The sequence below is a fragment of the Oncorhynchus gorbuscha genome, linkage group LG10, assembly GCF_021184085.1.
Source record: "Oncorhynchus gorbuscha isolate QuinsamMale2020 ecotype Even-year linkage group LG10, OgorEven_v1.0, whole genome shotgun sequence".
Lineage (NCBI taxonomy): Eukaryota > Metazoa > Chordata > Actinopteri > Salmoniformes > Salmonidae > Oncorhynchus > Oncorhynchus gorbuscha.
This window is the reverse complement of record NC_060182.1, coordinates 86,659,583-86,731,671: the sequence shown is the minus strand read 5'-3', so window position 1 is coordinate 86,731,671 and position 72,089 is coordinate 86,659,583. Positions and strand designations below refer to the sequence as shown.

Here is a 72,089-nt window from a genome sequence, read left to right as displayed (position 1 = left end):
ATGGTGGTTCTGATTATTGAGGGGGGTGTCCCAGAGGGGGGCTGTGCTCCCGTTTGGGTTGAACACCTGTAACTGACTGTTCCTAAAATCTAGAGCCTTAAATGATAAATCACCATTTTTCAAGTGGTCAACCGAACAGGGACCATGAGAGGCAGGCAAGAGTAATTCACAGTGAGTGTGTCACCACATCTGGAATTTCATTACATTTATTATTTACCCAAGAGATGCCCAATCCACCAGGGCACCAAGGCCATTAACCAAAATAGACCATGAAGTTGATTCGAAAACCAAACAACCAAAACAAACAGCAATTGAATCATCACATGCTAGGAATATGGTACTGTTAAGAGTTGATGTTACTCTTCAATAACACAGACCCCAAAGCAAATCAGGGGGGGGGCTAGGTTTATTCAAAGAGAACAAGTCACGATGGGTGGTAGATGGTAGCTGCATGCTCCCCTGGCCTCTGTGATTCTGAACAAAGTAACAGGATGGCATTTATAACCCTCCACCCTTTCCTGTGGTTGACCAATTAGAAGTCCTTGCAGTACAACTGGGTCAATGGCCAAATAAGTATTCTGCTTCTGACTCAACATGCAGACGATTCAGGACTGACAGCTTTACAGACCAATGGAAATAGTTGTTTTTCAGTTCATCGTTAATTCTAGTCCTCTCGTCCCCTGCATTGTGTATTTATCGTCGACATATTATTACAGTCCCAAATAGTACACTTTTTACTACTTTAATACACATTTGGACTATGTAAAAAAGTGCTGTAATTTCTAAAACGGTTCACCCGATATGGGTGAACATACCCTCAAATTAAAGCTGACAGTCGGCACTAACCGCAGCGTCATTCTATCTTTTCAAATCCAAAGTGCTGGAGAACAGAGCCAAATTAAGAAGAAAAAATAAATAAGTGTACATGCACACAGTACCAGTCAAAAGTAGATGCAATTTGATTTGTATTTGTCACATGCACCAAATACAACAGCTGTACAGACAGTTTGTTAACAAGACATTTGTGGAGTTGTTGAAAAACGAGTTTTAGTGACGCCAACCTAAGTGTATGTAAACTTCCCACTTCAACTATCTATCATACAGTGCATTCAGAAAGTATTCCCCTAGACTTTCCACATTTTGTTAAATTACAGACTTAATCTAAAATGGATTAAATCCCCCCCCCCAATCTACACACAATACCCCATAATGACAAATCAAAAACAGTTTAAAAAAAACACTGCTCAAAAAAATAAAGGGAACACTAAAATAACACATCCTAGATCTGTATGAATGAAATATTATTACTTTTTTCTTTACATAGTTGAATTGCTGACAACAAAATCACACAAAAATTATCAATGGAAATCAAATTTATCAACCCATGGAGGTCTGGATTTGGAGTCACACTCAAAATTAAAAGTGGAAAACCACACTACAGGCTGATCCAACTTTGATGTAATGTCCTTAAAACAAGTCAAAATGAGGCTTAGTAGTGTGTGTGGCCTCCACGTGCCTGTATGACCTCCCTACAATGCCTGGGCATGCTCCCGATGAGGTGGCGGATGGTCTCCTGAGGGATCTCCTCCCAGACCTGGACTAAAGCATCCGCCAACTCCTGGAAAGTCTGTGGTGCAACTGTTAGTGGATGGAGCGAGACATGATGTCCCAGATGCGCTCAAATGGATTCAGGTCCGGGGAACGGGCGGGCCAGTCCATAGCATCAATGCCTTCCTCTTGCAGGAACTGCTGAAACACTCCAGCCACATGAGGTCTAGCATTGTCTTGCATTAGCAGGAACCCAGGGCCAACCGCACCAGCATATGGTCTCACAAGAGGTCTGAGGATCTCATCTCGGTACCTAATGGCAGTCAGGCTACCTCTGGCGAGCACATGGAGGGCTGTGCGGCTCCCCAAAGAAATGCCCCACACCATGACTGACCTACCGCCAAACCGGTCATGCTGGAGGTTGCAGGCAGCAGAATGTTCTCCACGATGTCTCCAGACTCTGTCACGTCTGTCACATGTGCTCAGTGTGAACCTGCTTTCATCTGTGAAGAGCACAGGGCGCCAGTGGCGAATTTGCAAATCTTGGTGTTCTCTGGCAAATGCCAAACGTCCTGCACGGTGTTTGGCTGTAAGCACAACCCCCACCTGTGGACTTCGGGCCCTCATACCACCCTCATGGAGTCTGTTTCTGACCGTTTGAGCAGACACATGCACATTTGTGGCCTGCTGGAGGTCATTTTGCAGGGCTCTGGCAGTGCTCCTCCTGCTCCTCCTTGTACAAAGGCGGAGGTAGCGGTCCTGCTGCTGGGTTGTTCCCTCCTACGGCCTCCTCCACGTCTCCTGATGTACTGGCCTGTCTCCTGGTAGCGCCTCCATGCTCTGGACACTACGCTGACATACACAGCAAAACTTCTTGCCACAGCTCGCATTGATGTGCCATCCTGGATGAAATGCACTACCTGAGCCACTTGTGTGGGTTGTAGACTCAGTCTCATGCTACCACTAGAGTGAAAGCACCGCCAGCATTCAAACGTGACAAAAACATCCGCCAGGAAGCATAGGAACTGAGAAGTGGTCTGTGGTCATCACCTGCAGAACCACTCCTTTATTGGGGGTGTCTTGCTAATTGCCTATCATTTCCACCTGTTGTCTACTCCATTTGCCCAACAGCATGTGAACTTTACTGTGCTTTGCTCCATTCATCTTCTCGATCCTGACTACTCTCCCCACAGCATGATGCTGCCACCACCATGCTTCACTGTAGGGATGGTGCCCGTTTACCTCCAGTTGTGACGCTTGGCATTCAGGCCAAAGAGTTCAATTTGATTTCAACAGACCAGATAATCTTGTTTCTCATGGTCTGAGAGTCCTTTAGGTGCCTTTTGGCAAAACTTCAGCGGGCTGTCATGTGCCTTTTACTGAAGAGTGGCTTCCGTCTGGCCACTCTACCATAAAGGCCTGATTTGCTGAGTGCTGCAGAGATGGTTGTCCTTCCTAAAGGTTATCCCATCTCCACAGAGGAACTCTAGAGCTCTGTCAGAGTGACCATTGGGTTTTTGGTCACCTTCCTGACCAAGGTCCTTCTCCCCCTATTGCTCAGTTTGGCCGGGCGAACAGTTCTAGGAAGTCTATCAATATTTTAAGTTAAACGTTCTCTTTGGTTGCATCAGATACAACTGTACATAAAAAATGTGTATGAATTTGGGTTCTATCATCCTACAACTGTCCCAGAGTCTGTTTGGAATATTTCACACAGAACGACAAGCCACAAGGTGGCACAGCGCCCCTCAGATTATTTGGGGAGAACCCTGATGTGTGGTACATTAAGCAGGTTACTATGACAGTTTACCCCATGCCATGTTGGACTAAACCCAGTACATGGGTATCAGTCGATCAAGTCAGGCAGCAAGGAGAGAAAGAGAGACAGACAAACAGGTAGGTAAGAGATACAGATAAATCAAAATGGCGGCGGGGGAAGGGGGGGTCACTTTCTTTTCAACCTGTTTTCAGACCGCTTCCACCAGTCTTTAGAAATTGGTTTGAGGTTGTTCCTTTGTGTAATGAAGAAGTACGGCCATCTTGAATGAGAGTCACTTGAAGTGGACTGTTTGAGAGAGGCGCGTGACTAGAAAAGTAGTGTCAAGTTAGTTTTCTTTTTGTATTGAACACATATCATCCCGTCTTCAATTTGATTATTTACGTTTAAAAATACCTAAAGTTGTATTACAAAAGTAGTTTGAAATGTTTTGGCAACGTTTACAGGTAACTTTTGAGATATTTTGAAGTGACGTTGGAACACGCCAAATAAATTGACATTTTGGATATATATGGATGGAATTAATCGAACAAAAGGACCATTTGTGATGTTTATGGCACATATTGGAGCGCCAACAAAAGAAACTCAAAGGTAAGGCGTGATTTATATTTTATTTCTGCGTTTTGTGTCGTGCCTGCAGGGTTGAAATATGCTACTCTCTCATTGTTTGCTGTTGTGCTATCATCAGAGAATAGCATCTTATGCTTTCGCCGAAAAGCCTTTTTGAAATCTGACATGTTGGCTGGATTCACAACGAGTGTAGCTTTAATTTGCTATCTTGCATGTGTGATTTAATGAACGTTTGATTTTTATAGTAATTTATTGGAATTTGGCGCTCTGCATTTTCCCTGGCTTTTGGCCAGGTGGGACGCAAGCGTCCCAGAGAGATTAACAGAACACTAACTTAGATCTGAATAAATTATTAGCTGTGCTCAGTAAGCAAAGAGTGAGAGTTTTTCCCCCATCAATGTGTTACTGCTTCTCTATAGGAGTTGACACAGGAGCCGAAGCTAATACTGCCGCATAACACTTCCCCCATTCCTATAGTGTCTCCATGGATACGGGTGGCAGCTGTACCTCATCGGTCACTTGGTTGGCCCTCATGGTGATCTCTTCCGCTGACATATCTGCCATTTTCCTGCTGTCGAAGTTGGAGGTTCCTCCTGTCACACCAAGCTCTACACTCTGAGGCCTGGGGGAGAGAGGGGTGGCCGGATAGAGGGACGGAGAGAGAAGGAGAGAGAAGGGTTCATAAGTTAATGTTTCAAGAACACAGATATCCATTTGAACATGACTGAAAGGTACCATTGAACTTTGCAGACAGAATCAACATACCATGTAACTTTACAAAAAAAAACAATGGTTCAACTTTGGTCTCAACAAAGTGGGAAAATGAGATTCCTTTCCTGGCAGCCCAGAGGGGTCTATGGGGTTTGAATGTTGTGTGGAAAAGGAAACAAAAAAAGTTGACCGACTGACAAATGAGCAGCATTTTTCTGTGCCTACAGAGAGCAGTAGGCTAGTTCCTTGTCAGTACCATTATGGCTTGGTGTCATTGTGCAGACAGCACGGTTACAATGAGGAGGCTGGTGATAAGGAGAGGCTGATAGAGAAATTAAGATGTGTTTGAAACATCATTAACATGCCAGTCAGGAACACACAGCACTGAATGATGAAACACTTGGTGTGGACAAGCTGCACCAGATTCTCCACCATGACAGAGTGTTTTAGACACGTTTCAGTGTGTCCAATATCTAAACTAGCATACGGCTTAGAATGTAGTGATGGGGGCAAACAATTATACAGTTTGTCAACTATATACCATCAAAAATGTAGCCTAAGTCCCAATATTATTCATTTTTCTCCTGTTGGCTGTACCTGCACCAAAACTCCAGTATTTTTCCTTCACAGCTTGTTCGCCATCTCCTTTATAAACAAGAAGCCAATTTGTTTTCAACACTTATTTCCATAACTGATCAAAACTCGTTTTCTCATGGCTCTCTCGTCCCTCTGCAGTAGAGATATGGTGAGCAATACGTTTGAAACATCTCGCAATAAACTCACAGTATTGAATATTTCAGTTGTGTATATTGTTTAATTTGATGAAATGATTTTATTTCAAGTAATCATCTCTATAGCGCTGCTGCCTATGCGGTCTGACAAAAGTCACTATTTTAGTAGTTCAAAGTATACTAAACAAAATATAAAATGTAACAATTTCAAAGATTGATGTCCTTATATGAATTGTACAGTCAATTGAAAGAACTGTATTAGGTCCTAATCTATGGATTTCACATGACTGGGCAGAACTGCAGCCATGGGTGGTCCTGGGAAGATATAGGACCACCCACTGGGGAGCCAGGCCTACCCACTGGGGAGCCAGGCCCACAAAAGAGCTTTAAAAAACAGACAGAATGCCGTTTAACCTCGAGACTAGGGGGAAGTATTTTGATGTTTGGATGAAAAACGTACCCAAATGAAACTGCCTATTTCTCAGGCCCAGAAGCTAGAATATGCATAAAATTGGCAGATTAGGATAGAAAACACTAAAGTTTTCAAAACTGTCAAAAATATTGTCTGTGAGTATAATAGAACTGATATTGCAGGCAAAAACCTGAGGAAAATCCAACCAGGAAGTGATGTTTTTCTGAAACCTCTGTTCCATTGCATGCCTTCCCTCCATTTAAAGGGATATCAACCAGATTTGTTTCCCTATGGCTTCCACATGCTGTGAACAGAATAGTTTCAGGCTTTTATTCTGAAAAATGAACAAGAATGATCACATTGCGTCAGTGGATAGCTGTGTGTCTGTAGCTGTGTGGCGTGTGTGTGTGTGTGTGGGGGTGGGGGGGGGGGGGGGGAGTAAATAAATTAACTCTAGACCAACTTTACTCCACAATACGGAAGTGGTCAGATGATACACTACAGGACTGTTTTGCTAGTATGTTCCCGGGATTCATCCAATGACATTGAGTATACCACCTCAGTCACCACCTTCATCAATAAGTGCAATGACAACGTCGTCCCCACAGTGACCGTCCCAACCAGAAGCCATGGATTACAGGCAACATCCGCACCAAGCTAAAGCCTAAAGCTACCGCTTTCACGCTTATAAGAATTCCTGCTATGCCCACAGACGAACCATCAAAACAGGCAATGCAGCAATATAGGAATAAGATTGAATCAGACTACACCAGATGTGGCTGGGTTTGCAAGCTAGTTTGGACTACAAAAGAGAAACCCAGCCGTGAGTTACCCAGTGACGTGAGCCTACCAGGCGGCCTAATGACTTTCGTGCTTGCGTCATGGCAAGCAACACTGAAGCATGCATGAGAGCCCCAGCTGTTCCGGTCAACTGTGTGATCACGCTCTCTGTAGCTGATGTGAGCAAGACCTTTAAACAGGTCAACATTCACAATGCCGTGGGGCCAGACGGATTTCCAGGACGTGTGCTCAGAGGAAGCACGGACCAACAAGCAAGTGTCTCCTCTGACGTTTTTAGCAGATGACCATAGTCCCTGTGCCCAGGAAAGCAAAGGTAACCTGCCAAAAATGACTACCTCCCTATAGCACTCATGAAGTGCTTTGAAAGGCTGGTCATGGTTCACATCAACACTATTATCCCACAAACATTCCAATTCGCATACTGCCCCAACAGATCCACTGATAATGTCATCTCAATCGCACTCAACACTACCCTTTCCCACCTGGACAATAGGAACACCTATGTGAGAATGCTATTCATTGACTACAGCTCAGCTGTACCAACACAGCCGTGAAGAGGGTACACAAAACCTATTCACCCTCAGGAGACTGAAAAGATTTAGCATGGGTCCTCAGAACTGAATGTGTTCAACTGAAATGTGTCTTCCGCATTTAACCCAACCACTCAATCAGAGAGGTGAGGGGGGCTGCCTTAAATCGACATTCACGTTGTCGGGGCCCGGGGAACCGGGGCAGAACGACATATTTTTACCATGTCAGCCTGTATATAGCCTCGCTATTGTTATTTTACTGCTGCTCTTTAATTATTCTGTTACTTTTTTGGTGTGGGGGGAGGGGGGGGGGTGTATTTTTCTTACAACTGCATTGTTGGTTAAGGGCTTGTAAGTAAGCATTTCACTGTAAGGTCTACATCGGTTGTATTCCTCGCATGTGACAAATACAATTTGATAGTGAAACTGTGTATGGATTTTTGTATGTTTTCCAGATACATGGATCAAGAGGGACAACACCTTTACAACCAGTCCCTGATGTTAGTCCCTGATGGCAGTCCCTGATGTCAGTCCCTGATGTCAGTCCCTGATGTCAGTCCCTGATGTCAGTCCCTGATTGATGTCAGTGAAGACACCATCAAGGAGATGCTGCACATCAAAAAGATACCAACAGAGAAATTGTACGGCCTGGGCACTGATGCAGTGATGACTGGTATGGACTACAAAGCTTTAGAATTTATTTAAAAATATACGCGTGGCTTTCGACCTTCGTCTACCCGAGCCAGTACGGGAGTTGTAGCGATGAGACAAGATAGTAACTACTAACAATTGGATACCATTATATATATATATATATATATATATATATTTTTTTTAAAGCTGTGTCGTTGGCTAGCTCCTTAACAGTGTCCTGATGAGAGCGCACATGTTCTATGCCATGGATGTATCCAAATAAATTACACTAGAAAACAGCTTAAACACCGACTGGGTCGCGTCTCTGGCAACCAAACCCAATACTTATGTCGGGACTATGTTTTGTGGTAGGATGAAATAGCATGAATAAATCATCCAAAATAACGTTAATGAAAATATGTCAATCATAATTTTTTTATACGTTGGTAACCCGTTGTATAAACGTGACAATGCCCTCGAAGCCGGTGTTTGGAGGATATGTTGGTAAAGTTTGCCAGGCCTCGACTTGGTCTCGGGCCTAACATCCTAAAAACCCGGCTTCGAGGGCATTATCACTTCAATACCACAGCTCTTCGTGCCTTACTGCTTAAATAAATAACCCTTAATGTGGCTGTGCCGACATTGTATGAGTTAGCTTACTAACTGGATATGCTGGACGTCAGTTGGCAAGAAGTTTACAAGTTCAGTAGTTAGTTTTTTGTAACAAGAGCGAGCAAGGTGATCGCAGACATACTAACAAAGCCCAACCGATGAGTTGTTAGCTAGCCTAGATAGCTGGCGAAGACAACTTTTTCACCAATTCTAGTTTGTCTTGAGAGTAACCTGTAATACATAACTGAGTTGCAATACCTTGAAAACATTTTTAACAAAGTTTACTTGCACTGGACTAACTTAGTTATTTCGCCTGACGTAAATAAAAAGTTATTCCTGTAAAGTTGTTGTTGTACTGTTGGCTCGCTCAAGGTGCCACTATGCGAGCAGTGGAAGCTAGCAGTCTAGTTCCTCTTCAACACAACTCAGTCGCATAAAACTCCCCGTCAGATGATACTTTGACTGATGAACACATACTGAAAGACGGTTATCTTCCGAATGACAGCTACTTACTGCTAAGCTTCTCAAATAGAAAGTCCTCCTTGGACTCCTCCTTTTGGTTATCTGTACGTGATATTTGCAATTTCTGAAATTCCTTTAGATGGTGTGGACGAAGCGCATATCCTGTTTCCACAAGTGGAGGAAAGCGATCTTGCGCATGCGTTGGAGCGCACCTAAACCACCAGCGTTTCTGTAGCCTTCTCACACCGCAGAAGTTGTGGTTATTGTTTTGACCTTTGATCACAAGTTGATTATATACCAAATAAATCTTATATTCCTGTCAGTTGAACTTAATATGAAACATCAATTTTCTAAAAAAATAGTCAGTCAACTAATTTCTACCATTTCTCTCAAAAAAAATATATACTTTTGAGCCCTTATGAACGAAGCCTTAATGCGTTGGCATTTGTATTTCGGAATGCCAAGTAAATGAATGCATTTTTAATCAAGTTCCTCCCTCTGTTCTTCAAGAGTGCATTGATGGGAAAAGTAAGTAAGTGGTGATCTATCTCATGAATTAATATGATGTATTTCGGTGAGTGGACACCTGCAGGGTGGGCAACTCCAGTCCTCGTAGGCCTGATTGGTTAAAATATGTAATAATTAAGTAAGCTTTATGCAAAATATTTTTGTGTGAACCCATTACATCTCTTTGTTTGTCTGAAATCTAAGGAAACCCCACCATACATAAAAAAACAAACATTTTTCATTTTTCTAAGTGGTGGCTGTTATCCTCATAGTTTTTCTTCCAGTCCCACACACTACCCATATTCAAAGAGCACCGTATACTAAAAGTCCCCATGGCCTTATAGATTTTATCCATTTGAGTGCACATAGTTTTTTTTACTCTAATATTCTTCTCTATATATTTCCCATATTGCAATTCTTTCTGGAAAATCTATCCCTGGCCTTTGCTTTATTTAAAAACCTGCACATTTTGATTTTATTTGCTGTAGTGGCGCAGTGGTCTAAAACACTGCATCTCAGTGGAAGAGGTGTCACAGTACCTGGTTCGAATCCAGGCTACATCACATTCGGTTGTGATTGGGAGTCCCGTAGGCCGGTGCACAATTGGCCCAGTGTTGGCCGGGGTAGGCCATTATTGTAAATAAGAGTTTGTTCTTAACTGACTTGCTGCCTAGTTAAATAAAAACAAAAGTACTGTTGGCTACTTACCTACATAGCCCATTAGAGGGTGCTAAATGACCTTCTAACGAACCTGGTAAGCACATTGCTCTTTCTGGTGGTGGGTAACAAATGGAATGCCTTTAAGTTGCCCTTAAAAGATTGATTAAACATTCCATTTTGAATTACCTGTATTGGAGAAAAACTGAATATCATTCATGGTTGTGAATTAGGTAGAGTAAACTTATAGTTCAGGTGTAGGCTATATGTTATTAATTCCAAAAGTTTGCCACTATCAGTCTTCATTAAAAGTTGAATCAAAACATGAAAGGAATGACAGTTGAACTGCATTCCATGACTAACAGCAAAAACAACTTTTCATGTTCATCTTCGAGAAGCCATTCTACCCGGTTTGGCTGTTCCATAGAAAGCAGTAGTTATAGGTTATATGTTACTTGTACTTCTCTTCTTGATAATTACTGAGTCATTATATTCACTCGCTTATGTAATGCTTAATAATACCAGCCAGCCAGTCACAAAACTCGTGATTCTACAATCACCGAACCTTTAGACAGCAGTATTCTCTTCCTGTTCTGAGTCCTGCTGCTGAGTGCATTCATTTGGCACCAAATGGAAGAAAAGGGACTAAAACAGTGATGGACTACCTGGACATGTCCAATAAGAAAAGTGTATTTTCATTTTCCTGTTGCACAACATTTTAAAACATTTGCCATTGCACTGTAAAAAAAACAATTGTTGAGCAAAGGCACAATCCTGCAATCCTATTGCAGCTGGTTGCCACACATTTAACTTTTATTTTATTTTACAGTGTGCATGCACTACTGAATACAATCCTAACCACAGGGTGACTCTGGGTGGGGCTTCAGGCTTGACTTTCCGCTGAACACGCAGAAGAGAAGTACAGTCAGGAGTGGAAAGTTTAAGCTCAACACTAATAGTTTGGAATGGGAGTTGGCTGTGAGAGTTTGAGGGATGTGAGCTGTTGATGTGATTTTTTTTCTCTCTCTCTCTTTACAGTTCTGTATTCCTTTTCTCATGGCCTTCGTGACCAGATCAGCTGATGGTGTGTGTGTCTATGCGTCACAGGAGTTTGGTGGAACCTTTTTTGGGGAGAACGGGCTCTTTCTAATGACAGAATAGGTGGAATGGTGACAAATACATCAAACACATGGTTTCCAGGTGTTTGATGCTATTCCATTTGCTCCGTTCCGGACATTATTATGAGCCCCCCCCCCCCCCCTCACCAGCCTCCTGTGGTGTGCGTGTTCTTGATAACTTCCCCACACACTGTAACAATGGGAGTTAATACACTAAGTAGCTTCCATCGTCTGGCAGGGTCTCTGTTACTCCCCTATCATGGATTAGGGCAATATCTCTTAGGCTTAATTTATGGTAAGGTGCTCTATTTTTGTACAACTTGAGTGTTAGGGCCGTGGGGAAAATAGTGCACCTATGTGTTTGCTGTCTACAGAGTCGTTGCACAATCATAGTAGCGGGAAGTAGTTTGGGGGTGGGGGTGCTGTGATTTTTTTTGCAGAAGGGGTGGGGATGCGCTGAAGAAGTTTATATCAGTCTGCTAATATAGGACTAGTAAAGGCCCAGTGCATCACTTTTCTGCATTTTCTGCATTATTTAATGTATTTGAATGTATTTGAGAGTTTACCAGCATTTGTAATTTGAGTCTGATAATTATCTGTACAAAACAGTTCTGATAATACCTGTGGAATATAAAAATACTTGCTTGATATGTTTTTCTTTAAATACTTTTCAAATACAATTTATTTCTATATGAAAACTGAAATGATATATTCATTACTTTTTAGTAGACACTCTTATCCAGAACAGCTTACAGTAGTGAGTGCACAATGATTCATACTTTTTTGTACTGGTCACCTGTGGGAATCAAACCCACAACACTAGTGTTGCAAGCACCATGCTCTACCAACTGAGCCACATCATCACATCACCACATCACATCATCATCACATCACCACATCACCACATCACATCATCACCACATCACCATCACATCATCACATCATCACATCACATCATCACATCATCACATCACATCATCACATCATCACATCACATCACCACATCATCATCACATCACATCACCACATCACATCATCACATCATCACATCACATCATCATCACATCACCACATCATCATCACATCACATCACCACATCACATCATCACATCATCACATCACATCATCATCACATCACCACATCATCATCACATCATCACCATCATCATCATCATCATCACATCACATCACCACATCATCATCATCACATCACCACATCATCATCACATCATCACATCATCATCACATCACATCATCACATCATCATCATCACATCACCACATCATCATCACATCATCACATCATCATCACATCACATCATCACATAATCATCATCACATCATCATCACAACATCACCACATCATCATCACATCATCACATCATCATCACATCATGACATCATCATCACATCATCATCACATCACATCATCACATCACATCATCACATCATCACAAACTACCTGACGTCTCAATGTGCTCTATTGCTGTTTTGTGCCTTGTTTTGTAAAGTCTACAGGTACAAACCTAGATTACCAGCCTATGTACAATCATTTATATTAAGTGGTTTGTAAGGATGGTAAATTAATACTGCACAAAAAGTGGTTGTTTTCCATGTTATTGATTAAGACAATATTCTATTTGATGTGGATGTTTTGAGTCTTTGCCCATAACTTCGCACCTTTTTATATAAACGTTTGAGTACAGCATTTGGATCTTTCCGGATTCCATTAGAATGAAAATCGGAAAGAAAGGCACAGGGCAAAAACTCTTATAATCCCAACAATTAAATCCTGCACGATATTGTTCTTAATTATACAAGTACATTTGGTTGTTGTTGTTGCCTGCACTACAGACTTCTATATAGGTCCACTATTACTAGTAAAGGACCAGTGCACTACTTTTGTGTTCCCCAATGTTTTTTTAAAATAATGTTTTTCTTTCTTGAATTCAGGGGGTGCTGTAGCTACTACCCGCGGCTGTGTACACAATACGTATAGTATGTCTCACACACTCTTACCTATCTTTCACACTATCTTTCCTTCTCCCATTTTCTCTCTGTCTTTGTATCTCTGTTTCTGTGTGGATGTCTCAATAAAGAGTGTCAAAAGTCAAGGTCCCCCTTTCTCTCTCTCTCTCGCTCGCTCTCTCAAATCCACTGCCCAGCAGGGGTCACGCACTCCACTAACAGGAAGCACCTGCTTTGTTACGCTTGGTTGCTTTAGATAAACAAAGAGAGGAAAAGCATTTGTGCAGATTTCGTTTAGATTTTCAATGACTGCTCACTCAAACAGCCAAAGTAATTGCACTGGCTGAAACTCCAAAAAGGTCCATACAATTATTCTATGAAGATTCAAATACAATACTTCTATGGGCAGGTTTGTTGAGAAGTAGGGATTGAGATGAGGAGTGTAGACTGGGTAGCTCGCATCCAAAATTAACTATGGTGTGAAACGGAGCGAATAGAGTAAAATGGAACAATTCAGTTTGAAGGGGGGTAAGAATGCCATTGTGCAGTGTTCACTAGCAGAAGTGAAACCGACCACATGCTATAGTACCCTACATTCCCCGGGTCTGGGTTTGAGGGGAGAGTAAAGCTGGTTCTGGATCTATTTAAGTACCAAAGGGACTATATGGGGAGGAGGTTAACAGCTAAAACATACATTATTCTTCATATGAACCCAGATCAAGACGTAACACTGTAAAACACACATTATTCTTCATATGAACCCAGATCAAGACGTAACACTGTAAAACACACATTATTCTTCATATGAACCCAGATCAAGACGTAACACTGTAAAACATACATTATTCTTCATATGAACCCAGATCAAGACGTAACACTGTAAAACACACATTATTCTTCATATGAACCCAGATCAAGACGTAACACTGTAAAACACACATTATTCTTCATATGAACCCAGATCAAGAGATCATTTATTTTTAGTCTCGAGACTCCTTCCAGAGAAAAGAAGACAGGACCGTTGCGGAACTACGTGTGCATGAAAGAGAGACAGAGAGAACTACTGAGTGTGTGAGAGAGAGAGCACTACCAAGTGTGTGTGTGTGTGTGTGTGTGTGTGTGTGTGTGTGTGTGTGTGTGTGTGTGTGTGTGTGTGTGTGTGTGTGTGTGTGTGTGTGTGTGTGTGTGTGTGTGTGTGTGTGTGTGTGTGTGTGTGTGTGTGTGAGAGTGAGAGAGAGAGAGAAGAACACTATACAATATGGAACACAAAGCTTTTACTATCTCATACTTGATAACAACAGGGTTGGAGGTCTTCTGCCATTGGCCTAAAGAGCAGGATCCCAGACTTCATCAAAGAAATTGGAAATTTAGACATTGTCATCCTACAAGAAACATGGTATAGAGGAGACGGATCCACTGGTTGCCCTCTAGGTTACAGATAGCTGGTAGTCCCATCCACCAAACTACCAGGTGAAACAGGGAAGTGTCTCAGGGGGTATGCTAATTCGGTATATAGCTAACCCACTATATAGCTAACCCACAAATTTGTCCAAACAGGAACATTTTACATCTGGATAGAAATGAATAAGGAAATTATCTCAACAGAGAAAAATGTCTTCATGTGTGCTACCTAAATCAAATCATATTTATTTACAAAGCCTTTCTTACATCAGCTGATATCTCAAAGTGCTGTACAGAAATCCAGCCTAAATCCCCAAACAGCAAGCAATGCAGATGTAGAAGCACGGTGGCTAGGAAAAACTCCTTAGAAAGGCCAAAACCTAGGAAGAAACCTAGAGAGGAACCAGGCTATGTGGGGTGGCCAGTCCTCTTCTGGCTGTGCCGGGTGGAGATTATAACAGAACATGGCCAAGATGTTCAAATGTTCATAAATGACCAGCATGGTCAAATAATAATAATCACAGTAGTTGTCGAGGGTGCAGCAAGTCAGCACCTCAGGAGTAAATGTCAGTTGGCTTTTCATAGCCGGTCATTAAGAGTATCTCTACCGCTCCTGCTGTCTCTAGAGAGTTGAAAACAGCAGGTCTGGGATCCATAGCCGCAGGCAGAACAGTTGAAAATGGAGCAGCAGCACGGCCAGGTGGACTGGGGACAACAAGGAGTTATCATGCCAGGTAGTCCTGAGGCATGGTCATAGGGCTCAGGTCCTCCGAGAGAGAGAAAGAAAGAGAGAATTAGAGACAGCATACTTAATTTCACATAGGACACTGGATAAGACAGGAGAAGTACTCCAGATATAACAGACTCGCCCTAGCCCCTCGACACATAAACTACTGCAGCATAAATACTGGAGGCTGAGACAGGAGGTGTCAGGAGACACTGTGGCCCCATCCAATGATACCCCCGGACAGGGCCAAACAGGCAGCATATAACCCCACCCACTTTGCCAAAGTACAGCCCACACACCACTAGAGGGATAACTTCAACCACCAACTTACCATCCTGAGACAAGGCCGGGTATAGCCCACAAAGATCTCCACCACGGCACAACCCAAGGGGGAAGATCACGTCAGTGACTCAACCCACTCAAGTGACGCACCCCTTCTAGGGACGGCATGGAAGAGCACCAGTAAGCCAGTGACTCTGCCCCTGTAATAGGGATAAAGGCAAAGAATCCCAGTGGAGAGAGGGGAACCGGCCAGGCAGAGACAGCAAGGGCGGTTTGTTGCTCCAGAGCCGTTGCTCCATATACTGTACCTATATCCCCCCAATAAAATCCCAATACTTTAACAATGATAGCTTCTCCATCCTAGAGGGGGAGGTCAACAATCTACAGGCCCAGGGACATGTACTAGTCTGTGGCAACCTAAATACCAGAACTGGACAAGAACCTGACACCATCAGCACACAGAGGGACAAACACATGCCTGCAGGTGACAACATTCCCTCCCCCATATTCCCCCCTAGACAAACTACAACCACATAACCAACAAAAACAGGTCACAACTCCTGCAGCTCTGTCGGACGCTAGGTATGTACATAGTCAATGGTAGGCTTTGAGGGGACTCCTATGGTAGGTACACCAATAGCTCATCTCTTGGCAGTAGTACTGTAGACTACTTTATCACTGACCTCAACCCAGAGTCTCTTGGAGCGTTCACAGTCAGGCCACTGACACCTCTATCAGATCACACCAAAATCATATTCTACTTGAACAGAGCTTTGCTCAATCATGAGCCATCATGAGCCATCAAAGGAACTGAATAATATTAAGAAATGCTATAGATGGAAGGAAAGCAATGTGGAAATCTACAAAAATATATGTTAGGCAACAACCAATTTAATCCCTTCTAGGCAATTTCCTGGACAAAATGTTTCACTGTAATAGTGAAGATGTAAACTTGGCAGTAGAAAACCTAAACAGTATATAAAATATTTGTTTTTCATGTAGACAATCTAAGAAAGATGAACAACAATGACAAATTGTTTGATGAAGAATGCAAAAACCTAAGAAAGAAATGGAGAAACCTATCCAACCAATAAAATAGAGACCCAGAAAACCAAACGCCTTGACAATGGTGAATCACTAAAACAATACAGAAATACACTACGGAAAAAGAAGGAACAGCACGTCAGAAATCAGCTCAATGTAATAGAAGAATCCATAGATTCTTACCACTTCTGGGAAAATTGAAAAACTCTAAACAAACAACAACACAAAGAGTTATTTATCCAAAATGGAGATGTATGGATAAACCACTTCTCTAATCTTTTTGGCTCCATAACAAAGAACAAACAGCAAAACATATACCTGATCAATTACAAATCATAGAATCACCTATTAAAGACTACCAGGACCCACTGGATTCTCCAATTACATTCAATGAACTCCAGGACAAAATACAAACCCTCCAACCCAAAAAGGCCTGTGGGGTTGATGGCATCCTAAATGAAATGATAAAATATACAGACCAAAATTCCAATTGGCTATACTTAAACTCTTTAACATCATCCTCAACTCTAGCATATTTCCCAATATTTGGAACCAAAGACTGATCACCCCAATCCATAAAAGTGGAGACAAATTTAACCCCAATATCTACCGTGGGATTTCTGTCAACAGCAACCTTAGGAAAATCCTCTGCGTTATCATTAACAGCAGACCCATACATTTCCTCAGTGAAAATAATGCACTCAGCAAATGTCAAATTGGATTTTTACCAAATGACCGTATGGCAGACCACTTATTGACGTTGCACACCCTAATTGGCAAACAAACAGGCCAAAACAAAGGCAAAGTCTTTTCATGGTTTGTTGATTTCCAAAAAGTTTAATACAATTTGGCATGAGGGCCTGCTATATTGATGGAAAGTGGTGTTGGGGGAAAAATATACAACATTATAAAATCCATGTTCACAAGCAACAAGTGTGAGGTTAAAATTGGAAAAAAAACACCCAAATTTCTTTTCACAGGGCTGTGGGGTGAGACAGGGACGTAGATTAAGCCCCATCCTCTTCAACATATATATCAATGAATTGGCGAGGGTACTAGAATGGTCTGCAGCACCCGGCTTCAATCTACTAGAATCTGAAGTCAAAAATCTACTGTTTGCTGATGATCGTGAATTTCAGGAAACAGCAGAGGGAGCACCCCCCTATCCACATCGATGGGACAGTAGTGGAGAGGGTAGTAAGTTTTAAGTTCCTCAGCGTACACATCACAGACAAACTGAATTGGTCCACCCACACAGACAGCATTGTGAAGAAGGCACAGCAGCGCCTCTTCAACCTCAGGAGTCTGAAGAAATTCGGCTTGTCACCAAAAGCACTCCCAAACTTCTACAGATGCACAATCGAGAGCATCCTGTCGGGCTGTATCACCGCATGGTACGGCAACTGCTCCGCCCACAATCGTAAGGCTCTCCAGAGGGTAGTGAGGTCTGCACAACGCATCACCGGGGGCAAACTACCTGCCCTCCAGGACACCTACACCACCCGATGTCACAGGAAGGCCATAAAGATCATCAAGGACAACAACCATCCGAGCCACTGCCTGCTCACCCCGCTATCATCTAGAAGGCGAGGTCAGTACAGGTGCATCAAAGCAGGGACCTAGAGACTGAAAAACAGCTTCTATCTCAAGGCCATCAGACTGTTAAACAGCCACCACTAACATTGAGTAGCTGCTGACAACATACTAACTCAACTCCAGCTCACTTTAATAATGGAAATTGATGTAAAAAATGTATCACTAGCCACTTTAAACAATGCCACTTAATATAATGTTTACATACCCAACATTACTAATCTCATATGTATATTTATATACTGTACTCTATATCATCTACGGCATCTTGCCATCTTTATGTAATACATGTATCACTAGCCACTATAAACTATGCCACTTTATGTTTATATACCCTACATTACTCATCTCATATGTATATACTGTACTCGATACCATCTACTGCGTCTTGCCTATGCCGTTCTGTACCATCACTCATTCATATATATTTTTGTACATATTCTTTATCCCTTTACACTTGTGTGTATAAGGTAGTAGTTGTGGAATTGTTAGGTTAGATTACTCGTTGGTTATTACTGCATTGTCGGAACTAGAAGCACAAGCATTTCGCTACACTCGCATTAACATCTGCTAACCATGTGTGTGACAAATTAAATTCGATTTGATTTGATTTGATCTGGTGCTTCTCTCCCCAACCAAGGAGTGCCTACAGCAGCATCTAGACCTTCTGCACAGATTCTGTCAGACCTGGGCCCTGACAGTAAATCCCAGTAAGACAAAATGAATGATGTTCCAAAAAAGGTCTAGTTGCCAGGACCACGAATACGAATTCCATCTAGACACAGTTGCCCTAGAACACGCAAAAAAATATACATACCCCGGCCTAAACATTAGCGCCACAGGTAACTTTCACAAAGCTGTGAACGATCTGAGAGACAAGGCAAGGGCCTTCTACAACATCGAAAGGAACATACAATTCTGGCCCTATATGGTTGTGAGGTCTGGGGTCCACTCCCCAACCAATTATTCACAAAATGGGACAAACACCAAACTGAGACTCTGCATGCAGAATTTTGCAAAAATATCCTCTGTGTACACCATAAAACACCAGATAATGCAGGCAGAGCAGAATTAGGCAGAGCACCCGCTAACATAAAACAACAGATAATGCAGGCAGAGCAGAATTAGGCAGAGCACCCGCTAACATAAAACAACAGATAATGCAGACAGAGCAGAATTAGGCAGAGCACCCGCTAACATAAAACACCAGATAATGCAGACAGAGCAGAATTAGGCAGAGCACCCGCTAACATAAAACAACAGATAATGCAGGCAGAGCAGAATTAGGCAGAGCACCCGCTAACATAAAACAACAGATAATGCAGGCAGTGCAGAATTAGGCAGACACCCGCTAACATAAAACAACAGATAATGCAGGCAGAGCAGAATTAGGCAGAGTACCCGCTAACATAAAACACCAGATAATGCAGGCAGAGCAGAATTAGGCAGAGCACCCGCTAACATAAAACACCAGATAATGCAGACAGAGCAGAATTAGGCAGAGCACCCGCTAACATAAAACAACAGATAATGCAGGCAGAGCAGAATTAGGCAGAGCACCCGCTAACATAAAACAACAGATAATGCAGGCAGTGCAGAATTAGGCAGACACCCGCTAACATAAAACAACAGATAATGCAGGCAGAGCAGAATTAGGCAGAGTACCCGCTAACATAAAACACCAGATAATGCAGGCAGAGCAGAATTAGGCAGAGCACCCGCTAACATAAAACACCAGATAATGCAGGCAGAGCAGAATTAGGCAGAGCACCCGCTAACATAAAACACCAGATAATGCAGGCAGAGCAGAATTAGGCAGAGCACCCGCTAACATAAAACACCAGATAATGCAGGCAGAGCAGAATTAGGCAGAGCACCCGCTAACATAAAACACCAGATAATGCAGGCAGAGCAGAATTAGGCAGAGCACCCGCTAACATAAAACAACAGATAATGCAGGCAGAGCAGAATTAGGCCGATACCCGCTAATGATCAAAATCCAGAAAAGAGACGTTAAATTCTTCAACCACCTAAAAGGAAGCGATTCCCAAACCTTCCATAACAAAGCCATCACCTACAGAGAGATGAACCTGGAGAAGAGTCCCCTAAGCAAGCTGGTCCTGGGGCTCTGTTCACAAACACAAACAGACCCCACAGAGCCCCAGGACAGCAACACAATTAGACCAAACCAAATCATGAGAAAACAAAAAGATAATTACTTGACACATTGGAAAGAATTAACAAAAAACCTGAGCAAACTAGAATCCTATTTGGATCTAAACAAAGAGTACACAGTGGCGTAATACCTGACCACTGTGACTGACTCAAACTTAAGGAAAGCTTTGACTATGTACAGACTCAGTGAGCATAGCCTTGCTATTGAGAAAGGCTGCAGTAGGCAGACCTGGAGAGAGGACAAGATATGTACACACTGCCCACAAAATGAGGTGGAAACTGAGCTGCACTTTCTAACCTCCTGCCAAATGTATGACCATATTAGAGATACATATTTCCCTCAGACTACACAGATCCACAAAGAATTAGAAAAACAAACGTTTTGTTTTTGATTAACTCCCATATCTACTGGGTGAAATACCACAGTGCCGCCACAGCAATATTTGTGACCTGTTGCACAAGAAAAGGGCAACCAGTGAAGAACAAACACCATTGTAAATACAACTCATATTTATATTTATTTATTTTTTCCCTTTTGTACTTTAACCATTTGCATGTCTTTACAACACTGTATATATACATAATATGACATTTGAAATGTCTTTATTCTTTATACTCTTCTGTGAGTGTAATGTTTACTGTTCATTTTTATTGCTTATTTCACTTTTGTATATTATCTACTTCACTTGCTTGGGTAATGTTAACATGTGTTTCCCATGCCAATGAAGCCCCTTGAATTGAATATAATTGAGAGAGAGAGAGAGAGAGAGAGAGAGAGAGAGAGAGAGAGAGAGAGAGAGAGAGAGAATAACTAACAAGTGTGTGTGTGAGAGAGAGAGAAGTACTACCAAGTGTGTGAAAGAGGGAGAAGAACTGCCAAGTGTGTTAGTGAGAGAGAGAGAGAGAGAGAGAGAGAGAGAGAGAGAGAGAGAGAGAGAGAGAGAGAGAGAGAGAGAGAATAACTACCAAGTGTGTGTGTGAGAAAGAGAAGTGGGACAAGAAGAGGAGAAAGAGAGGGAGGGCTTGAACCGTTTTTTTAGAAGATCTGTGATCTTCTTGGCAGTCCTGAAGGCTAGCTGTGTGAAGGGGGAAGGAGTGCAGGAGAGGAGGGCGGCAGGCTGACCACACTGGTCTACCTCTTCCTGAAAGCAACTCCGCTCAGAGAGACAGGAAGTCGAGACACAGAAAGAGGGGAGGGGGAAAGAAAGAGTAAAAGAGAGAGAGAGAATACTTTTCCTGTCACCAAACTTTTTGAAAACTGCGGGACTAGAGTGTGAAAAATAAAGATAGAGAGGAACACAGTGTGAGATAGAAAAGGGAGATTGAGAACGGATCCAAGGACATGGAGGAGTTCTCAGGCTACCATCATGGATTGTTCCAGTGGAGTTGTGTGTGACTGACAGAGGGGGTTGCTTTGAAGACGGACATTAGGAAAGAGTTTGAGTACGAACGACAGAATGATGAAAACAGCTGTTCTCTCTCAGGAGACCGCATCTACTGGGTATGAAGAAACAAACTCTGTACCAACCATAGAAATATAATATCTAGAATGGGCTTAGAGCCTCTAACTGTTCCACACCAGCGGTAGCAGAAAATATTTTTGTATCTCAGATTGTTATGAAAATTCTCACATAGAAACTTAATTGGGAGGAAGGATGTTTTAAATGTTTTTTTTACATTTGTAATCCAAAGCATTTTTGAGAAAAATCATTATGAAAGTGGCCATTTTAGGTCCTTTTTAGACACGTCTCCTGTAAGACCCTATGATCTGTCAACCGTACATGATACAGACATAGGATCTCACAGTATAATGACTCCAAGATGTTGTCTGTATCATGTACGGTTGACAGATCATAGGATCTGACAGTATAATCAAATTCAAATCAAATCAAATTTATTTATATAGCCCTTCGTACATCAGCTGATATCTCAAAGTGCTGTACAGAAACCCAGCCTAAAACCCCAAACAGCAAACAATGCAGGTGTAAAAGCACGGTGGCTAGGAAAAACTCCCTAGAAAGGCCAAAACCTAGGAAGAAACCTAGAGAGGAACCGGGCTATGTGGGGTGGCCAGTCCTCTTCTGGCTGTGCCGGGTAGAGATTATAACAGAACATGACCAAGATGTTCAAATGTTCATAAATGACCAGCATGGTCAAATAATAATAAGGCAGAACAGTTGAAACTGGAGCAGCAGCACAGTCAGATGGACTGGGGACAGCAAGGAGCCATCATGTCAGGTAGTCCTGGGGCACGGTCCTAGGGCTCAGGTCCTCCGAGAGAGAGAAGAAAAGAGAGAATTAGAGAGAGCATATGTGGGGTGGCCAGTCCTCTTCTGGCTGTGCCAGGTGGAGATTATAACAGAACGTGGCCAAGATGTTCAAATGTTCATAAATGACCAGCATGGTTGAATAATAGTAAGGCAGAACAGTTGAAACTGGAGCAGGAGCATGGCCAGGTGGACTGGGGACAGCAAGGAGTCCTCATGTCAGGTAGTCCTGGGACATGGTCCTAGGGCCCAGGCCAGTTGAAACTGGAGCAGCAGCATGGCCAGGTGGACTGGGGACAGCAAGGAGTCATCATGTCAGGTAGTCCTGGGGCATGGTTCTAGGGCTCAGGTCCTCCGAGAGAGAGAAAGAAAGAGAGAAGGAGAGAATTAGAGAACGCACACTTAGATTTACACAGGACACCGAATAGGACAGGAGAAGTACTCCAGATAAACAAACTGACCCTAGCCCCCCGACACATAAACTACTGCAGCATAAATACTGGAGGCTGAGACAGGAGGGGTCAGGAGACACTGTGGCCCCATCCGAGGACACCCCCGGACAGGGCCAAACAGGAAGGATATAACCCCACCCACTTTGCCAAAGCACAGCCCCCACACCACTAGAGGGATAATGACTCCAAGATGTTGTCTGTATCATGTACGGTTGACAGATCATAGGGTCTGACAGTATAATGACTCCAAGATGTTGTCTGTATCATGTACGGTTGACAGATCATAGGGTCTGACAGTATAATGACTCCAAGATGTTGTCTGTATCATGTACGGTTGACAGATCATAGGATCTGACAGTATAATGACTCCAAGATGTTGTCTGTATCATGTACGGTTGACAGATCATAGGGTCTGACAGTATAATGACTCCAAGATGTTGTCTGTATCATGTACGGTTGACAGATCATAGGGTCTGACAGTATAATGACTCCAAGATGTTGTCTGTATCATGTAAGGTTGACAGATCATAGGGTCTGACAGTATAATGACTCCAAGATGTTGTCTGTATCATGTACGGTTGACAGATCATAGGATCTGACAGTATAATGACTCCAAGATGTTGTCTGTATCATGTACGGTTGACAGATCATAGGGTCTGACAGTATAATGACTCCAAGATGTTGTCTGTATCATGTACGGTTGACAGATCATAGGGTCTGACAGTATAATGACTCCAAGATGTTGTCTGTATCATGTACGGTTGACAGATCATAGGGTCTTACAGGGCCATGTGTCTAAAAAGGACCTAAAATGGCCACTTTCATAATGATTTTTCTCAAAAATGGTTTGTGACACAAATATAAAAAGCATGTCCAACATCCTTCCTCCTAATGAAGTTTATATGTGAGAATTTCCAGATCAATCTGAGATACCGAAAATATTTCCTCCTCCCACTGTCATGGAATTGTCCGTTAGTTCTGTGGCTCTAACTCTGTACTAAAAGGTCAGTTGGGTCTGGTATGTAAAAACAAACTAATGGACAGGAGTTTAGTCTGTGTAACTCTGGGCTCAAGGTCTCTAAACCAAAGATAAGGCCTTCTACTTCAACAACCTTTTTTGATTATATTCTTAATTTTTTTGAACAATCCTAACTTTTGCAAGCTTATGCCAAATATAACTCACCCTTGGCAAGATGATAGTTCCAAAGCAAACAGTATTAATCTTGCAAGAGCCATGGTTTGTGTGAGCCGGAATGGATCATAAGAGCCAATCTTCTGTTTCTGTAGTGAGACGTGAGTCAGCTTGGTGTACACTGAGTATACAAACATTAAAAACAGCTGCTTTTTCCATGACATAGACTGACCAGTTGAATCCAGGTGAAAGCTATGATCCCTTATTCATGTCACTTGTTAAATCCACTTCAATCAATGTAGATGCAGGAAAAATATTTTAAAATCTTGAGACAATTGAGACATGGATTGTGTATGTGTGCCATTCAGAGGATGAATTGGCAAGACAATAAATGTAAGTGCCTTTGAACGGGGTATGGTAGTAGGTGCCAGGTGCACCGGTTTGTGTCAAGAACTTCAACGCTGCTGGGATTTTTATGCTCAACAGTTTCCTGTGTGTATCAAGAATGTTCCACCACCCAAAGGACATCCAGCCAAGTTAACACAACTGTGGGAAGCTTTGGAATCAACATAGTCTCCCTGTGGAAAGCTTTCAACACCTTGTCATTGCCCCAAGGAAGGGGGGGGGGATTGCAACTCAGTATTAGGAAAGTATTCTTACTGTTTAGTATACTCAGTGTATATGTACACCCCCTGGATGATAATCTATCACAGGGCCTTACACCCAATCTATCTCCCTACTGCTGAGTGCCAAACAGGGATACACCAGATCCCGTTTGTACAGTCTTTGGTATGACTCGGCCACGGATCCAGCTCCCATCCTTCCAAACTCAGGGAGGCCATTGACTTGGTCTTCAGAGTAAATAGTATACATTTACCCCCAAGCTATATTGCACAGAAAATGTAAAATTGGGTTGAGATCCCCCTGCCAGGACTGGGTAGAAATGAAAGCAAGGAGAAAGCAGCTTCAGAGGAAAATCGATTTTTAGATCAACTGAATCTGCTGAGAATGGGGGAAAATGTTCCAAACTGGAAAGGAATGAGACCGGTATATATGATGGAGGGCCCTGTGTTTTGGGATGTCACATCACATGACCTTGATATTTACCTTCATTTGAAGCCTCTTCCAGAAATTAGGATGGTGGCGGATCATCTGACATAAAAAGAAAAGGTGACAGTTTGTTGAAAAGGCTTTAAATAGAGGTCTAGGTCACATGACATAACTATCCAAAACACATGGCCCTACATAGTCATGGTTTACAAGCTTTTTCATGATCTCTCTCTCTCTCTCTCTCTCTCTCTCTCTCTCTCTCTCTCTCTCTCTCTCTCTCTCTCTCTCTCTCTCTCTATCCCTCATTCTCTTTCTCTCAGTTCAATTAAATTCAAATTAGCTTTATTGGCATGATGTAACAATGTACATTTTGCCAAAGGTTACTTTGGATATTTACAAAATGAAAAATAATGAGAATCCAAATTGTAAATGGGACAACAGTAACAATAATAACCAAGGGTCAAAATAACCATACATTGAACAATAACAATAAGCATACAGTATAGTACATGTGCAGATTGATTGGTCTGTCAGACACTGTCCCTCAACTTATGGCAGGCAGCAATGTAGTGTGCTGCCAACCAACAGCTCTCTGTGTCCTCTCCCAACAGGACGGGCAGCCTAATCTCATCAGAGAGGTCTTTGAAAGGGTTTCACATTTGGGGAAATGGCACTCTAATTGTTTTATATTTTTGACATTTTGTCAGGAAATGCAGCTCTGTCTCAGGTTCTGCTGTGGTGCAGTAGTTGCACAGCCTTTCCTCTACAGGGAGCCAGGTTTTCCTGTGTCTACCCTTCTCATTGGCATGGCTGTGCTCACTGAACCTGTACTTTGTCAAGGTTTTCTAAGGTTTTGATCAGTAACCATGGTCAAATAGTTAGCCACGGAGTACTGTCGATTTAGGGCCAGATAGCACTGCATTTTGCTTTGTGCTTGTGCCTGTGTTTTGTTTCGACAGTGTTGTAATTTGGTTTATTCTGATTGATTGGATGTTCTGGTCCTGAGGCTTCAGTGTGTTAGTAGAACATGTTTGTGAACTCAGCCCCAGGACCAGCTGGATGAGGGGACTCTTTTCTTTGCTCAGCTCTCGGCATTGCAGGGCTTGGTAATGATATGAGAGGGAGTCACTGTATTTTAGATGTTTCCAAAACTTAATTGCTCTTTTTTGAGTTTTTATTATTAGTGGATATTGGCCTAATTCTGCCCTGCATGCATTGTTTGTAGTTTTCCTCTGGACATGTAGGATAATCTTACAGAACCCAATGGTTTCAATCGGGTGTTTGTCCCATTTTATCAAATATTGTTTTGCAAGTGGACCCCACACCTCACTGCCATAAAGTGCAATTGGTTCAATTACATATTAAATTAGTTTTTGGCAAATTTTAATAGGTGTTTCAATTTGAATTAGCTTTTTAATGGCGTAGAATGCCCTGCGAGCTTTCTCCCTCAGCTCATTCACTGCCTCATTAAGAGTCCAGTTGAGCTTATTTTTAAACCTAAATAATTGTAGTGTGTACAGTACACTATATATTTGTTCCAATTGAGAACTTTGGTCTAATTCCCTGAGATCTGGATCTTCTCTGGAAAATCATTATTTTAGTATTTTTGGGGTTTACTTCCAGGGCCCAGGTCTGGCAGTACTGCTGTAGCAGGTCCAGGCTCTGCTGTAGGCCATGTGCTGTGGGTGACAGCAGGCATAGGTTATCTGCGAAGAGTAGGCATTTAACCTCTGAATTGTGGAGACTAACACCAGGGGCTGAGGATTTTTCTAGAATAGTGGCCAATTCGTTAATGTAAATATTTAAGAGTGCAGGGCTCAGATTGATTGCAACCCTGGCGAAGGCCCCATCCCTGGTTAAAGAATTCTGTTATTTTCATGCCAATTTTAATACTGCGTGTATTGCCAGTATACATTGATTTAATTATGTCATATGTTTTACCCCTACTCCACTTTCAATATCTTTGTAGAACAGTCCTGTATGTCAAATAGAATCGAATGCTTTTTGGAAGTCGATAAAGCAAGTGTATATGTAACGGTTTCCCTCCTCTTCTGACGAGGAGTATGAAGGATCGGACCAATGTTCATGTTATTTATTGGAACAGAAACACGAAACAAAATAACAAAGAGAGTGCAACGAAACAGTCCTGTAAAGGTGCAGCAACACAACACAGAAAACAACTACCCACAACCCATAGTAGGAAAAAAGGCTGCCTAAGTATGGTTCTCAATCAGGGACAACGATAAACAGCTGCCTCTGATTGGGAACCATACCAGGCCAAACACAGAAATACAAAAACATAGAACAACACATAGAATGCCCACCCCAACTCACGCCCTTACCAAACTAAATTAGAGACATAAAAAAGGAACTAAGGTCAGGACGTGACAGTATATTTTGGTATTATTTGGGCGGACATGTTTATCTATCAGGGTGTGTAGGGTGTAAATATGATCAGTCGTGCGATGTTTTGGTATAATTCCAATTTGGCTTTTACTCAGGACATTGTGCTTATTAAGGAAGTTTAGAACTCTTACATTTATAATACTACAGAAAACCTTCCCCGGGTTACTGTTCACACAAATGCCTCTGGAATTGTTAGGGTCAAATTAATCTTTGTTCTTAAAGATTGGGGGGGTTATGAGTCCTTGATTCCAGATGTCAGGGAAATAACCTACACTCAGGATCAAATTAAACAGTTTTAATATAGCCAATTGACCTTTTGCACTAGTGAGTTTGAGCATCTCATTTAGGATGCCATCAGGTCCTTTTTAAATGTGAGAGCCTGAAGTTTCTTATAGAGCTCCTGGTCAGTAATTGGGGAGTCCAGTGGGTTTTGATTGTCCTTCATAGCTTTCTCTAATCCATTCAACTTCTCATGAATTTGACATTGTTCTGCGTGTGTGTCAAGTTGAAAAGTGTTGTAGAGGGTTTTAAAATGGGTTGTCCATATGTCACCATTTTGTATCGCTAATTCCTCTTGTTTAGATTTTTTTAGTTTTTTTCCAATTTTGCCAGAAGTTGTTTGTGTTTATGGACTCCTCAATTAGTGTCAGCTGCTTGCTGTTGTACTGTGTTGTTTTGGTTCTGAGTGTTACGTTTATAGAGTTTTAAAGTCTCACAGTAATGAAGGCTTAATTAACCATTATTTGGGTTCTGTGCTTTTGGTTGGATAGTGTTCTAAGTTTTTTCCTTATAATTTTACAATCTGCATCAAACCAGTTGTCATCTGTGATCTTTTTAGTTTAGTTTTTTAATCAATTTCAATTGTGCTTTTTTGTCGTTTGCCTGAATATATAGTTGATGTTTTTTACTGCTAGATTGATGCCTTCTTTTCTGTGAGTGAATGTGGTGCCCTGAAAGTTATCTGTTGTTTTGTTTACAGGTTGCTTTCTGCTTTTCTTCTGTGCTGATTTGGGCCCATCTGTATGAATTTCTGATGTTGTACAGCTTACTGGGCTGTGAATGTCTGGTTGTTTCCATGTCTGTTCTTTTGAGGAACAACGCAATTTGGCTGTGATCAGACAGGGGTATTAGTGGCTTGACAGTGAATGAGCTGAGAGAGAAAGGGTTAATGTCTGTAATCATATAGTCTACTGTGCTCTGGCCAAGAGGTGAGCAGTAGGTGAATCTCCCCAAAGAGTCCCCCTGTAAACCTACCATTGACAAAGTACAGACCCAGGCTTCTACAGAGCTGCAACAGATCCCTTCTGTTTTTGTTGACGGTGCTGTCACTGTTGTTTCTATGGGGGAGATGAAGACAGTTAGAAACAGAATGGCCTGTAATAAAGCTGTCCCCTCGTGTGGTCTGTCACTGTTGTTTCTATGGGGGAGATGAAGACAGTTAGAAACAGAATGGCCTGTAATAAAGCTGTCCCCTCGTGTGGTCTGTCACTGTTGTTTCTATGGGGGAGATGAAGACAGTTAGAAACAGAATGGCCTGTAATAAAGCTGTCCCCTCGTGTGGTCTGTCACTGTTGTTTCTATGGGGGAGATGAAGACAGTTAGAAACAGAATGGCCTGTAATAAAGCTGTCCCCTCGTGTGCTCTGTCACTGTTGTTTCTATGGGGGAGATGAAGACAGTTAGAAACAGAATGGCCTGTAATAAAGCTGTCCCCTCGTGTGGTCTGTCACTGTTGTTTCTATGGGGGAGATGAAGACAGTTAGAAACAGAATGGCCTGTAATAAAGCTGTCCCCTCGTGTGGTCTGTCACTGTTGTTTCTATGGGGGAGATGAAGACAGTTAGAAACAGAATGGCCTGTAATAAAGCTGTCCCCTCGTGTGGTCTGTCACTGTTGTTTCTATGGGGGAGATGAAGACAGTTAGAAACAGAATGGCCTGTAATAAAGCTGTCCCCTCGTGTGCTCTGTCACTGTTGTTTCTATGGGGGAGATGAAGACAGTTAGAAACAGAATGGCCTGTAATAAAGCTGTCCCCTCGTGTGGTCTGTCACTGTTGTTTCTATGGGGGAGATGAAGACAGTTAGAAACAGAATGGCCTGTAATAAAGCTGTCCCCTCTTGTGGTCTGTCACTGTTGTTTCTATGGGGGAGATTAAGACAGAGACACTATGGCCTGTAATAAAGCTGTCCCCTCGTGTGGTCTGTCACTGTTGTTTCTGGGGGAGATGAAGACAGTTAGAAACAGAATGGCCTGTAATAAAGCTGTCCCCTCTTGTGGTCTGTCACTGTTGTTTCTATGGGGGAGAATAAGACAGAGACACTATGGCCTGTAATAAAGCTGTCCCCTCGTGTGGTCTGTCACTGTTGTTTCTATGGGGGAGATTAAGACAGAGACACTATGGCCTGTAATAAAGCTGTCCCCTCGTGTGGTCTGTCACTGTTGTTTCTATGGGGGAGATTAAGACAGAGACACTATGGCCTGTAATAAAGCTGTCCCCTCGTGTGGTCTGTCACTGTTGTTTCTATGGTGGAGGTGAAGACAGTTAGAAACAGTATGGCCTGTAATAAAGCTGTCCCCTCGTGTGGTCTGTCACTGTTGTTTCTATGGGGGAGATGAAGACAGTTAGAAACACTATGGCCTGTAATAAAGCTGTCCCCTCGTGTGGTCTGTCACTGTTGTTTCTGGGGGAGATGAAGACAGTTAGAAACACTATGGCCTGTAATAAAGCTGTCCCCTCGTGTGGTCTGTCACTGTTGTTTCTGGGGGAGATGAAGATAGTTAGAAACAGAATGGCCTGTAATAAAGCTGTCCCCTCGTGTGGTCTGTCAAATCAAATCAAATCAAATCAAATTTTATTTGTCACATACACATGGTTAGCAGATGTTAATGCGAGTGTAGCGAAATGCTTGTGCTTCTAGTTCCGACAATGCAGTGATAACCAACAAGTAATCTAACTAACAATTCCAAAACTACTGTCTTATACACAGTGTAAGGGGATAAGGAACATGTACATAAGGATATATGAATGAGTGATGGTACAGAGCAGCATACAGTAGATGGTATCGAGTACAGTATATACATATGAGATGAGTATGTAGACAAAGTAAACAAAGTGGCATAGTTAAAGTGGCTAGTGATACATGTGTTACATAAGGATGCAGTCGATGTTGTAGAGTACAGTATATACATATGTATATGAGATGAATAATGTAGGGTAAGTAACATTATATAAGGTAGCATTGTTTAAAGTGGCTAGTGATATATTTACATCATTTCCCATCAATTCCCATTATTAAATGGCTGGAGTTGGGTCAGTGTCAATGACAGTGTGTTGGCAGCAGCCACTCAATGTTAGTGGTGGCTATTTAACAGTCTGATGGCCTTGAGATAGAAGCTGTTTTTCAGTCTCTCGGTCCCAGCTTTGATGCACCTGTACTGACCTCGCCTTCTGGATGATAGCGGGGTGAACAGGCAGTGGTTCGGGTGGTTGATGTCCTTGATGATCTTTATGGCCTTCCTGTAACAACGGGTGGTGTAGGTGTCCTGGAGGGCAGGTAGTTTGCCCCGGTGATGCGTTGTGCAGTCCTCACTACCCTCTGGAGAGCCTTACGGTTGAGGGCGGAGCAGTTGCCGTACCAGGCGGTGATACAGCCCGCCAGGATGCTCTCGATTGTGCATCTGTAGAAGTTTGTGAGTGCTTTTGGTGACAAGCCGAATTTCTTCAGCCTCCTGAGGTTGAATAGGCGCTGCTGCGCCTTCTTCACGACGCTGTCAGTGTGAGTGGACCAATTCAGTTTGTCTGTGATGTGTATGCCGAGGAACTTAAAACTAGCTACCCTCTCCACTACTGTTCCATCGATGTGGATAGGGGGTGTTCCCTCTGCTGTTTCCTGAAGTCCACAATCATCTCCTTAGTTTTGTTGACGTTGAGTGTGAGGTTATTTTCCTGACACCACACTCCAAGGGCCCTCACCTCCTCCCTGTAGGCCGTCTCTCGTCGTTGTTGGTAATCAAGCCTAGCACTGTTGTGTCGTCCGCAAACTTGATGATTGAGTTGGAGGCGTGCGTGGCCACGCAGTCGTGGGTGAACAGGGAGTACAGGAGAGGGCTCAGAACGCACCCTTGTGGGGCCCCCGTGTTGAGGATCAGCGGGGAGGAGATGTTGTTGCCTACCCTCACCACCTGGGGGCGGCCCGTCAGGAAGTCCAGTACCCAGTTGCACAGGGCGGGGTCGAGACCCAGGGTCTCGAGCTTGATGACGAGCTTGGAGGGTACTATGGTGTTGAATGCCGAGCTGTAGTCGATGAACAGCATTCTCACATAGGTATTCCTCTTGTCCAGGTGGGTTAGGGCAGTGTGCAGTGTGGTTGAGATTGCATCGTCTGTGGACCTATTTGGGCGGTAAGCAAATTGGAGTGGGTCTAGGGTGTCAGGTAGGGTGGAGGTGATATGGTCCTTGACTAGTCTCTCAAAGCACTTCATGATGACGGAAGTGAGTGCTACGGGCGGTAGTCGTTTAGCTCAGTTACCTTAGCTTTCTTGGGAACAGGAACAATGGTGGCCCTCTTGAAGCATGTGGGAACAGCAGACTGGTATAGGGATTGATTGAATATGTCCGTAAACACACCGGCCAGCTGGTCTGCGCATGCTCGGAGGGCGCGGCTGGGGATGCCGTCTGGGCCTGCAGCCTTGCGAGGGTTAACACGTTTAAATGTCTTAATCACCTCGGCTGCAGTGAAGGAGAGACTGCATGTTTCCGTTGCAGGCCGTGTCAGTGGCACTGTATTGTCCTCAAAGCGGGCAAAAAAGTTATTTAGTCTGCCTGGGAGCAAGACATCCTGTTGTTTCTATGGGGAGATGAAGACAGTTAGAAACAGAATGGCCTGTAATAAATGGCTGTAAAGCCCCTCGTGTGGTCTGTCACTGTTGTTTCTATGGGGAGATGAAGACAGTTAGAAACAGAATGGCCTGTAATAAAGCTGTCCCCTCGTGTGGTCTGTCACTGTTGTTTCTATGGGGGAGATGAAGACAGTTAGAAACAGAATGGCCTGTAATAAAGCTGTCCCCTCGTGTGGTCTGTCACTGTTGTTTCCCAGAATGGCCTGTAATAAAGCTGTGGTCTGTCACTGTTGTTTCTGGGGGAGATGAAGACAGTTAGAAACACTATGGCCTGTAATAAAGCTGTCCCCTCGTGTGGTCTGTCACTGTTGTTTCTGGGGGAGATGAAGATAGTTAGAAACAGAATGGCCTGTAATAAAGCTGTCCCCTCGTGTGGTCTGTCAAATCAAATCAAATCAAATCAAATTTTATTTGTCACATACACATGGTTAGCAGATGTTAATGCGAGTGTAGCGAAATGCTTGTGCTTCTAGTTCCGACAATGCAGTGATAACCAACAAGTAATCTAACTAACAATTCCAAAACTACTGTCTTATACACAGTGTAAGGGGATAAGGAACATGTACATAAGGATATATGAATGAGTGATGGTACAGAGCAGCATACAGTAGATGGTATCGAGTACAGTATATACATATGAGATGAGTATGTAGACAAAGTAAACAAAGTGGCATAGTTAAAGTGGCTAGTGATACATGTGTTACATAAGGATGCAGTCGATGTTGTAGAGTACAGTATATACATATGTATATGAGATGAATAATGTAGGGTAAGTAACATTATATAAGGTAGCATTGTTTAAAGTGGCTAGTGATATATTTACATCATTTCCCATCAATTCCCATTATTAAATGGCTGGAGTTGGGTCAGTGTCAATGACAGTGTGTTGGCAGCAGCCACTCAATGTTAGTGGTGGCTATTTAACAGTCTGATGGCCTTGAGATAGAAGCTGTTTTTCAGTCTCTCGGTCCCAGCTTTGATGCACCTGTACTGACCTCGCCTTCTGGATGATAGCGGGGTGAACAGGCAGTGGTTCGGGTGGTTGATGTCCTTGATGATCTTTATGGCCTTCCTGTAACAACGGGTGGTGTAGGTGTCCTGGAGGGCAGGTAGTTTGCCCCCGGTGATGCGTTGTGCAGACCTCACTACCCTCTGGAGAGCCTTACGGTTGAGGGCGGAGCAGTTGCCGTACCAGGCGGTGATACAGCCCGCCAGGATGCTCTCGATTGTGCATCTGTAGAAGTTTGTGAGTGCTTTTGGTGACAAGCCGAATTTCTTCAGCCTCCTGAGGTTGAATAGGCGCTGCTGCGCCTTCTTCACGACGCTGTCAGTGTGAGTGGACCAATTCAGTTTGTCTGTGATGTGTATGCCGAGGAACTTAAAACTAGCTACCCTCTCCACTACTGTTCCATCGATGTGGATAGGGGGTGTTCCCTCTGCTGTTTCCTGAAGTCCACAATCATCTCCTTAGTTTTGTTGACGTTGAGTGTGAGGTTATTTTCCTGACACCACACTCCAAGGGCCCTCACCTCCTCCCTGTAGGCCGTCTCGTCGTTGTTGGTAATCAAGCCTAGCACTGTTGTGTCGTCCGCAAACTTGATGATTGAGTTGGAGGCGTGCGTGGCCACGCAGTCGTGGGTGAACAGGGAGTACAGGAGAGGGCTCAGAACGCACCCTTGTGGGGCCCCCGTGTTGAGGATCAGCGGGGAGGAGATGTTGTTGCCTACCCTCACCACCTGGGGGCGGCCCGTCAGGAAGTCCAGTACCCAGTTGCACAGGGCGGGGTCGAGACCCAGGGTCTCGAGCTTGATGACGAGCTTGGAGGGTACTATGGTGTTGAATGCCGAGCTGTAGTCGATGAACAGCATTCTCACATAGGTATTCCTCTTGTCCAGGTGGGTTAGGGCAGTGTGCAGTGTGGTTGAGATTGCATCGTCTGTGGACCTATTTGGGCGGTAAGCAAATTGGAGTGGGTCTAGGGTGTCAGGTAGGGTGGAGGTGATATGGTCCTTGACTAGTCTCTCAAAGCACTTCATGATGACGGAAGTGAGTGCTACGGGGCGGTAGTCGTTTAGCTCAGTTACCTTAGCTTTCTTGGGAACAGGAACAATGGTGGCCCTCTTGAAGCATGTGGGAACAGCAGACTGGTATAGGGATTGATTGAATATGTCCGTAAACACACCGGCCAGCTGGTCTGCGCATGCTCGGAGGGCGCGGCTGGGGATGCCGTCTGGGCCTGCAGCCTTGCGAGGGTTAACACGTTTAAATGTCTTAATCACCTCGGCTGCAGTGAAGGAGAGACTGCATGTTTCCGTTGCAGGCCGTGTCAGTGGCACTGTATTGTCCTCAAAGCGGGCAAAAAAGTTATTTAGTCTGCCTGGGAGCAAGACATCCTGTTGTTTCTATGGGGAGATGAAGACAGTTAGAAACAGAATGGCCTGTAATAAAGCTGTCCCCTCGTGTGGTCTGTCACTGTTGTTTCTATGGGGAGATGAAGACAGTTAGAAACAGAATGGCCTGTAATAAAGCTGTCCCCTCGTGTGGTCTGTCACTGTTGTTTCTATGGGGGAGATGAAGACAGTTAGAAACAGAATGGCCTGTAATAAAGCTGTCCCCTCGTGTGGTCTGTCACTGTTGTTTCTATGGGGGAGATGAAGACAGTTAGAAACAGAATGGCCTGTAATAAAGCTGTCCCCTCGTGTGGTCTGTCACTGTTGTTTCTATGGGGGAGATGAAGACAGTTAGAAACAGAATGGCCTGTAATAAAGCTGTCCCCTCGTGTGCTTGTTAGATCAGGTAGTGTTTCTGTGTGCGCATTTGTGTCCCCACAGATGAGCACATTTCCCTGGGCCTGGAAATGGCACGTCTCTTCCTCAAGGGTGGGGAAGATCTCCTCTATGTAATATGGGGATTCTGAGGGAGGATATATATTGTGCAAAGGAACACATATTTCTCTCTGAGTACAAGTTCCTTTTTCAGTTTTAACCAAATGTGATATTTATCCATTTTTAGGTATCGATTAGATTTTTGTAGTTCGGATTTGTACCAAATGATCAGTCCTCCAGAGTCTCTGCCTCTATTGACAGAGCTGTGTTCTGTGATGGCACAATTACCTCTCTGGAGCCTGTGGGGACAGTGAGTGACAGTGTCAGCCTTACACCATGTCTCCTGCAGAATGATGACGTCAACATCTGTTAGATGTTTGTTGAACTCCAGTGCTGAACTCTTCAGTCCAAAGGTTGATGAGTTTAGGCCCTGAATGTTCCACATGCTGACTGATAGGTTGATGAGTTTAGGCCCTGAATGTTCCACATGCTATCTGATAGGTTGATGTGTTTAGGCCCTGAATGTTCCACATGCTAACTGATAGGTTGATGAGTTTAGGCCCTGAATGTTCCACATGCTGACTGATAGGTTGATGAGTTTAGGCCCTGAATGTTCCACATGCTAACTGATAGTGATTTCATGTTGCAAAAATAAAGAATAGCAGTCTCTCTCTCTCTGTCTCTGTCTCTGTCTCTGTCTCTCTCTCTTTCCCTCTCTGTCTCTCTCTCTTTCCCTCTCTCTCTCTCTCTCTCTCTCTCTCTCTCTCTCTCTCTCTCTCTCTCTCTCTCTCTCCCTCTCTCTCTCTCTCTCTCTCTCTCTCTCTCTCTCTCTCTCTCTCTCTCTCTCTCTCTCTCTCTCTCTCCCTCTCTCTCTCTCTCCCTCTCTCCCTCTCTGTCTCTCTCTCTCTCTCCCTCTCTCTCTCCCTCTCTGTCTCTCTCTCTCTCTCTCTCTTTCTTTCTCTTCCCCTCTGTCTCTCTCTCTCCCTTTCTCTTCCTCTCTGTCTCTCTTTCTTTCTTTCTTTCTTTCTTTCTTTCTTTCTTTCTTTCTTTCTTTCTTTCTTTCTTTCTTTCTTTCTTTCTTTCTTTCTTTCTTTCTTTCTTTCTTTCTCCCTCTAAGATATGAGAGTTTATCAACATTGTGTTTGTTTTCTAATTCTTTGTGGGTCTGTATAATCTAAGGGAAATATGTGTCTCTGATATGGTCGTACATTTTGCAGAAGGTTAGGAAGTGCAGCTCATTTTGTGTGCAGTGTGCACATAGCTTGTCTTTTCTTGAGAGCCAGGTCTGCCTACGGCAGCCTCTTTCAATAGCAAGGCCATGCTCACTCAATCTGTACATAGACAAAGCTTTCCTTAAGCTTGGGTCCATCACAGTGGTGAGGTATTCTGCCACTGTGTACTCTCTGTTTAGGGTCAAATAGCATGCTAGTTTGCTCAGTTTTTTGTTGTTATTTCTTTCCAATATGTCAAGTAATTATCTTTTTGTTTTCTCATGATTTGGTTGGGTCTAATTGTGTTGCTGTCTTGGGGCTCTGTGGGGTGTGTTTGTGTTTGTGTTTGTGAACAGAGGCCCAGGACCAGCTTGCTTAGGGGACTCTTCTCCAGGTTCATCTCTCTGTAGGTGACGGCTTTGTTATGGAAGGTTTGGGAATCGCTTCCTTTTAGGTGGTTATAGAACTTAACAGCTTTTTTTCTGGATTTTGATCATTAATGGATATCGGCCTAATTCTGCTCTGCCTGCATTATTTGGTGTTTTACGTTGTACACAGGGGATTTTTTAGCAGAATTCGGCGAGCGGACCCCAGACCTCAGGGCAATGAGTTCTATAAATGATTCAAGTATATTTAGCCAGATCCTAATTGGTATGTCAAATCTTATGTTCCTTTTGATGGTATAGAAGGTCCTTGCCTTGTCTCTCAGAACATTCACAGCTTCCCGTACCCCTTAATACATTCAACCTCTAGCTGCGTACCCCCTCTAGCACCAGAGTCATGCCATTCTCAAATGTTTTTTTTTTGTAAGCCTGCAACACACACACTATACATTACATTTATTAAACATAATAATGAGTGTGAGTTTTTCTCATAACCCGGCACGTGGGAAGTGACAAAGAGCTCTTATAGGACCAGGCCACAAATAATAATATAATAACAATCATTTAGCTCTTTATTTAACCATCTTACATATGAAACCTTATTTGTTCATCAAAGATTGGGAAATACTCACCACAGGTTAATGAGAAGGGTGTTCTTGAAAGGATGCACATAACTCTGCAGTGTTGGGTTGTATTGGAGAGAGTCTCAGTCTTAAATAATCTTCCACACACAGTCTGTGCCTGTATTTAGTTTTCATGCTAGTGAGGATCCGAGAATCCATTCTCCCATAGGTATGTGGTTGCAAAGGGCATCAGTGTCTTAACAGCGCGATTTGCCAAGGCAGGATACTCAGAGCGCAGCCCAATCCAGAAATCTGGCAGTGGCTTCTGATTAAATAACATTTTCACAGAACCGCTTGTTGCCATTTCGATGAGGCTCTCTGTTCAGATATCGGTAAGTGGACTGGAGGCAGGGCATGAAAGGGATAACGAATCCAGTTGTTTGTGTCGTCCGTTTCGGGAAAGTACCTGCGTAATTGTGCACCCAGCTCACTCTGGAGCTTCGCTAAATTACATTTGACATTGTCCGTAAGCTTGAGTTCATTTGCACACAAACAATCATACAATGATGGAAAGACCTGTGTGTTGTCCTTGTTAATGCAGACAGAGAAGAGCTCCAACCTCTTAATCATAGCCTCAGTTTTGTACCGCACATTGAATATAGTTGCGGAGAGTCACTGTAATCCTAGATTCAGATCATTCAGGGGGGAAAAAACATCACCCAGATAGACCAGTCGTGTGAGAAACTCGTCATCAAACAAACAGTCAGACAAGTGAAAATTATGGTCAGTAAAGAAAACTTGAACTTTAAAAACGTGTCAATACTTTGCCCCTTGAAAACCTTCGCACTTCTGTATGTTGTAAAAGCGTTACATGGTCACTACCCATATCATTGCATAATGCAGAAAATACACGAGTGTTGCTTTAACGAAGTTAATAATTTTCACTGTAGTGTCCAAAATGTCGTTCAAGCTGTCAGGCATTCCCTTGGCAAGTGGTGTCGGGAGCAACTGCTTGCACACATGTTACTACTCCACTATGTCTCCCTGTCATGGCTTTTGCACCATCAGTACATATACCAACACATCTTGACTAAAGTCCATTTGATGTCACAAAGCTGTCCAGTACTTTAAAAATATCCTCTCATGATGTCCTGGTTTCCAGTGGATTGCAGAAGAGGATGTCTTCCTTAATTGACCCCCCCGTAAATGTAACGGACATATACCAGGAGCTGTGCCAGGCCCGCCATGTTGACTCATCCAGCTGTCACACAGCTTCGCACACTTGTATGCGAAGCAGTAATTGTTTCAAAACATCTCCTGCCAAGTCACTGATGCGTCATGAAACAGTGTTGTTTGATGAAGGACTTGTCGGGAAAGGTTTTTTGGGCCTTTTCCCCGAGGATTGTCCCAACCATATCCACAGCATCAGGAAGAATTAAGTCCTCCACAATAGTATGCGTCCTGCCTGTCCTAGCCACTCTGTAGCTCACCATATAAGACACTTCTAATCCCTTCTTTGGGAATACCTGCTCCAGGGCAAAGGTGTCTAGGTGGAATTTGTATTTGTGGTCCTGACAGCTGGACCTTTTTTTCTAACAACATTATTTTAGTCTTTCTCTCTCTCTCTCTTTCCTATCTTTCTCTAATATCTCTTGTCTCTCTCTATAGGGTGAATGCTGAGGCTCGCTCCCCACCTAGACCCCCCCTCACCCCTACCTTATCTTCAGGATCAACAGTACTATTCCCCCCTCCCAGACCTGCCCTCTCCTCAGGACCACCCCTGATGGCTCCTCCGACTCTCCCCTCCAAACCCTCCGGGTCAGGGGGTGGCCCTGACCCAACTCCCCCTGACCCAACTGACCCAACTCCACCTGTCTGCCTGGACTCCTCCCCACTCCTCCCTTCACCCCTCATACCCTCCTCACCCTCCTCACCCACACCGCCCCTCCATTCAGCTTCTGAACCACTCCCTTCTCAAATTGACTTGGCCATTGATGCCAGTGACGCAACTGATGTCCCCAATGCCGCTGTCCCTAAGGAATGTACTCCCCCCTTATCCAGACCCCTAGTCCTTGATGTCCCCAATGCCGCTGTCCCTAAGGAATGTACTCCCCCCTTATCCAGACCCCTAGTCCTTGATGTCCCGGATATCTCTACTTCCACCCTTGTCACATCACTACCCCCTCAAGTCTTAGAGACATCTACTCCCCCACTCCCCACACCCCTGGTACCTGATGTCCCAGAGACATCTACTCCTCCCCTCCCCACACCAGTACCCCCTCAAGTCTCAGAGCCCTCTACACCACACCTTCCTGACATCCTGCATGTCTCTGCTCCTCCCCTCCCCTTACATATGTCCTCTTCAGTCCCAGAGCTCTCCTCTTCTGAACTAACCCTACCAGCACCTTCATCTCAGCCGGTCCCAAAGCCCTCATCTATGCTCATCTCTTCTCCCACTGTAACTCCCATCTCAAAACCCTCCTCACTTCCTATCTCTTCTCCCCACGTACCTCCTATAGCAAAACCCCCTCTGTCCACTCCCCCCATTCCTCCTCTCTCAAAACCCTCCTCACTTCCTATCTCTTCTCCCCACGTACCTCCTATAGCAAAACCCCTCTGTCCACTCCCCCATTCATCCTCTCTCAAAACCCTCCGTACCTCCGTCTCCCCGTGTTCCTCCTTTCTCAAAGATCTCCTCACCCCCTCTTCCTAGACCCCCAGCACCTCGAAAACTCTCTGGTCCACCCCAGCCGAGACCCCCATACCTCACCCTCACTTGAAAGCCAAACCCTCCTCTCCAGCTCTCCCCAGACCCCCACTTCCATCCATGAAGTCCTCTTCTCCCCCTCTACCCCCCCCACTAGTCCCTCTAGCTCCCAAGCCCGCCCCAGCTTCGGCCTCATCGACAGCCCCATCTCCAACCCAAGCCACAGCCCCACAACCTAGCATCAGTATCCTGGAGAAACTGATCAAAACTTGCCCGGTGTGGTTGCAGCTGGGTATGGCCCAGGAGAGGACCACACTCATGCTGAAGAAAGAAATCCCTGGGGTGAACTAACGTGTTCTTTACATAAACACATAGGCACACGATGTATCTGTGGTCGACTATGGTCGACTGTTCTGCAGCCGAACAACTGTGATGTAGCTGTACAAATCGTTCACACACTCATTCATTGGTCACATACTCATCAAAAATGCTTACAAACACACATGTAGGGGCAGCCACCAAAAATTTCCTCATGTATATTTGTTGTATGATAATAGATATTAAAAGCATTACTTTGTGTACCAACAGATATTTTTAGTGCGTAAAAGCCACGACCAGAAATCCATGGTGCTGTCAGTATGTGTATCTGACAAGCAGGAGGAGCTTCAGGTCCAGGACATTCTGATTAAGGAGGAGAAGTCACGTGAGTATCCTAACCAGAGAAGGTCTATATAGGGTTAGGATAAATCTAGGCTTGTAACGGGATCTATCCTAACCCTAAGCCTCAACAGTCTCCCGCTGAAATGTCTGTGTCCTTTCCTCAGACCCTGGTGAACAGTCTGTGGTAAAAAGGTATTGGGACTATCTGTGTTACAGCCATCGGTCCTGCTACGCCATCCATCAATCCACACAATCCACACAATCCCTCAATCCACACACAGAACACATGATGCTAGCCCATCCATCAAACCACACACAGAACACATGATGCTACTCCATCCATCAAACCACACACAGAACACATGATGCTACTCCATCCATCAAACCACACACAGAACACATGATGCTAGCCCATCCATCAAACCACACACAGAACACATGATGCTACTCCATCCATCACACCACACACAGAACACATGATGCTACTCCATCCATCAAACCACACACAGAACACATGATGCTATCCCATCCATCACACCACACACAGAACACATGATGCTATCCCATCCATCAAACCACACACAGAACACATGATGCTAGCCCATCCATCACACCACACACAGAACACATGATGCTATCCCATCCATCAAACCACACACAGAACACATGATGCTATCCCATCCATCACACCACACACAGAACACATGATGCTATCCCATCCATCAAACCACACACAGAACACATGATGCTAGCCCATCCATCAAACCACACACAGAACACATGATGCTATCCCATCCATCAAACCACACACAGAACACATGATGCTAGCCCATCCATCACACCACACACAGAACACATGATGCTATCCCATCCATCACACCACACACAGAACACATGATGCTACTCCATCCATCAAACCACACACAGAACACATGATGCTATCCCATCCATCACACCACACACAGAACACATGATGCTATCCCATCCATCAAACTACACACAGAACACATGATGCTACTCCATCCATCACACCACACACAGAACACATGATGCTATCCCATCCATCAAACCACACACAGAACACATGATGCTATCCCATCCATCAAACCACACACAGAACACATGATGCTAGCCCATCCATCAAACCACACACAGAACACATGATGCTATCCCATCCATCAAACCACACACAGAACACATGATGCTAGCCCATCCATCACACCACACACAGAACACATGATGCTATCCCATCCATCACACCACACACAGAACACATGATGCTACTCCATCCATCAAACCACACACAGAACACATGATGCTAGCCCATCCATCAAACCACACACAGAACACATGATGCTATCCCATCCATCAAACCACACACAGAACACATGATGCTAGCCCATCCATCACACCACACACAGAACACATGATGCTATCCCATCCATCACACCACACACAGAACACATGATGCTACTCCATCCATCAAACCACACACAGAACACATGATGCTATCCCATCCATCACACCACACACAGAACACATGATGCTATCCCATCCATCAAACTACACACAGAACACATGATGCTACTCCATCCATCACACCACACACAGAACACATGATGCTATCCCATCCATCAAACCACACACAGAACACATGATGCTATCCCATCCATCAAACCACACACAGAACACATGATGAGAGAGAATCTGTTGAAAAGTATGTTTGCAGTTTCATCTCTTGAATCATTTGTGTAACCTCTCGGTCCCAATCTATCTCTACTGCATGAATAAGAGGTCATTCTGATGTAGAATGTCAGTATTCATATAATTTTGTGTTATAACACCCTCTCCCTCATCAACACCAGTGATGTACCTGGAAGGGTCTGTTCTGGTCTTTGACAACATCTTCAAACTCATGGCCTTCTACTGTGTCAGCCGGTAAGACAAGACCATCATGCAGATCCTACAGGTGTAGGATCTTCATTTGAGCCAGTTTGATACAGCAGGAAAATAAGCCTGCAGCAACAGCAAGTGTGAATTATTATGTGAATTATAATTCATGGACATTTTAGTAGTGGTTGATACATTTTTCTTAAGGAAAAATCAAGTCTGAAATTTCTAAGTGGAAATTAGAAACTTTAGAATCCTTCTTCACCCTCAAATACACTACGTTTTAAATGCCCTGAATTACAGGAACCTTCTCCTGCAACAGGCTGATCAAATGAAGATCCTACATCTCGCCCTTGAAAATATTTTTTATAATAAATTAATAATGATGTGATTAATTATCTTCCAGGGATATTCTACCCTTCACCCTGAGGTTGCCTCAGGTCATCGTCCAGGCAACCAAGTATGAAGATATAGAGATGATATCGACATTAGGCTCAGGTAGGTAGTGCGACATTCTGAACACCTCTGTAGCATGCCATTATATCACTTTTAGGAAAAGTTGACTAGAATAAGACCATGTGAGTGAAATGGAGGTGAAGTGTCTCAACAGTGTGAGTGAGTGTGTGGACACGCACGAGTACAGTGTGTGTGTGTGTGTGTGTGTGTGTGTGTGTGTGTGTGTGTGTGTGTGTGTGTGTGTGTGTGTGTGTGTGTGTGTGTGTGTGTGTGTGTGTGTGTGTGTGTGTGTGTGTGTGTGTGTGTGTGTGTGCGTGCGTGCGTGTGTGTGTCGTTGTGTGTGTGCATGCTATATGGGCTAGCTTCCTCCTTTAATAGCTATGAAACAAAACCCTCCCAATTAGTCATAGAACAAAGATCCATTTATAGTCTAATGTATTTAGTTCCTCTCTGCATTGTGAATACTGATCGCTCATCATCAACCAGTTGTCTTTGATAAAGCTTGTTATTTTGTGAAAATAAAAGTATAATTATCTGATGATAATAGTGTCAGAGTTCAGCCCTAGTGATGGTAGACTGGTAACTCTTCCTGATGGTAGACTGGTAACTCTTCCTGATGGTAGACTGGTAACTCTTCCTGATGGTAGACTGGTAACTCTTCCTGATGGTAGACTGGTAACTCTTCCTGATAGTAGACTGGTAACTCTTCCTGATGGTAGACTGGTAACTCCTCCTGATGGTAGACTGGTAACTCTTCCTGATGGTAGACTGGTAACTCTTCCTGATGGTAGACTGGTAACTCTTCCTGATGGTAGACTGGTAACTCTTCCTGATGGTAGACTGGTAATTCTTCCTGATGGTAGACTGGTAACTCTTCCTGATGGTAGACTGGTAACTCTTCCTGATGGTAGACTGGTAACTCTTCCTGATGGTAGACTGGTAACTCTTCCTGATGGTAGACTGGTAATTCTTCCTGATGGTAGACTGGTAACTCTTCCTGATGGTAGACTGGTAATTCTTCCTGATGGTAGACTGGTAACTCTTCCTGATGGTAGACTGGTAACTCTTCCTGATGGTAGACTGGTAACTCTTCCTGATGGTAGACTGGTAACTCTTCCTGATGGTGAACTGGTAACTCTTTCTGATGGTAGACTGGTAACTCTTCCTGATGGTATACTGGTAACTCTTCCTGATGGTAGACTGGTAACTCTTTCTGATGGTAACTCTTCCAGATGGTAGACTGGTAACTCTTCCTAATGGTAGACTGGTAACTCTTCCTGATGGTAGACTGGTAACTCTTCCTGATGGTAGACTGGTAACTCTTCCTGATGGTAGACTGGTAACTCTTCCTGATGGTAGACTGGTAACTCTTCCTGATGGTAGACTGGTAACTCTTTCTGATGGTAACTCTTCCTGATGGTAGACTGGTAACTCTTCCTGATGGTAGACTGGTAACTCTTCCTGATGGTAGACTGGTAACTCTTCCTGATGGTGAACTGGTAACTCTTTCTTTCTCACCTCTATGAAAAGATCGCCAGCACACAGAAATAAAGCATTACTTTGAAATGTTTTCAGTAATCACAATGACCTATTTCTTTCTCCTTGCAGATTTCTGGGGTTCTCAGCTTCACAGCTCCTCAGAAATGGTCAAACGTAATGACCAGGGTCAGGGCCACAGCAGTTCATCCTGTGAGATCCAGCTGTCCACCGGGAATAGTAATGACCATCTGTGGTACATCAACCCCATCTTCATTGAGGAGTACTGCAGCAGCCTGGAGGCCTCCACCCTCGTCCCAGCTCCCATCCACAGGAGCCAGAGTCTGAACACCCCAGGCCCGGGGCAGGTGCAGGTACCCCCCAAGTTCAAACGGCCCCCACCCAGGCCCCCAAATGTCCCAGAGGGCTTGATTCTGTCACAGTCGGCTAAGCAGGGTGCCAGAGGGGAAAGTGTCTCCCCCAGGTCTCCACCCCCACCGCGAACAGTAATAGCCAAGGCAGCAGGTCAGAAAGCGGAAGGAGACAGCAGCAAAGACACTGAGGAGGGAGAAGGAGCTGCTTCTCAACTCATCTCGGAGAAAGAGGTGTCAGTTACTGTTACTGACTCAGTAGCAGCTACTCAGCCTCTACAGCCACTGTCACCGCACAGAGCAACAGCACGACAGAAACACCCAGCACCCCGACCACCCCCACACAGGATACCACTCGTACCCCTTCGGCGGAAACCCTCAGAGAACCGTCCCTCAATCCCGGGACAGGAGGGCAGTGTTGGTCCAGTGCCTGTTGCTTCACTGGTCTGCATCGATGACACCACTAACATGGCAGAGGAGAAGTTAGGAGTGGAATCTCATGCCGGTGAGACAGAGACACTGCAGAACAAAGGGACATCAGGGGCTTCAAACATTAGTGAGGTTGTTACCGTGGCTATAGCCCCGCGGACGAAGAGGGCCTCACATCCAGTCCCTCCTCCCAGGAAGAAGAAACCCTCTCAATTCACTCCCACCACACCTCTCTCCAGAAACGTTATAAGCGGAGGACTTCTGTCAATCAATTCATCATCGGATACCCCCCAGAATTCCAGCACCCCCTCGCCTGCCTCGAGCCCCACCTCCATCCCCGTGGGGGAGGCCAGGGGGACAGATGTGTCCTTGTACTCCCCTGATGGGGAACCTGTCTTCCCTGCCCTGGAACATGACTCCTACTCTACCAGCAGTACAGAGGAGGAGGCTGACACTGTGGCCAGCGGGACTGTAGGGACCGGTGGGACCAACAACACCAAGGTTCATATATCTTTCATTGATTTATTTCACCCCTATTTCACCAGGAAGTCCCCTTGACTTCCCATTTAACATTTTTATGAACTGTATAACTAACATCATCCAGTAACCTAACTAAAAGCTTAATTTCTGTACCTATTCAATTGCTGCTGTGACTTTGTTACTGTATGTGAATCTGTATGACATTTTCCTGTAACATAATCAAAATAAAACACTTATCATTAAAAATCAATAATAACCTCCAGGTGTCGATGAAGAGGACGCCTACCATCATGCTGGACCGAGCCAAGCTCCGCCTCTCCAGCGTGTTCACTAACTTCATGAACACCGACCACAAGCTCCAGAAGAGAATCCTAGAGCTGTTCAGGGACGGGAGCTCCTACTTTGGCACCCTGGTGAAGGACTACCGGTAGCAGATCCGTTCAACACAGATGTTTCAGAATCGCAGAGTTGATGGTTGCTAGGGCTGATTAGGGCCACACATATTTTGACTCACAACTGAATCTTGTTCATATCTCTGTCTAATGGAAAATGTCATTTACATTTGTTCACTGTCCCTAATTTTGTAATCGATTTGGACACCCTTGATGTACTAATGAATGAATGTATCTGACCCCAGGGTGTATATCCTGGAGACCATGGGGAAGCACAGCTCCAGCACTGAGCTGCTGCAGGAGATCAGGCAGATGATGACCCAGCTAAAGAGTTACCTCATTCAGAGCACTGAGCTACACAATCTACTGGAGCCCAACATCTACACAGAGGACAAATTGGGTGAGATATACAGTCTAATTAGAGGCTAGATACAGTAACATAGTCTATCAGTTGTAATCTTAGAGTTACTGCAGTTAGTAGAGCACAGTGTTGCAATGGAAGGATTCTGGGTTCGATTCCCTGGGCTTCATTCTCCTTGACATACTCAACATGCATCTGTCAATACACAGCGTTAGACACACAATTTCCAAGACTCTTTACACACTCAAAATACTGAGTTCCTTTTGCTCTTTATTTTGAGACCCCCCCCAAAAAAGTGACATTTTATTTGTCTGATACAGTTTCTACTTGGCCGTGGCCATGTAAATAACTTACTAATAGTAAAAATACCTTCCATTATCAGACTCTTTTATCCAGAGATACTTACAGGCACGTGTAACGTACACATTAACACTGTCTTTCACATGAATGCTTCAGGTCTCACTAATCTTCAAATGAACATGCGTAACATATTCAGTGTCCAACATCACATTTGGCAAAGAGGATGTTCCCCTTATTTACTGTCAAACAGGAGACAGTTGTATATCACAGTCTTCGCTGTGTACATTGGAAATGAGACTTTCTCGTGACATCTGTGAAATTGCAACAGGGACAGACAACATAGTTGTTTAAGGGGGTTTGTCACTGTTAACATTTGATGGTTGAATTGTGTTTAATATCAAACTTATTTAGCCTCCACTGTGAATGCAGGTTTTCTTGCATATAAATGCAGTATATATGCAAGTGAGGATAATATTCTTACTGAATTAATAAGCCGACATACACTACATGATCAAAAGTATGTGGACACCTGCTCGTCGAACATCTCATTCCAATATCATGGGCATTAATATGGAGTTGGTCCCCCCTTTGCTGCTACAACAGCCTCTCTTCTGGGAAGGCTTTTCACTAGATGTTTGCTGTGGGGACTTGCTTCTATTCAGCCACAAGAGCATCAGTGAGGTCGGGCACATTGATGCTGGGCGATCAGGCCTGCCTCGCAGTCGGCGTTCCAAATCATCCCAAAGGTGAGGTAAGGGCTCTGTGCAGGCCAGTCAAGTTCTTCCAGATTGATCTCGGCAAACAATTTCTGTACGGTCCTCGCTTTGTGCACGAGGGCATTGTCATGCTGAAACAGGAAAGGGTCTTCCCCAAACTGTTGCCACAAAGTTGGAAGCACAGAATCGTCTAGAATGTCATTGTATGCTCTAGCGTTAAGATTTCCCTTCACTGGAACTAAGGGGCTTGAACCATCAAAAACATCTGCAGACCATCCTTCTCCACCAACCTCTACAGTTGGCGCTACGCATTCGAGGCAGGTAGAATTCTCCTTGCCTCAGCCAAACCCAGATTAGTCTGTCGGACTGCCAGATGGTGAAGCCGATGAAGCAGATGATTCATCACTCCAGAGAACACGTTTCCACTGCTCCAGAGTCCAATGGCGCCGAGCTTTACACCACTCCAGCCGACGCTTGGCATTGCGCATGGTGATCTTAGGTGTGTGTGCGGCTGCTTAGCCATGAAAACCCATTTCATGTTGCTCCAGACGAACAGTTATTGTGTTGACGTTGCTTCCAGTGGTAGTTTTGAACTCGGTAGTGAGTGTTGCAACTGAAGATTTTTACGCGTTTCAGCACTCAATGGTCCCGTTCTGTTAGCTTGTGTGGCCTACCATTTCATGCTGAGCTGTTGTTGCTCCTAGACATTGCCACTTCACAATAACAGCACATACAGTTGACTGGGGCAGCTCTAGCATGGCAGAAATGTGCATGGCTGTGTACACCTGTCAACAACGGGTGTGGCTGAAATAGCCAAATCCCCTCATTTGAAGAGTTGTCCACATGCTTTTGTATATATAGTGTAGCCAGCTGTGGTGGGTTGAGACACACACCATGCAAAAAGCTCTCTAGATTAAAGACAAACTCCACCCAAAAACGATATTTCGATAGTTGTTTCATTAGTTCATTGTTGACAGAGTCCCAAATGTATGCTTGTCAGCAATCAAGTTTTCAAGATATGTAACTTTGAAAATACAGAAATCATCCCTGTATGATGCATTTTGCATCATTTGATGGGGATTTTTTTTATTACGTTACTTAGATGGACGCACGGCGTCAATAGACTCTGGATTATTATCAACTGGGTGGTTTGAGCCCTGAATGCTGATTGGCTGACAGCCGTGGTATATCAGACCATATGACAAAACATTTATTTTTACTGCTCTAATTACATTGGTAACCAGTTTATAATAGCAATAAGGCACCTCGGGGGTTTTTGGTATATGGACAATATTCCACGGCTAAGTGCGGTGTCCAGGTGCCACGTCGTGCCTAAGAACGTCCCTTAGTTGTGGTATATTGGCCATATACCACACCCCCTTGGGCCTTACTGCTTAAATATAATAACTTATTTTTCCTCCAAAGTGAATGCTGAATGTCCGTTTTGTTTTACAAAGTGTATGTATAAATACTGTATATATTCAAGTGGGGATAATATTCAGACTAAATGAATAAACATTTGGTTATCTTTTGTCCATAAAGAACTATAACTGCAGGCAGAAATGCATCAGTCAGAGTGAGTAGAGTAGACATGGAATCTAAGATCAAGTCAAATCAATACGTAGCTGCCTGCAACAAGCTCTCTTCTCAACTAGAAACGTATTTCTAACCCGTGTGTTTTGTCTTGTTCCTCTCCAGAGGTGATTATTGAGGCTGTCCTGTGTAAGGCTATGCTGAAGCCTCTGAGGGAGGCTGTGTATTCAGGCCTGAAAGACATCCACGCCAGGGACGGCTGTCTGAAGAGACTGAGGGAGAACCAGAGTGTCGTCCTGGGTACCACCACCACAGAACTGGGGATCACCACCAGCGTCCCAGAGACCCCTGTCATGGAGAAGGTAGACAGTAATGGGCTGCATCTGAAATGGTACCTTAATGGTTCCTATGTAGTGCTTTACTGTTGACCGGGGCACTCCCGTCAGGAATTAACAAACTACATCTTTCCATCCATCCATCCATCCATCCATCCATCTATCTTAGATCCAGCTGAAGTTGATGACCCTCCACCAGGAATACTCCCCTCAGAAGAAGATTGATCTGCTCCTTAAGACCTGCAAGATCATCTATGAATCCATGTCTATAGGCTGTCCATGTGAGGAGCTGTCTTTGTTGCTGGGCAGGTTTTGGTGGTTGAATTATAATGTTGTTTGTTAGCATAAGAGTAGTCTCACGATGCCATCCTCACCCGTCTCCACTATCTCCAAACAAAAGTCAGGAAGCATGAAAATCAGGGCTAGTTTACGACTTTGATAATGATTGATTATTACTGCCGGACGACACCAGTGTCTATAAATACCTAACTGAGAGGGGACATTGAAGTTGATGTTGATTGATCATTACTGCCTCACAAATACCTGACTGTCAGGTGAACTGACTAAGATGGTGGTTGACGTTTCCAGCAGGCAGAGCCTATGGTGCAGATGACTTCCTCCCGGTGCTGATGTACGTCCTGGCCAGGAGCAACATGGCCTTCCTGCTACTGGATGTAGAGTATATGATGGAGCTGATGGACCCTGCACTGCAGCTAGGAGAGGGTAGGGACAAATGAAATTCGATCCACGCACACACAAGTAAACACACACACATACAAACACACACATTGTCACGCCTTGGTCATTGTATTTTGTGTTTTTGTTATATGTTTGGGTAGGCCAGGGTGTGACATGGGTTTATACGTCGTTTTCGTATTGGGGTTTGTAGTATTTGGGATCGCGGCTAATTAGGGGTGTTGTATAGGCTTGGCTGCCTGAGGCGATTCTCAATTGGAGTCAGGTGCTTCGCGTTGTCTCTGATTGGGGACCGTGTTTAGGCAGCCTGACTTTCGCTTTGTATTTTGTGGGTGTTTGTACCTGTCTCTGTGTTGTAGTCACCAGATACGCTGTAATTAGTTTCACGTTCCGTTCTGTTGTTTTTGTATTTAGTTCAGTTATTTCATGTACCTCGATACTTTCATTAAAGTCATGAGTAACCTACATGCTGCAATTCGGTCTGACTCTCTTCATTCAACAGAGGAACGCAGTTACACACATAACAGCACTGACGCACACATAGTACGAATGTTATATGCAGTGTATGTGCCTCATAATGATGACTATCTTGTGTGTGTCACCAGGCTCCTACTACCTGACAACTACGTATGGAGTGTTGGAGCACATAAAGAACTATGAGAAGCAGGTGGTGACACGGCAGCTCAGTCTGGAGATCCAGAACTCTATCCACCGCTGGGAGAAGAGACGCACCCTGAACAAAGCCAGCGTGTCACGTTCATGTGTTCAGGTCAGTACCACTAGGGTAGCACACACAGAGGGTTAGGGTTAGGTATAAGGGTTAGGGATAAGGGTTGGGGTTACGGCTAGAGTTAGAGTTAGGGATAAGGGTTGGGTTTAAGGAAAGAGTTAGGATTAGGGTTAGGGATAAGGGTTAGGGATATGGGTGAGGGAGAAGGGTTAGGGATAAGGGTTAGGGTTAGGGATAAGGGTTAACGATAAAGATTAAGGGTTAATGTTTAAGGGTTAAGGGTTAGGGATAAGGTTTAAGGGTTAAGGGTTAAAGCTAGGTTAGGGTTAGGGTTAAGGCTAGGTTAGGGATATAGCTAGAGCTGGGGTTAGGGTTAAAGTTAGGGTTAGTGTTAGGATTAAGGCTAGGGTTAAGGGTTAGGGTTAGGGATAAAGCTAGAGCTATGGTTAGGGTTAGGGTTAGGGATATAGCTAGAGCTGGGGTTAGGGTTAGGGTCAGGGATATAGCTAGAGCTATGGTTAAGGTTAGGGTTAGGGATATAGCTATAACTATGGTTAGGGTTAGGGTTTGTGTTAGGGATATAGCTAGAGCTATGGTTAGGGTTAGGGATAGGGTTAGGGTTAGAAAGGAGACACCCATGAACTAGGCCCAGTAGTCCAGTCAGGCTGGACTCAGAGTAATAGAACATAAAATGTCACTGCAGTATTTTGATATTTGATCATTATGACTATATCAGTATTCTTTGAAATTGTATTGTCATTATGTTGACAATAAAACAAATTGTCATATGATATTTCATGTCCTCTTTCTGCACTGTCCCGTTGTAGGACTTCATCAATGTGTCATTCCTGGAGGCGGGGTGCAACACTAAGACCCTGAGGGTCCGCCCCAACACCACAGCTCAGGACCTGTGTGCCCAGTGTGCTGACAAGTTTGAGGTGGCAGAGCCAGAGTCCTACAGGTACAATCTCCTGCCGTTGTGCCCTTAACCACTCCAAAACGTCTCTCTCCATCCAGGGGCGTTGCTCCTTGGCTGATCCTGTGCATGCCAATATGTTTATGCTGACCCTGTCTCACAAAATGAAAATAAAGTATTTATTGCATTCTATTCTATTGTGTTCTAATGTATTCCATTCTATTCTGTTATATTACATTCTATTCTATTTGGTTCTGTTATATTCTGTTGTATTCTATTCCATTCTATTCAATTGGATTCTGTTCTATTATATTCTGTTCTGTTCTATTCTGTTCTATTATGTTCACTTCTGTTCTATCATATTATATCCTGTTCTGTTCCATTCTGTTATGTTGTATTGTGTTGTGTTCTATTCTATTCCATTCTATTGTGTTCTGTTCTATTCTGTTCTGCCTATTCTGTTAATTACTGTTCTATTCTGTTCTATTCTATTGTAACGACGTTCGTCTGTTGTAAGAAGAGAGTCAGACCGAAATGCAGCGTGTAGGTTACTCATGACTGAAAACGGTACTTGAAATAACTGAAAAACGAAAACAACAAACGAAACGTGAAACTAATTACAGCCTATCTGGTGACTACTACACAGAGACAGGTACAAACACCCACAAAATACAAAGCGAAACTCAGGCTGCCTAAATACGGTTCCCAATCAGAGACAACGATAAGCACCTGACTCCAATTGAGAATCGCCTCAGGCAGCCAAGCCTAACAACACCCCTAATCAGCCGCGATCCCAAATACTACAAACCCCAATACGAAAAACAACATATAAACCCATGTCACACCCTGGCCTACCCAAACATATAACAAAAACACAAAATACAATTGTCATGTATTGTCATATTATGTCTTGTTCCTGTTCTTTCTCTTCACTCCGTCTCCCTCTGCTGGTCGTATTAGGTTACCTTCTCTTCCTCTCCTTCCCCCAGCTGTTCCTCATCTTCTCTAACTACCTCGTTCACCCTTTTCCCACCTGTTCCCTTTTCCCCTCTGATTAGGTCTCTATTTCTCTCTCTGTTCCTGCTTCTGTCTTTGTCAGATTCTCGTTTGAGTTTCTCATGCCAGAACCAAACTATCGTCTCGTTTGCTTCACCCTTGTCCCGTCTTGTCGGAATCTGCCTGTTCATCTGATGCTACGTGTGATCAGGTACCTCTGTCCTCTACGACCCGCGCCTACCCAGAGAGACCAGCAGTCTGTCGCCGCTAACCCAGCTATTCTCCTCTGCTGCTAAGAAGGGGACTCTTCTGAAAATATCAGAAGGACTTTATGATTCATTTGTCGCCCTCTCTGCGGGTTGTCTATTTTGCCATTATATACATCTGAAGAGGATCTATGTCTTCCCTGTGTTTTGACATTAAAGGACTCTGTATTTGTTAAACTGCTTTTGGGTCCTCACTCACGTGCATAACAACAATGACCAAGGCGTGACATCTATTCTGTTATATTGCTCTATTATATTCTGTTCTATTCTAACATATTATGCTGTATTCTGTTCTGTTCTATTCTGTTCTGTTCTATTCTATTATGTTGTATTCTGTTATGTTCTATTCTAATCTGTTCTGTTCTGTTTTATTCTGCTCCATTCAATTCTATTCTGTTCTATTTTACAGCCTGAGTGTGCTGGTGGAGGGCCACCACCAACTCCTGGCCCCTGAGGAGTTCCCCCTCCCCATCAAGTCCAGTCTTCACCACAGTCAGCCCCTCAAGGAGTACTGCTTTGTCTACCGGCCTGGAAGGACAGAGTCAGAAGGACCGGAGTCAGAAGGACCGGAGTCAGAATCCCAGGAGGCAGAATCCCAGGAGGCAGAATCCCAGGAGGCAGAATCCCAGGCGGCAGAATCCCAGGCGGCAGAATCCCAGGCGGCAGAATCCCAGGCGGCAGAATCCCAGGCGGCAGAATCCCAGGAGGCAGAATCCCAGGAGGCAGAATCCCAGGAGGCAGAATCCCAGGAGGCAGAAGGACAGGAGGCAGAAGGACAGAAGGTGGAGAGCAAGGAGCCAGCTCCCGCAGCCGAGCCAGAGCCTGAGAAGGAGGAGAGTCTGATCGAGATATGATGAGATCAGAGTGCGGGTGCGTGGGTGTGTGCGTGCGTACATGCATGTGTGGGACAAAGGATCAAGGAGCTGCTCAAGTGAATACAATGGCTTCTGCCTCAATCATTATAGCCATTTTAAATGAGATATTGGTTTTTGCCTTATACACAACCATATAGACAATGTTTAGGTCTGCCCTTGACAACGTGGATACATTCTGAAAGAAGAGAACCTCCATCATCTCCTCACCTTGATCTTCAGGTCTAAATATCAAATCACACAACAGGAGACTCAAGTTGACTTTAGCTTCCATACAGATGTGCTCTATCTTAATTTGATCTGTGTCTCACAGCAGGACAATAATCATGCAGCAACAGGAAATGTGAATTATTATGTGTATTATAATTAATGGATATTTTTGTAGAAAAGTGACACACTTTTCATTAGGGAAAATCAAGTCTAAAATGTTTAGTGGAAATTACAAACTTTAGAAGCCTTTGAAAAAAATTGAATTCATTACAAGTTTGCATTTCCTGCTGCGCAGGAACAACAGAGTGATCAAATTAAGAGAGTACATCTGTATGGCTTCTATTGTAAGTCATATTGCTCAGTGAAGAAGACCTACCACCGTCAACTCATGTCGGACTGGTTCATACTTCAGACTTTGAATATCATACAGGGGATCCACACAAGATCACTTCAGCTTTTTTTATTTACTTCTATGAGAACTAGCGCTGTGAGTCCTGCTTCCTCTTTCTGCAAAGTTGGCCAAAGCTACAGAGATAAAGAGGATATCGTCCTCCTCTAGTTTGAAAGGGCATAATAGGCTGTATAATTAAACTGTAATGGATCCGGATAAGGAGTCTCTGCCTGCATCCCAAATGGCACATTATTCCCTATGTAGTGCACTACTTTTGACCAGGGCCCATAGTCTGGTCAAAAAATGAATGCACTATGTAGGGAATAGGGTGTTATTTAGGACACAGTCCATGTATCCTGTCTGGACGGTGTTCATTTTCATATTTAACAGATTTGCTTCTGCCACAGTTCAGATTGACAATCAGCTGTTCATTGGTTTTGTTAATCGAATTTAGCATGACAATATCCTTGCCAATAATTATGTCACTGGGTTTATTTGCTCAAGAAAGACTCTGCGACTCTCTGTACTGTAAATCCATTTTTGCTGTGCTGGTTTGTATACTCTTGTAGCTGTGCTGTGGCCACATTACATTGGTGTCCTGTAAGAACCTTTGAAGTCTCATTCTAGAGGGGTTCTGCTACAATGCCATTCATTTTAAGTTCAAATCCAAGTCTACCAGGCACTGATGGTGTACAGCAATATTATACTGTAATTACATTATATAGCATTATGGCTTTGATACTTTTTTTCAGATTGATGAGTTGATTGTTTTGTTTTTAAAAGGTGAAATGTGAAATGGTTTATGTGGATGTATCAAGAGATGAAACCCAGTAAAACATTGTTTTTTAAATAATTTCATAAATTCCAATATTTCCCATTTTAAATATTTGGGAGTAAATATATTTCCTTTCCTTGTTAAAACCATTGCCAGAACTTTAACAGAACTCTAAAATCAATTCAATCTGCCTCAGTAGATGAAATAATATCCCAGTTGCTTTAACCAGCAGAATATCTATTGTCAAAGTGAATATATTGCCGCGACTGAATTTCTATAGTTCAATGCTTCCCATGTCTCCCCTTTCTGGATATTGGGATACAGTTCATAGTGAGGTTATGACATGTTTAGTATATGGCAAGTTATGGCAAAATTAACAAACTTGCAAAGAGGGAAAGACATAGGAGGACCCAAGTTTAAATTGTATTTCCAGGCACTAACATTTTGCCCCATCCTGTTTGTTCAGAAATGATTCTTCTGCCCCCTGGCTGAATACAGAAATACATACTGCCCTGGAAGACCAATTCTTCACTAATATATCCCTTAAAACAGGGATCATCAACTAGACATCTGGATCTGGCTGAGTACAGAAATACATACTGCCCTGGAAGACCAATTCTTCACTAACATTTAACCAAGGATCATCAACTAGATTAAGCTGCGGACAGATCTTTTTATTTTTCTTGAGCGATGGTCGGGGCCAGAACATAATTAAAAATAATTTGTACACTGCTAATTGACCGCAAGAAGCCCAAACATATCTAATATTAGACTAAAACATAATAATTTCAAACCTTACTTACATTTGCATTAGTGCTGAGCTATTTAACCAAAATGTCAATTATTTTACGGCTTTTGAACAACTAATTGACCGACATCGGTTCAATTATTTGATTTTTTTTCCTTCTGTGAGCTCAATGCACAGTTTCTCTAGAGATAAATCAGATCCAGCCTGAACTATGCGATGTAGTAGGGAGTTGTAGTTTCTCTAGAGATAAATCAGATCCAGCCTGAACTATGCGATGTAGTAGGGAGTTGTAGTTTCTCTAGAGATAAATCAGATCCAGCCTGAACTATGCGATGTAGTAGGGAGTTGTAGTTTCTCTAGAGATAAATCAGATCCAGCCTGAACTATGCGATGTAGTAGGGAGTTGTAGTTTCTCTAGAGATAAATCAGATCCAGCCTGAACTATGCGATGTAGTAGGGAGTTGTAGTTTCCAAAAGGCCAGTATTGTCACATCTTCTCCTACTCCTCCCTTCTGGCATACGATGTCGCCGACCAACTGTCCTGGGATTCATCATTACGCGCACCTGGCACTCATCATTACGCGCACCTGTTAATCATTATGACTCACACCTGGACTTCATTACCTTCATCATTTCCTCCCCTTTATATGGCACTCTTTTGTGTTAATTCACCAGTTGGTGTTATTCTTGTGTAGCGGTGTGTAGCTACATGGAATTTCAGTTTTTGATTTGTTAAAAAAGTATGAAATATCCAATAAATGTCGTTCCACTTCATGATTGTGTCCCACTTGTTGTTGATTCTTCACAAAAAAATATAGTTTTATATCTTTATGTTTGAAGCCTGAAATGTGGCAAAAGGTTGCAAAGTTCAAGGGGGCCGAATACTTTCGCAAGGCACTGTAGAGACAAAGTGGAGTCGCAATTCAACAGCTCAGACATGAGACGTATGTCGCAGGGTCTACAGACTACAAAAGGAAAACCAGCCTAGGACACCGACGTCTTGTTTCCGGACAAGCTAAACCTTGTTTTCCCGCTTTGAGGATAACACAGTGCCACCGACATGGCCAGCTACCAAGGACTGTGGGCTCTCCGACGTGAATAAGACATTTAAATGTCTTAGCCCTCGCAAGGCTGCCGGCCCAGACGGCATCCCTAGCCGCATCCTCAGAGCATGCCAGACCAACTGGCTGTTGTATTTACGGACATATTCAATCTCTCCCTATCCCAGTCTGCTGTCCCCACATGCTTCAATATGGCCACCATTGTTCCTGTACTCAAGAATGTAAAGGTAACTGAACTAAATGACTATCACTTCTTAGCACTTACTTCTGCCATCATGAAGTGCTTGACAGGCTAGTCAAGGATCATATCACCTCCACCTTACCTGTCATCCTAGACCCACTTCAATTTGCTTACTGCTCCAATAGGTCCACAGATGACGCAATCGACATCACACTGCACACTGCCATATCCTATCTGGACAAGATAAATACCTATGTAAGAATGCTATTCATTGACTATAGCTCAGCATTCAACACCATAGTACCCTCCAAGCTTGTAATTAAGCTTGAGGCCCTGGGTCTTGACCCTGCCCTGTGCAATTGGGTCCTGGACTTCCAGACGGGCCGCCCCCAGGCGGTGAGGATAGGGCACAACATCTCCACTTCACTGATCCTCAACACTGGGGCCCCACAAGGATGTGTGCTCAGCCCCCAGGAAACAACAGAGGGACCCTCCTATCGACATCGACGGGACAGCAGTGGAAAGTTTTAAGTTCCTCAGTGTAGATATCACTGGCAAACTGAAATGGTCCACTCACACAGACAGTGTGGTGAAGAAGGCGCACAACCTCATGAGGTTGAAGAAATTTGGCTTGTCACCAATAACCCTCACAAACTTTTACAGATGCACAATTGAGAGCATCCTGTTGGGCTGTATCACCACCTGGTACGGCAATTGCACCACACACAACCGCAGGGCTCTCAAGAGGGTGGTGCGGTTTGCACAACATATCACCGGGAGCAAACTACCTGCCCCCTGGACACCTTCAGCACCTGATGTCACAGGAAGGCCAAAAAGATGATCAAGGTCAACAACCACCCGAGCCATTGCCTGTTCACCCCGCACCACCCCAATTTGAAGTGAGTAATCACATTTCTGATGTCCAGAAGCTCTTAGTCATAAGAGACCGTAGCAGCAACATTATGTACAAAACAATTTACGAACAAGGTGAAAAAACAAACAAAATAGCATGTTTGGTTAAGAGCTGATAAGACGGCAGCCCTCCCCTCCGGAGCCATCATTACCAGTATTTGATTTAATTTGAAGGAAAGTTGGCGGGTGCACAGTTCTCTGTTAGGTTGCTAGAATTATTTTGGATGAACGTGCGAAGGTCAACTGTTTTTTCAAGTGGTTTGATTGACAATCAGATGAAAACAACATGACTGGTTGTGTTCACGGCCTTTATATTTCCTGTTTTTATGTTTTATTTTATTTTTGAGTGGCAGCCAGCAGGAAAATATCTGAATGATGTGAAATGTAATGCATGTTATTTGTGTTGGTGAGTGTATGTGTGATTTCTTTCTTTCTGTTTGTGATGTTTTTGGGCTACAAAGAAATGAGGGGGTGTGCTGTTTGTCTGTCAGACGGCGAGAGGGAGAGATGGCGAGAGGGAGAGATGGCGAGATAGGGGGATGGCTAAAGGGAGAGATGGCGACAGGGAGAGATGGCTAGAGGGAGAGATGGCTAAAGGGAGAGATGGCGACAGGGAGAGATGGCAAGAGGGAGAGATGGTGAGAAGGAGAGATGGTGAGAGGGAGAGATAGCGACAGGGAGAGATGGCTAGAGGGAGAGATGGCTAGAGGGAGAGATGGCGAGAAGGAGAGATGGCGACAGGGAGAGATGGCTAGAGGGAGAGATAGCGACAGGGAGAGATGGCTAGAGGGAGAGATGGCTAGAGGGAGAGATGGCTAGAGGGAGAGATGGCGAGAGGGAGAGATGGCGACAGGGAGAGATGGCTAGAGGGAGAGATGGCGAGAAGGAGAGATGGCTAGAGGGAGAGATGGCGACAGGGAGAGATGGCTAGAGGGAGAGATGGCGAGAAGGAGAGATGGCGACAGGGAGAGATGGCTAGAGGGAGAGATAGCGAAAGGGAAATATGGCTAGAGGGAGAGATGGCGAGAGGGAGAGATGGCGACAGGGAGAGATGGCTAGAGGGAGAGATGGCGAGAGGGAGAGATGGCTAGAGGGAGAGATGGCTAGAGGGAGAGATGGCGACAGGGAGAGATGGCTAGAGGGAGAGATGGCGAGAAGGAGAGATGGCTAGAGGGAGAGATGGCGACAGGGAGAGATGGCGACAGGGAGAGATGGCTAGAGGGAGAGATGGTGAGAGGGAGAGATGGCGAGAAGGAGAGATGGCTAGTGGGAGAGATGGCGACATGGAGAGATGGCGAGAGGGAGAGATGGCGACAAGGAGAGATGGCTAGAGGGAGAGATGGCAAGAAGGAGAGATGGCTAGAGGGAGAGATGGCTAGAGGGAGAGATGGTGACATGGAGAGATGGCTAGAGGGAGAGATGGCGAGAAGGAGAGATGGCTATAGGGAGAGATGGCAACATGGAGAGATGGCGAGAGGGAGAGATGGCTAGAGGGAGAGATGGCTAGAGGGAGAGATGGCGAGAAGGAGAGATGGCTAGAGGGAGAGATGGCGACAGGGAGAGATGGCAAGAGCGAGAGATGGCGACATGGAGAGATGGCTAGAGGGAGAGATGGCGAGAAGGAGAGATGGCTAGAGGGAGAGATGGCTAGAGGGAGACATGGCGACAGGGAGAGATGGCTAGAGGGAGAGATGGCGAGAAGGAGAGATGGCTAGAGGGAGAGATGGCGACAGGGAGAGATGGCAAGAGGGAGAGATGGCGAGAAGGAGAGATGGTGAGAGGGAGAGATGGCGAGAAGGAGAGATGGTGAGAGGGAGAGATGGCGACAGGGAGAGATGGCTAGAGGGAGAGATGGCGAGAAATAGAGATGGCGACAGGGAGAGATGGCTAGAGGGAGAGATAGCGACAGGGAGAGATGGCTAGAGGGAGAGATGGCGAGAGGGAGAGATGGCGACAGGGAGAGATGGCTAGAGGGAGAGATGGCGAGAAGGAGAGATGGCTAGTGGGAGAGATGGCGACATGGAGAGATGGCGAGAGGGAGAGATGGCGACAAGGAGAGATGGCTAGAGGGAGAGATGGCAAGAAGGAGAGATGGCTAGAGGGAGAGATGGCTAGAGGGAGAGATGGTGACATGGAGAGATGGCTAGAGGGAGAGATGGCGAGAAGGAGAGATGGCTATAGGGAGAGATGGCAACATGGAGAGATGGCGAGAGGGAGAGATGGCTAGAGGGAGAGATGGCTAGAGGGAGAGATGGCGACAGGGAGAGATGGCTAGAGGGAGAGATGGCGACAGGGAGAGATGGCTAGACGGAGAGATGGCGGCAGGGAGAGATGGCTAGAGGGAGAGATGGCTAGAGGGAGAGATGGCTAGAGGGAGAGATGGCGAGAAGGAGAGATGGCTAGAGGGAGAGATGGCAAGAGGGAGAGATGGCTAGAGGGAGAGATGGCTAAAGGGAAATATGTCAAGAGGGAGAGATGGCTAGAGGGAGAGATGGCTAGAGGGAGAGATGGCGAGAGGGAGAGATGGATAGAGGGAGAGATGGCTAGGGGGAGAGATTGCTAGAAGGAGAGATGGCTGGAGGGAGAGATGGCTAGAGGGAGAGATGGCTAAAGAGAAAGATGGCAAGAGGGAGAGATGGCTAGAGGGAAAGATGGCTAAAGGGAAAGATGGCAAGAGTGATAGATGGCTATAGGGAGAGATGGCTAGAGGGAGAGATGGCGAGAGGGAGAGATGGCTAGAGGGAGAGATGGCGAGAGGGAGAGATGGCTGGAGGGAGAGATGGCGAGAGGGAGAGATGGCTAGAGGGAGAGATGGCTAGAGGGAGAGATGGCTAGAGGGAGAGATGGCAAGAAGGAGAGATGAATAGAGGGAGAGATGGCTAGAGGGAGAGATGGTGACAGGGAGAGATGGCTAGAGGGAGAGATGGAGAGATGGCTAGAGGGAGAGATGGCGACAGGGAGAGATGGCTAGAGGGAGAGATGGCTAGAGGGAGAGATGGTGAGAGGGAGAGATGGTGAGAGGGAGAGATGGCTAGAGGGAGAGATGGCTAGAAGGAGAGATGGCTAGAGGGAGAGATGGCTAGAGGGAGAGATGGCTAGAAGGAGAGATGGCTAGAGGGAGAGATGGCTAGAGGGAGAGATGGCGACAGGGAGAGATGGCTAGAGGGAGAGATGGCGGCAGGGAGAGATGGCTAGAGGGAGAGATGGCGACAGGGAGAGATGGCTAGAGGGAGAGATGGCGAGAAGGAGAGATGGCTAGAGGGAGAGATGGCGAGAGGGAGAGATGGTGACAGGGAGAGATGGCTAGAGGGAGAGATGGTGAGAAGGCGAGATGGCTAGAGGGAGAGATGGCGACAGGGAGAGATGGCTAGAGGGAGAGATGGCGACAGGGAGAGATGGCTAGAGGGAGAGATGGCGAGAAGGAGAGATGGCTAGAGGGAGAGATGGCGACAGGGAGAGATGGCGACAGGGAGAGATGGCTAGAGGGAGAGATGGCTAGAGGGAGAGATGGCTAGAGGGAGAGATGGCGAGAAGGAGAGATGGCTAGAGGGAGAGATGGCGACAGGGAGAGATGGCAAGAGGGAGAGATGGCGAGAGGGAGAGATGGCGAGAAGGAGAGATGGTGAGAGGGAGAGATAGCGAGAAGGGAGATGGTGAGAGGGAGAGATGGCTAGAGGGAGAGATGGTGAGAGGGAGAGATGGCGAGAAGGAGAGATGGCGAGAAGGAGAGATGGCTAGAGGGAGAGATGGCTAGAGGGAGAGATGGCGACAGGGAGAGATGGCTAGAGGGAGAGATGGCGACAGGGAGAGATGGCTAGACGGAGAGATGGCGGCAGGGAGAGATGGCTAGAGGGAGAGATGGCTAGAGGGAGAGATGGCGAGAAGGAGAGATGGCTAGAGGGAGAGATGGCAAGAGGGAGAGATGGCTAGAGGGAGAGATGGCTAAAGGGAAATATGTCAAGAGGGAGAGATGGCTAGAGGGAGAGATGGCTAGAGGGAGAGATGGCGAGAGGGAGAGATGGATAGAGGGAGAGATGGCTAGGGGGAGAGATTGCTAGAAGGAGAGATGGCTGGAGGGAGAGATGGCTAGAGGGAGAGATGGCTAAAGAGAAAGATGGCAAGAGGGAGAGATGGCTAGAGGGAAAGATGGCTAAAGGGAAAGATGGCAAGAGTGATAGATGGCTATAGGGAGAGATGGCTAGAGGGAGAGATGGCGAGAGGGAGAGATGGCTAGAGGGAGAGATGGCGAGAGGGAGAGATGGCTAGAGGGAGAGATGGCGAGAGGGAGAGATGGCTGGAGGGAGAGATGGCGAGAGGGAGAGATGGCTAGAGGGAGAGATGGCTAGAGGGAGAGATGGCTAGAGGGAGAGATGGCAAGAAGGAGAGATGGCTAGAGGGAGAGATGGCTAGAGGGAGAGATGGTGACAGGGAGAGATGGCTAGAGGGAGAGATGGAGAGATGGCTAGAGGGAGAGATGGCGACAGGGAAAGATGGCGACAGGGAGAGATTGCTAGAGGGAGAGATGGTGAGAGGGAGAGATGGTGAGAGGAGAGATGGTGAGAAGGAGAGAGGGTGAGAGGGAGAGATAGCGACAGGGAGAGATGGCTAGAGGGAGAGATGGCTAGAGGGAGAGATGGCGAGAAGGAGAGATGGCGACAGGGAGAGATGGCTAGAGGGAGAGATAGCGACAGGGAGAGATGGCTAGAGGGAGAGATGGCTAGAGGGAGAGATGGCTAGAGGGAGAGATGGCGAGAGGGAGAGATGGCGACAGGGAGAGATGGCTAGAGGGAGAGATGGCGAGAAGGAGAGATGGCTATAGGGAGAGATGGCGACAGGGAGAGATGGCTAGAGGGAGAGATGGCGAGAAGGAGAGATGGCGACAGGGAGAGATGGCTAGAGGGAGAGATAGCGAAAGGAAATATGGCTAGAGGGAGAGATGGCGAGAGGGAGAGATGGCGACAGGGAGAGATGGCTAGAGGGAGAGATGGCGAGAGGGAGAGATGGCGAGAAGGAGAGATGGCGAGAAGGAGAGATGGTGAGAGGGAGAGATGGCGACAGGGAGAGATGGCTAGAGGGAGAGATAGCGAGAAGGAGAGATGGCGACAGGGAGAGATGGCTAGAGGGAGAGATAGCGACAGGGAGAGATGGCTAGAGGGAGAGATGGCTAGAGGGAGAGATGGCTAGAGGGAGAGATGGCGAGAGGGAGAGATGGCGACAGGGAGAGATGGCGAGAAGGAGAGATGGCTAGAGGGAGAGATGGCGACAGGGAGAGATGGCAAGAGGGAGAGATGGCTAGAGGGAGAGATGGCTAGAGGGAGAGATGGCGACAGGGAGAGATGGCTAGAGCGAGAGATGGCGACATGGAGAGATGGCTAGAGGGAGAGATGGCGAGAAGGAGAGATGGCTAGAGGGAGAGATGGCTAGAGGGAGACATGGCGACAGGGAGAGATGGCTAGAGGGAGAGATGGCTAGAAGGAGAGATGGCTACAGGGAGAGATGGCGACAGGGAGAGATGGCAAGAGGGAGAGATGGCGAGAAGGAGAGATGGTGAGAGGGAGAGATGGCGAGAAGGAGAGATGGTGAGAGGGAGAGATGGTGACAGGGAGAGATGGCTAGAGGGAGAGATGGCGAGAAATAGAGATGGCGACAGGGAGAGATGGCTAGAGGGAGAGATAGCGACAGGGAGAGATGGCTAGAGGGAGAGATGGCGAGAGGGAGAGATGGCGACAGGGAGAGATGGCTAGAGGGAGAGATGGCGAGAAGGAGAGATGGCTAGTGGGAGAGATGGCGACATGGAGAGATGGCGAGAGGGAGAGATGGCGACAAGGAGAGATGGCTAGAGGGAGAGATGGCAAGAAGGAGAGATGGCTAGAGGGAGAGATGGCTAGAGGGAGAGATGGTGACATGGAGAGATGGCTAGAGGGAGAGATGGCGAGAAGGAGAGATGGCTATAGGGAGAGATGGCGACATGGAGAGATGGCGAGAGGGAGAGATGGCTAGAGGGAGAGATGGCTAGAGGGAGAGATGGCGACAGGGAGAGATGGCTAGAGGGAGAGATGGCGGCAGGGAGAGATGGCTAGAGGGAGAGATGGCTAGAAGGAGAGATGGCTGGAGGGAGAGATGGCTAGAGGGAGAGATGGCTAAAGAGAAAGATGGCAAGAGGGAGAGATGGCTAGAGGGAAAGATGGCTAAAGGGAAAGATGGCAAGAGTGATAGATGGCTATAGGGAGAGATGGCTAGAGGGAGAGATGGCGAGAGGGAGAGATGGCGACAGGGAGAGATGGCTAGAGGGAGAGATGGCGAGAAGGAGAGATGGCTAGTGGGAGAGATGGCGACATGGAGAGATGGCGAGAGGGAGAGATGGCGACAAGGAGAGATGGCTAGAGGGAGAGATGGCAAGAAGGAGAGATGGCTAGAGGGAGAGATGGCTAGAGGGAGAGATGGTGACATGGAGAGATGGCTAGAGGGAGAGATGGCGAGAAGGAGAGATGGCTATAGGGAGAGATGGCGACATGGAGAGATGGCGAGAGGGAGAGATGGCTAGAGGGAGAGATGGCTAGAGGGAGAGATGGCGACAGGGAGAGATGGCTAGAGGGAGAGATGGCGGCAGGGAGAGATGGCTAGAGGGAGAGATTGCTAGAAGGAGAGATGGCTGGAGGGAGAGATGGCTAGAGGGAGAGATGGCTAAAGAGAAAGATGGCAAGAGGGAGAGATGGCTAGAGGGAAAGATGGCTAAAGGGAAAGATGGCAAGAGTGATAGATGGCTATAGGGAGAGATGGCTAGAGGGAGAGATGGCGAGAGGGAGAGATGGCTAGAGGGAGAGATGGCGAGAGGGAGAGATGGCTAGAGGGAGAGATGGCGAGAGGGAGAGATGGCTGGAGGGAGAGATGGCGAGAGGGAGAGATGGCTAGAGGGAGAGATGGCTAGAGGGAGAGATGGCTAGAGGGAGAGATGGCAAGAAGGAGAGATGGCTAGAGGGAGAGATGGCTAGAGGGAGAGATGGTGACAGGGAGAGATGGCTAGAGGGAGAGATGGAGAGATGGCTAGAGGGAGAGATGGCGACAGGGAAAGATGGCGACAGGGAGAGATTGCTAGAGGGAGAGATGGTGAGAGGGAGAGATGGTGAGAGGGAGAGATGGTGAGAAGGAGAGAGGGTGAGAGGGAGAGATAGCGACAGGGAGAGATGGCTAGAGGGAGAGATGGCTAGAGGGAGAGATGGCGAGAAGGAGAGATGGCGACAGGGAGAGATGGCTAGAGGGAGAGATAGCGACAGGGAGAGATGGCTAGAGGGAGAGATGGCTAGAGGGAGAGATGGCTAGAGGGAGAGATGGCGAGAGGGAGAGATGGCGACAGGGAGAGATGGCTAGAGGGAGAGATGGCGAGAAGGAGAGATGGCTATAGGGAGAGATGGCGACAGGGAGAGATGGCTAGAGGGAGAGATGGCGAGAAGGAGAGATGGCGACAGGGAGAGATGGCTAGAGGGAGAGATAGCGAAAGGGAAATATGGCTAGAGGGAGAGATGGCGAGAGGGAGAGATGGCGACAGGGAGAGATGGCTAGAGGGAGAGATGGCGAGAGGGAGAGATGGCGAGAAGGAGAGATGGCGAGAAGGAGAGATGGTGAGAGGGAGAGATGGCGACAGGGAGAGATGGCTAGAGGGAGAGATAGCGAGAAGGAGAGATGGCGACAGGGAGAGATGGCTAGAGGGAGAGATAGCGACAGGGAGAGATGGCTAGAGGGAGAGATGGCTAGAGGGAGAGATGGCTAGAGGGAGAGATGGCGAGAGGGAGAGATGGCGACAGGGAGAGATGGCGAGAAGGAGAGATGGCTAGAGGGAGAGATGGCGACAGGGAGAGATGGCAAGAGGGAGAGATGGCTAGAGGGAGAGATGGCTAGAGGGAGAGATGGCGACAGGGAGAGATGGCTAGAGCGAGAGATGGCGACATGGAGAGATGGCTAGAGGGAGAGATGGCGAGAAGGAGAGATGGCTAGAGGGAGAGATGGCTAGAGGGAGACATGGCGACAGGGAGAGATGGCTAGAGGGAGAGATGGCGAGAAGGAGAGATGGCTACAGGGAGAGATGGCGACAGGGAGAGATGGCAAGAGGGAGAGATGGCGAGAAGGAGAGATGGTGAGAGGGAGAGATGGCGAGAAGGAGAGATGGTGAGAGGGAGAGATGGTGACAGGGAGAGATGGCTAGAGGGAGAGATGGCGAGAAATAGAGATGGCGACAGGGAGAGATGGCTAGAGGGAGAGATAGCGACAGGGAGAGATGGCTAGAGGGAGAGATGGCGAGAGGGAGAGATGGCGACAGGGAGAGATGGCTAGAGGGAGAGATGGCGAGAAGGAGAGATGGCTAGTGGGAGAGATGGCGACATGGAGAGATGGCGAGAGGGGAGAGATGGCGACAAGGAGAGATGGCTAGAGGGAGAGATGGCAAGAAGGAGAGATGGCTAGAGGGAGAGATGGCTAGAGGGAGAGATGGTGACATGGAGAGATGGCTAGAGGGAGAGATGGCGAGAAGGAGAGATGGCTATAGGGAGAGATGGCGACATGGAGAGATGGCGAGAGGGAGAGATGGCTAGAGGGAGAGATGGCTAGAGGGAGAGATGGCGACAGGGAGAGATGGCTAGAGGGAGAGATGGCGGCAGGGAGAGATGGCTAGAGGGAGAGATGGCTAGAGGGAGAGATGGCTAGAGGGAGAGATGGCGAGAAGGAGAGATGGCTAGAGGGAGAGATGGCAAGAGGGAGAGATGGCTAGAGGGAGAGATGGCTAAAGGGAAATATGTCAAGAGGGAGAGATGGCTAGAGGGAGAGATGGCTAGAGGGAGAGATGGCGAGAGGGAGAGATGGATAGAGGGAGAGATGGCTAGGGGAGAGATTGCTAGAAGGAGAGATGGCTGGAGGGAGAGATGGCTAGAGGGAGAGATGGCTAAAGAGAAAGATGGCAAGAGGGAGAGATGGCTAGAGGGAAAGATGGCTAAAGGGAAAGATGGCAAGAGTGATAGATGGCTATAGGGAGAGATGGCTAGAGGAGAGATGGCGAGAGGGAGAGATGGCTAGAGGGAGAGATGGCGAGAGGGAGAGATGGCTAGAGGGAGAGATGGCGAGAGGGAGAGATGGCTGGAGGGAGAGATGGCGAGAGGGAGAGATGGCTAGAGGGAGAGATGGCTAGAGGGAGAGATGGCTAGAGGGAGAGATGGCAAGAAGGAGAGATGGCTAGAGGGAGAGATGGCTAGAGGGAGAGATGGTGACAGGGAGAGATGGCTAGAGGGAGAGATGGAGAGATGGCTAGAGGGAGAGATGGCGACAGGGAGAGATGGCGACAGGGAGAGATGGCTAGAGGGAGAGATGGTGAGAGGGAGAGATGGTGAGAGGGAGAGATGGCTAGAGGGAGAGATGGCTAGAAGGAGAGATGGCTAGAGGGAGAGATGGCTAGAGGGAGAGATGGCTAGAAGGAGAGATGGCTAGAGGGAGAGATGGCTAGAGGGAGAGATGGCGACAGGGAGAGATGGCTAGAGGGAGAGATGGCGGCAGGGAGAGATGGCTAGAGGGAGAGATGGCGACAGGGAGAGATGGCTAGAGGGAGAGATGGCGAGAAGGAGAGATGGCTAGAGGGAGAGATGGCGAGAGGGAGAGATGGTGACAGGGAGAGATGGCTAGAGGGAGAGATGGCGAGAAGGAGAGATGGCTAGAGGGAGAGATGGCGACAGGGAGAGATGGCTAGAGGGAGAGATGGCGACAGGGAGAGATGGCTAGAGGAGAGATGGCGAGAAGGAGAGATGGCTAGAGGGAGAGATGGCGACAGGGAGAGATGGCGACAGGGAGAGATGGCTAGAGGGAGAGATGGCTAGAGGAGAGATGGCTAGAGGGAGAGATGGCGAGAAGGAGAGATGGCTAGAGGGAGAGATGGCGACAGGGAGAGATGGCAAGAGGGAGAGATGGCGAGAGGGAGAGATGGCGAGAAGGAGAGATGGTGAGAGGGAGAGATAGCGAGAAGGGAGATGGTGAGAGGGAGAGATGGCTAGAGGGAGAGATGGTGAGAGGGAGAGATGGCGAGAAGGAGAGATGGCGAGAAGGAGAGATGGCTAGAGGGAGAGATGGCTAGAGGGAGAGATGGCGACAGGGAGAGATGGCTAGAGGGAGAGATGGCGACAGGGAGAGATGGCTAGACGGAGAGATGGCGGCAGGGAGAGATGGCTAGAGGGAGAGATGGCTAGAGGGAGAGATGGCGAGAAGGAGAGATGGCTAGAGGGAGAGATGGCAAGAGGGGAGAGATGGCTAGAGGAGAGATGGCTAAAGGAAATATGTCAAGAGGGAGAGATGGCTAGAGGGAGAGATGGCTAGAGGGAAGAGATGGCGAGAGGGAGAGATGGATAGAGGAGAGATGGCTAGGGGAGAGATTGCTAGAAGGAGAGATGGCTGGAGGGAGAGATGGCTAGAGGGAGAGATGGCTAAAGAGAAAGATGGCAAGAGGGAGAGATGGCTAGAGGGAAAGATGGCTAAAGGGAAAGATGGCAAGAGTGATAGATGGCTATAGGGAGAGATGGCTAGAGGGAGAGATGGCGAGAGGGAGAGATGGCTAGAGGGAGAGATGGCGAGAGGGAGAGATGGCTAGAGGGAGAGATGGCGAGAGGGGAGAGATGGCTGGAGGGAGAGATGGCGAGAGGAGAGATGGCTAGAGGAGAGATGGCTAGAGGAGAGATGGCTAGAGGAGAGATGGTGACAGGGAGAGATGGCTAGAGGGAGAGATGGAGAGATGGCTAGAGGGAGAGATGGCGACAGGGAAAGATGGCGACAGGGAGAGATGGCTAGAGGGAGAGATGGTGAGAGGGAGAGATGGTGAGAGGGAGAGATGGCTAGAGGGAGAGATGGCTAGAAGGAGAGATGGCTAGAGGGAGAAATGGCTAGAGGGAGAGATGGCTAGAAGGAGAGATGGCTAGAGGGAGAGATGGCTAGAGGGAGAGATGGCGACAGGGAGAGATGGCTAGAGGGAGAGATGGCGGCAGGGAGAGATGGCTAGAGGGAGAGATGGCGACAGGGAGAGATGGCTAGAGGGAGAGATGGCGAGAAGGAGAGATGGCTAGAGGGAGAGATGGCGAGAGGGAGAGATGGTGACAGGGAGAGATGGCTAGAGGGAGAGATGGCGAGAAGGAGAGATGGCTAGAGGGAGAGATGGCGACAGGGAGAGATGGCTAGAGGGAGAGATGGCGACAGGGAGAGATGGCTAGAGGGAGAGATGGCGAGAAGGAGAGATGGCTAGAGGGAGAGATGGCGACAGGGAGAGATGGCGACAGGGAGAGATGGCTAGAGGGAGAGATGGCTAGAGGGAGAGATGGCGAGAAGGAGAGATGGCTAGAGGGAGAGATGGCGACAGGGAGAGATGGCTAGAGGGAGAGATGGCGAGAGGGATAGATGGCGACAGGGAGAGATGGCTAGAGGGAGAGATGGCGAGAAGGAGAGATGGCTAGAGGGAGAGATGGCGACAGGGAGAGATGGCTAGAGGGAGAGATGGCGACAGGGAGAGATGGCTAGAGGGAGAGATGGCGAGAAGGAGAGATGGCTAGAGGGAGAGATGGCGACAGGGAGAGATGGCGACAGGGAGAGATGGCTAGAGGGAGAGATGGCTAGAGGGAGAGATGGCTAGAGGGAGAGATGGCGAGAAGGAGAGATGGCTAGAGGGAGAGATGGCGACAGGGAGAGATGGCAAGAGGGAGAGATGGCGAGAGGGAGAGATGGCGAGAAGGAGAGATGGTGAGAGGGAGAGATGGCGAGAAGGGAGATGGTGAGAGGGAGAGATGGCTAGAGGGAGAGATGGTGAGAGGGAGAGATGGCGAGAAGGAGAGATGGCGAGAAGGAGAGATGGTGAGAGGGAGAGATGGCGACAGGGAGAGATGGCTAGAGGGAGAGATAGCGAGAAGGAGAGATGGCGACAGGGAGAGATGGCTAGAGGGAGAGATAGCGACAGGGAGAGATGGCTAGAGGGAGAGATGGCGAGAGGGATAGATGGCGACAGGGAGAGATGGCTAGAGGGAGAGATGGCGAGAAGGAGAGATGGCTAGAGGGAGAGATGGCGACAGGGAGAGATGGCTAGAGGGAGAGATGGCGACAGGGAGAGATGGCTAGAGGGAGAGATGGCGAGAAGGAGAGATGGCTAGAGGGAGAGATGGCGACAGGGAGAGATGGCGACAGGGAGAGATGGCTAGAGGGAGAGATGGCTAGAGGGAGAGATGGCTAGAGGGAGAGATGGCGAGAAGGAGAGATGGCTAGAGGGAGAGATGGCGACAGGGAGAGATGGCAAGAGGGAGAGATGGCGAGAGGGAGAGATGGCGAGAAGGAGAGATGGTGAGAGGGAGAGATGGCGAGAAGGGAGATGGTGAGAGGGAGAGATGGCTAGAGGGAGAGATGGTGAGAGGGAGAGATGGTGAGAAGGAGAGATGGCGAGAAGGAGAGATGGTGAGAGGGAGAGATGGCGACAGGGAGAGATGGCTAGAGGGAGAGATAGCGAGAAGGAGAGATGGCGACAGGGAGAGATGGCTAGAGGGAGAGATAGCGACAGGGAGAGATGGCTAGAGGGAGAGATGGCTAGAGGGAGAGATGGCTAGAGGGAGAGATGGCGAGAGGGAGAGATGGCGACAGGGAGAGATGGCTAGAGGGAGAGATGGTGAGAGGGAGAGATGGCTAGAGGGAGAGATGGCGAGAAGGAGAGATGGCTAGAGGGAGAGATGGCAACAGGGAGAGATGGCGACAGGGAGAGATGGCTAGAGGGAGAGATGGCTAGAGGGAGAGATGGCGAGAAGGAGAGATGGCTAGAGGGAGAGATGGCGACAGGGAGAGATGGCAAGAGCGAGAGATGGCGACATGGAGAGATGGCTAGAGGGAGAGATGGCGAGAAGGAGAGATGGCTAGAGGGAGAGATGGCTAGAGGGAGACATGGCGACAGGGAGAGATGGCTAGAGGGAGAGATGGCGAGAAGGAGAGATGGCTAGAGGGAGAGATGGCGACAGGGAGAGATGGCAAGAGGGAGAGATGGCGAGAAGGAGAGATGGTGAGAGGGAGAGATGGCGAGAAGGAGAGATGGTGAGAGGGAGAGATGGCGACAGGGAGAGATGGCTAGAGGGAGAGATGGCGAGAAATAGAGATGGCGACAGGGAGAGATGGCTAGAGGGAGAGATAGCGACAGGGAGAGATGGCTAGAGGGAGAGATGGCGAGAGGGAGAGATGGCGACAGGGAGAGATGGCTAGAGGGAGAGATGGCGAGAAGGAGAGATGGCTAGTGGGAGAGATGGCGACAGGGAGAGATGGCGACAGGGAGAGATGGCTAGAGGGAGAGATGGCAAGAAGGAGAGATGGCTAGAGGGAGAGATGGTGACATGGAGAGATGGCTAGAGGGAGAGATGGCGAGAAGGAGAGATGGCTAGAGGGAGAGATGGCGACATGGAGAGATGGCGAGAGGGAGAGATGGCTAGAGGGAGAGATGGCTAGAGGGAGAGATGGCGACAGGGAGAGATGGCTAGAGGGAGAGATGGCGACAGGGAGAGATGGCTAGACGGAGAGATGGCGGCAGGGAGAGATGGCTAGAGGGAGAGATGGCGACAGGGAGAGATGGCTAGAGGGAGAGATGGCGAGAAGGAGAGATGGCTAGAGGGAGAGATGGCAAGAGGGAGAGATGGCTAGAGGGAGAGATGGCGAGAGGGAGAGATGGCTAAAGAGAAAGATGGCAAGAGGGAGAGATGGCTAAAGGGAAAGATGGCAAGAGTGATAGATGGCTATAGGGAGAGATGG

At 46.1% G+C, this 72,089-nt stretch overlaps 2 protein-coding genes across 2 annotated transcripts in view; one reads left to right on the top strand and one right to left on the bottom strand.

The window, feature by feature from the left end:
- LOC124046668 (synaptosomal-associated protein 23-like) overlaps positions 1-9,027 on the bottom strand; it is a 20,144-nt gene extending 11,117 nt beyond the window's left edge. The window contains exons 1-2 of the mRNA XM_046367308.1: positions 8,839-9,027; positions 4,403-4,517 (exon numbers count right to left, since the gene is read on the bottom strand). Of these exons, the coding sequence (XP_046223264.1) occupies positions 4,403-4,459 (57 nt within the window). The 5' untranslated portion in view covers positions 4,460-4,517; positions 8,839-9,027. The remainder of the gene's footprint in view (positions 1-4,402; positions 4,518-8,838) is intronic.
- Positions 9,028-21,269: 12,242 nt separating this feature from the next.
- On the top strand, positions 21,270-55,480 carry rin3 (Ras and Rab interactor 3). Its single transcript, XM_046367307.1, has 14 exons — positions 21,270-21,759; positions 39,113-40,493; positions 40,740-40,854; positions 42,677-42,749; positions 43,108-43,199; positions 44,766-45,934; positions 46,177-46,340; positions 46,551-46,705; positions 49,381-49,577; positions 49,720-49,831; positions 50,139-50,273; positions 50,852-51,015; positions 51,804-51,937; positions 53,564-55,480. Exons 2-14 carry the CDS (start codon positions 40,272-40,274, stop codon positions 54,006-54,008), a joined length of 3,177 nt encoding a protein of 1,058 aa, XP_046223263.1. The 5' UTR covers positions 21,270-21,759; positions 39,113-40,271; the 3' UTR covers positions 54,009-55,480.
- Positions 55,481-72,089: the final 16,609 nt, after the last annotated feature.

Excerpts from the sequence above, each read along its gene's own strand:
- rin3 (XM_046367307.1), top strand. The coding sequence starts at position 40,272 with ATGAAGTCCTCTTCTCCCCCTCTACCCCCCCCACTAGTCCCTCTAGCT. Across the intron at positions 43,200-44,765 it reads GATATCGACATTAGGCTCAG|ATTTCTGGGGTTCTCAGCTT; the intron begins GTAGGTAGTGCG and ends TTCTCCTTGCAG. Across the intron at positions 49,832-50,138 it reads CATGTCTATAGGCTGTCCAT|CAGGCAGAGCCTATGGTGCA; the intron begins GTGAGGAGCTGT and ends TGACGTTTCCAG.